Here is a 58435-nt window from a genome sequence, read left to right on the forward strand (position 1 = left end):
ACCCTTTCTACCACAATGGTGACATACCCATGGTGATTTCTTTTTGTTTTTAGAATTCTGATGTTCTTCAGGATGCTTCAACATTGGCTTGCTAGTAGAAGCAACATCAGTTCCTACAGTACCTACAAATTTGATATCTTTGTCCTGCTTTTGCTTTCTTATCAACCCATGGTCTTCTACGGCATAGGCAAAATTCATGTTCTGTTGTTTCTGGTTTAGAGGTTCATAATCAAAACCTATTCCATTTGGTTTTCCTTTAATTTGACCTTCTAAAATTTTATCCAGAACACCAGTACCAGTTGTCATCATCCTTACTTGTTTCTTAACATGTTTAAGTTGTGAGTTCAGAAATGTTACCTCATCATTGAGTTCAGAGATTTTTGCCAGATGATTACTTCTTTCAGCTAGCAGTTGACTATTTAGCTTCTTCTGTTCTACTAGCATCTAGGATACCTCAGCACTTCTAGCATATAGACCTTTATAGGAAGCAGCTAACTCATCATAAGCTGACTCTTCATCACATGATTCAGTGTCAGAAATTTTTTTACCAGTCATGGCAGTCACCTGCTTAGTAGATTCACTTCCATCATCTCTTTCAGGGACATCTTTATCAGACTTACATCTTCCTGTCAAGGCTGTTACACGATTGGAATATTCATCATTGTTTCTATCCCTTCTTTGAGACTCACTGTTTCTGTTGATGTCGAATAAGATGTTCTGAACATTTGGTCTCGATTTTTTGTCAAACATCTCCAACACTTTGTTGAATTCTCTACCAAGATGCAGAAATGCATCTAAAATATTTTCATCAATCTCCATATCACATTGAACATCTTCCTGATCGGTGTCAGAAACGAAAGCTATGTTTTTCTTCTTATATCCATTAGCTAATTCAAAGGCTTGAAGTGACCCTATTAGCTCATCAACCTTCATATTGGAGATGTCTTGTGCTTCTTCAATCGTAGTCACCTTCATGTCAAACCTCTTAGGTACAGATCTGAGGATTTTTCTCACAAGCTTTTCATCAGAGATTTTCTCTCCAAGTGAGTCAAAAGCATTGACAATATCAAGAATATTCAGGTGATAGTCTTGTATGCATTCATCCTCCAACATTTTCAAATTCTCAAATTTAGTTGTAAGAAGTTGAAGTTTTGCACTTTCTACCTTAGTCGTTCTCTCATGTGCTGTTTTGAGAATCTCCCAAGCATTCTTAGCAACAGTGCATTGCTTGATCATTCTGAACATGTTCTTGTCCACTCCATTGAAAATGGCATTCAAGGCTCTAGAGTTTGCAAGCGATGATTCATCTTCAGCTGTAGTCCATTCTTCTTCTGATTTCAGAACAGTTGTCTTGTTTCCATCTTTGTCAAGGTTAACAGGATGCTCCCAGCCTTTCAGAACAGACTTCCAAGTTTTGTTATCAATGGATTTGAGAAAGGCACTCATACGTGATTTCCAACAATCATAATTAGTGCCATCCAACAATGGTGGTCTGTTAACAAAGCCTCCTTCTTTCTCCATATTGCCAGAATAGATCTCCTCTGGATCTCACCCAATAACAGGTAGGGTGCCTGCTCTGATGCCAATTGTTATTCTGGCACGTTAGACTTACGATGTTCCAACACAGGACACAGAAAAACAGATGTTGTATATGATGTTTAGAACATTAAGCTAACAAACATAAACATAATAAAGCAAAATAATAGACAGGAAAGAAAAGGCACAAAGAAATTGTTAACCCAGTTTGGTGCAACGTCACCTACTCTGGGGGCTACCAAGCCAGGAGGAAATCCACTAGTGTAGTCCTTATTCTCTAGCTCTCAGCAAACTCCTCGTTTACACTAAAGACCTAGGACCTACCCGTATTGACTTCAACCTAGGAACTCCTAGATCTGAGATCCCATCTCACTCCTTACAGTCAATCACAGCCCCTGTGATTATCAGTTTACAGACTCAATCAAATCAGATGAAGTTACCTTCAAACAAACTACCTATCTCCTTGCTTAAAAGCTTTGGAGTAGTGCACAAATTACAACTCAATGTAACACAGTCCTTAACATGTATCAAGAAAGGCTCATAATATAATCAGACCTAAACTTGCATCGACAGATACAAGAGTAGATACACAAAAGACTCAAAACCCTAAATTTATGCTAGAATGATTATGCAAGAATATATGTCCTTGATATGTTAATGCACCTATTTAGGCTTGTTTGGCACTGGAAAATTGGTTTTTAGCTTATGGGAACCGGTTACACAAACTTGGTAACCGATTACCAACACTTACAGAAAGCCAGAGACCACAAATTTGAAATGGTAACCAGTTACACCCCTCGGTGCAACCGGTTACCAGCCAACATAATTGGCCAAAATGTGAATTTTTACATGGTAACCGGTTACACCCATCAGTGCAACCGATTACCCATTGCCAAAAACATCGAAACCTCTTCGAATCCCAATTTCTGCAAAAAGATTACCCACTAAGGTATTACCAAAGCATCTAAGTCTTTGGGAAAATCCGTAGGATATACGAGAATTTCTAGTAGTGATTAGCCGGGTATCCGGCCCCCTTGTATCAGTGTGAAATCCAATCCATGTAAGATTTTAGCGCTTTGCTAAATTTTCAGGTGGGGCTACAATTTTTTTAAGAAAATAATTTATCCCACTATTTTTTTTAATAATTAGCTCTAAAATCATCAAATTATTTAACACGGAATAAATAGTATATTCTTAATAATGTGGGAGGAATTTTATTTGGTATCGTGGGGATGGTCAATCTATGAGCGTTTGTATAGATTTCTATTGACTAAAGAGTGGTGTCTATTATGGTCTGATTGTGTCTAGGTGGCTTTATTGCGTGGCTTATCAAACAATAGTAACGAAAACAACATTAAAATTTATTTTTAATACCTCTTTCAAGCACCGAACAAGGACTTCACTGGGATCACCCTTAAGAACCAACAATCTCGAACCAATCTTCTTAAGATTAACATCAAGATCACCCAAACTCTCAAGCAAGAAACTTATCCGGTTCAGACCTGCGCGAGATGAACCGGGTGAGAAAGCATTTGGATCGGGTTTCATGTAATGCGGGTCAATAACAAAAAGAGGGTAAAGATTAGAACAACCTCGTGTAGCGTATTCTAGTGCCGGGTTATCGTGGATCCGAATACCCTTTCGAAACCATATCATAGAACCCGACCCGAATCCCATTGAGGAAGAAGAAGAAGTAGTTAATCGCATTTGGTTTTGGTTTTTCAATTTTGAAGTAAAGTGTTACGCGCGGGTTATGAAATGAAATGTATAAGAGGTGTGGTTGTGTCTAACGTGCGCTAGGGGGTGTAGGTTGTTGAATGAGAGGGTGGGAAGATGAATTTGTGATTTGGTTTGTGCAATCGGCGTATGATGGAAGTGGTTGGAATGGAGGGAAATGTAACGGTACTAATATTGCCACGTAGAAGGGTATTTTACGCCACATTGAACTTGAGTTCCAACTTACTTTATTTAATGTTAATTTTCAAAGAGATAAACATAATGAATAAATGATTCTCATTAATGAGTTATAGTTATCTTTTAAACATGTCTATCTATCTTATAAATGAATTGTAAATGAAGGGTAATTAGGTATAGTAAATTCATTTGTCAAAAAAAAGTATAGTAAATTCATACTCAAGTGACCAAAAGTCTGCTCAGTTGGTTTTTTGAGGGGAGGAGTTTCAAACAATTAAACTTACATTTTGATATATATATTTGATATTTTTATTATATTAAAAGAACAACATTATACTTGACCAAAAAAAAAAAAAAAGAACAACATGATATACAATATTATATGTTCATATTTTTTCTTCTTGATGCTCATATATAATGTTGTTCTTTCAATTTTGTAAGATATTAAGTATATATATTAAAATATAAATTTAATCATCTAAAAATCAACTCACAAATACATGTCATTTGTTATGGAAACAAATATAAAAATATTATGTTCAAAAATTGTGTATTAATTCAACTTTACTCATCTTCACCACTAAAAACAAAAGCTTTAATCATCTTCACTGGTTTATTAATTAAATAAGATTAAGCAATATAAGTATTGTGTAAATTAGTTTTATGTACATCCACAAATCCCAATTTAACGGATAAACATGCCGAAATTATTAGGTTGGACTCGTGAATGGGGTTCAAATCCTGATACCCTTGCGCAGGCACAGATATTTTACCGGTTCTCATTAGAAAGTTAAAATTCATTTATAACTGTTTTTACTCTCTAGCTTCATAATTCTATCCTAATCAAGAAGGAACAACAATATCTAGGTTCATCAACGTAGATGTACTTTGAGATGGTTTTATTACATATCATTATCTAAAGGGTTTTGCTAGAAGACACATTTTATGAAGGTGTCTTTTAGCAAGTTATTCTATGAGCATTTGCTAAAATACACCAACTAATTTTTATGAAGGTGTCTTTTAGCAAAGTTATAACTAAAAAGTGAAAATCACACCTTGAGATGTGACTTGCTAAAAGACACTTTTTTTTTTGAAGAAGCAAAAATGGAATTATATAACCAGAACCAAAAGCAGTTACCAAGCACAAGGTGTGCCTTCCTTCAAAAAAAAAAAAAAGCACAAGGTGTGCCTAGATAACTACTACAATACAACAGAGTTTGACACAAACAAAAGACAAACACGATAGTAGATTAGCCAATGCCTAAACAAGCTAAAGGTCTTGACCACCAACTCTGCGTGCCAAACACAAACATAACATTTTTGGCTTTCAGCCACCCTAACGATAACAATTTCACCTTGTCTAACAAACGGGGAACTAATGTTACAACATTTTTAAACAGACGGTTGTTTCGTTCATTTCAGATAATCCTTATCTAAATCTAGTACATTTATCTCACAAGTCTAAACAAAGATAAGTTTTTAACACAATTCAAAAGCAACGAATCCGTTTGATTTAGGCATCGTTTGGATCGAACTTATTTTGAGCTTATGAAAAAGAGGTTATGCAAATAAATAAGTTTTTATCTTAATTCATAAGTTCTCACAAACGAAAATTATACCTTCATAAACTGTTTTTTCATAAACTATATTAACAAGCTTAAAAATAATACATATAGGCATATTTATTTGCATAAGCTGTTTTGAATAAGCTCTAAAATAAGCTAATTCAAACAGGGTCTTAGTTTCACAATGTGGATTTTGGACATTGAAATGTGTCCATAAAAAATGAACGGTGAGATTTGATCATTTAAATTGATTCTTAATCCGAATATTAAATTTAAAAGAAATTAAAAAATTCAGAAGCAACCTAAAAACGTAACGAGTGTTCTAAATTTTAGGTAAGTAAAAGTCCATATAGGTATGAATTCTATAATATTCTCTTCCACATCAATAAATAGTAGAAAAAACACACTCTTATTTTATTTGTGTAGTAGAAAAAACACACTTTTATTTTATTTGTGAATATCTATTTAGGCATATATGGCTATCCAAACCACTTACATGATCCATAGATATACGTCAATATGGGTAAAATTTACAACCCTTGCTGCCACATCATCTCAAGCTAGAAACATATATTAAAGTGCCTTTGCTCTATATTAAAGTGCCTTTGCTCTAGTTGTACTGCATTATATCAACGAAGATTGATATACTTAGTGCATCACATGAGTAATTACAAACACAAGCACCATGTTTTATCATCAATAAAAAGAAAGTACATGCACTATGATGTTTGGTAGTTTATATTCACAATATAAAGAACAAACTTTGTGCTATCAATTATATAGTTGTACTTCTCAATTTCACAAACTTGCACACTGAGTCACCATGCAAAACTTGACCTTGGTTGATATCTTTCTCTTTTCTAGAGATAGAAACGGTGACCACTTACCATATTTTCTCCAAGTTCTTAGCTATTTGGTGATTCATTTTCACATGTTATTTCATTAGGATTAGGATAGATTCCCTGCATGCAATGCAAATCATTGACATTCAAACACACAAAACCAGTTTTTTTTTTTCAAATAAAAAAAACATTGGTCATTAAGGTTCCATATTTGGATAAACAACCTAATAAAATACTTATCGCATATATAAAATCCATAAATTATCTTTAAAACCTATTCCGGAGAGTGTATGGAAATAAGGAGAAAACAACTTATGTACCTGTCATAAATTGTTTCTATAAATTCTTTTAAACGTTCTCACGAGTAATATGTCAATAAATAAATTAAAATAAGTCAATTCAAATTTTAAAGTGACACTAAGTTCTAAATCAAGAAAAAAGCAATTCAATTGTAATCTTTGGTCACCACTTACCTGACCATGTCTTTCCTCTCTAAAGCTTAAAGTTCTGAGCTTCAACTCTCCTCTGCTTGTAGTTAATTCATCTAATATTTCACTATCAGACATTTCCATTGATCCAAAGCTAGGTGAATCCATTTGCTGAAAAAAAAGTAAAGGAACATTTTCACATTCCATATTATTACCGATATCTACATGTCAGTGTCGTGTTCAGTGCCGATGTCTACGTTTCATAGACATTAATGTGTAAAAAATTAGAATTGAGATCAAATAGTGGTATAGGGAATTAAGCATTGCATACACTCAAAGAGAGTCTTGGAGCACCAGCAATTTCTTCATATTCAGCTGCATCTAGTTCTTTAAGGTGGTGAGGACTAAAGAACTTGGGGAGGATATACTGCCTCACCAAGATCAGTAAAAAGAATGGCAAGGGAAACAAGATTCCAGCTATTGGAATCCATGTCACTCCAAAACAAACCAAGAAATAGACACATTGGAAAATTGTGAAGAAGACTATGTATCCAATTGGTACTGTTTCCACAAAGGAAGCATGATGACCCTCCAATAACCTGCAAAAATAGGTTGACTTGATACGTTAACATGATTTTAAATCGCGGTTGTGGTTGCAGTTACAACTGTTCATGGTTCGGACTTCGGAATAAGAAGAAAATTTGAACTAAACCATTATAACAGTTCGGTGGAACTGAACCTGACTGTTAATGGTTCATTCCAAATTGACGAGGAAATGATATTTTTACAGTTACTTGTACTTACTTGAACCACCTACTAGGTGACACAAAGAGAAGCAGTATCCTTTCCCAGAATTGATTACCAGGAAGACTATCAATGGCCATGTATGCAAAGTATCCCCACAAAACTGAAGTTGGAATTTTCTTAATGACAGGCATAGCAAAGACTGATGCTCCAACAAAGAGTGATTGTAAAAGATTGCTCACTCTTTGCTCATTTACTCTAACAGGCAAGCATGCATCAATATGCTTCTCAGGATCAAATGTATCTTTGTTTTCTCCTTTATCTTCACCTTTTAAGATTACCTCTTTTAAGTTCTCTAGTTCCCTTTCCACAGAAGTCTGAAATTTAATCATGTTTGGGAAAAATAAGCTATGTTGCACTAACACTTTAGATTGAAGACGGTGTTCAACACCAACACGACACTGACACATGTGGTTATATTCAATTACTTCCATTTTTTTTTCTCTAATTATTATAGGTAACGTGACTGTGGTTGTGTCGTGTCTGTGTGGTGTGTGTATATGTCAATGATTCATAGCCAATAGGTAACTTTAGATTGAAAGTGTATCTAGTGTCTAATACGGACATGACACGGACACATGTTGCTGCACTCGATTACTTTCATTTTTCAAATTATTACCGATAGTGTAGTGTTGTGTCTGATGTCTGTGTCTGTACTTCAAAGCCGATACATAACTTTAGTATTTGTTAATTGTGTTCATTTGAAAGAACAAGATTAAATGTCAATTTCTATACTATTATAAGACTTACAACTGGGCTGCTGTCCATTTCCACAAACACTGCTTGCATCTTTCCATAGATTTCAGAGTTGCTAGCTTTCTTTTTTATGCTTTCCTTGGCAGTTTCAACCATCTTTCTTCTGATCATCTACAATTTCATAAATTACCTTATCAAAAGTATCCCATTTAATTTAATCATTAATACAAATAAATAGACACACAAGAGAACAACAATAGATCACATAGTTCGGTCAATTGTGTCAACGTCTCTTTCAGATCGGCAGCAGGGTGGATAATGAATTTTTATTTTATTTTGCAATGCTCAGAGTTAGAAAGTACAAAATTTTGTTTAAATACCGGTATCCACTTATCAGAGAATACACGAGGTTTGTTACATGGATCAAACGACATTATAATATCATATCACGAATCATATCTACACAACCTAATGCAACTATGATGGACTCTACCAAACTTGCATCTTTTCTATAACCTTCTCTCTAATGCTTTACAAAAGATTATAGTATTCTTTCTAAAGTTTTCTACCGTGCAAAATGCAATGCTTATAGTTACAGAATACAAAACTTTGTTTAAATATTACGGTCTACTTATCAGCGTCTATTTTCACTATTTGGGATCAGTTACATGGATCAAAAACCACTATAATATCGTATTACGTATCGACTATGCAAGACTTCACCAAACTAAGATCTTTTTTCAAAAAATTTCTCTCCTATGCTTTATAAAAACTATAATAGTCATTCACCTACCAGACCCTTGAGAACTGAGAGGCTCTTAGTATGCATAGGAGATTGAGGAAGAACACCATTTGAAGGAGGTAAGCCAAGTAGTCCACAAATCAAAGTCTGAAATGTTTTTGCCAAAACAAAGCATTAGGTTTTTTGCCACTAATTAATAATGAGATTCATAATTATGCAACTTTCTAATAGTATTTACAAAGGGAATGTATGTATTTATATATATACCACAAATCCTAGTAAGAATATGTCATAATGATATGCAGAAGGTTTCTTGAGATTAAACTCCTTCTGCTGTGCCATCCCCGAAGCAACGCTATGATCAAAGAAGTAAAGCCCTGCTACCATCAAGGCAGGAATAAAAGCAGCAAAAATATATGTTGGAGAAACCCTTCCCATGTCCTGCAGCATAAATTGAACTCAATATTTCCCACAACTGCAAAAAGTATAACTTAGGGTACGTTCGATATTAACGATATATTTGTGTAAAAGTTGATATTAACTTTAACATCTCAAATTTTTCAGAACCTCTTTTATCTAATTTCTCCATAAGTTAGATAATCCAAACAAGGCTTTAGTTTAACATGAATTACTTTGATAACTGTCCAATGGTGCAAAGATGGAGATTCCCAAGCTAGAGGAGCAACTAGTCTTCTTGGAATTTCAGAAGGTATTTTTCTTGGCACTGAGAATGACACACATGTCCATACTACCACCAAAAAAGGCACACCATAGTCTGCAATAAAGCTTCTCAACCAACCTATCCAATAAATAAGACCATGTCATATAACTATTCCTCAAATATACCTTTAACAACTATGACACATTGATACGAACACAAACACGATACAAACACGATACTGACACTGAACATATAAATACAAATAATATTATCAAAAAAGTAGAAGTGATTGAATATAGTTACATGTTTCAGTATCATATCAATGTCAGGCATTTACACGTATGAATTCAAGATTCAAGAAATATCAACTATGCGTCAACTCAAATTTATCGTAATGACAAACCTGTCCCATATAACCAAGATCTTGCTCTTCTGCTCTTCAATGTTGTATAGAGAAGGCCAAATGTGAATATAATACCTAGTAAACCATTCACATAAAGCCAGTGAAATTGGTACTGTTCTGAAGTTGAGTTTTCATTTTTAGGAACACTAAACTCTTTTATTATTCCCTGCATAATTTTAGTAAACTTTTGTTAGAATCCTTTTCAAGCAAAATTATATTTTAATTTTTATCTTCAGTTGAGATAGATTTCAGTCACATATTGACTCACCTTAATAGCCTCTTGAATGAACAAGACTGAAATCAACATACCAAAAAGTTCTTCAGCAACCCTAGTAAATCTGTTGACGATATTGCCAACATTAAATATTGCTAGGAGAAACAGCAAGAGAGAAGTCCATACACAAACCCTGAGAAAATATATAGAAATAATTATAGATAAGTATTTATATGATAACCTCTTATGTTATAAGCACTTAATAAGTTCAAATAAGACACTTCAAAAAAAAATTCAAATAAAACGGTCTACATATAGGTTTTGTCTAACATGCACAAACAAAATGATCTTGCTCCTTCCTTCAAAAAAAAATGGTCTTGCTCCATGCACATGTGTCTTTTTCATTGTTAGATTAAAACGTCACATAAGTCACGTAATGGTGAAAATCAGTATATACACGATGCAAGACTTTTTCACTTGTGCACAGTAGAATTAACATTTAAATAAGTCACAAATGTTAATTAATAGTATAGTATTGTGAATACTACAACTCCATTATAATAATAAAGAATTTGTCTTTATTTTGTTACCATCCAGCCCAAGCCAAAAAGAGTTCTTGTCCCAAGCCATCCTTATTTTTAGCAAAGTTGTACAAGTAGGTATACATGATGATGGTGGGTTCTGCAACTCCTACAATAAGGAGTGGTTGGCCTCCAATAATTGAATGTATGATTCCACAAATGGCTGTAGAAGCCAGTGTTTCTACTGTGCTCAATCTTCCATCTATGAAAAAAAATAAACAAAAAATTGCTTGTTTTGTGAAAAAACATTAATTTCTTAAATAAAAAAAATAAAAAAACAAAAAAAAGTTAAAAACTAATTAAAACAAGAAGTTGTTTTTTAGTAGCTTTTCTAAAAACTCATTTTTGATAATAATTCATCATCATTAACAAACACAACAAATTTTGCTTTATAAAAAATCTCTAAAATCAATATAATTTAATGAATATCAAAATAATTTTTTATTAATTTGTAATAGCAAAAAAACTAAAGCTATTGTGTTCTATAAGTCAAGTTTGATAAGTTCTCAAAAGAAAATATTTAAAAGTAATATTAATATTTTTTTCTATAGTATTTTAAACAACAACTCTTGCTATAGATCAAAATTACCTTCTCCATCTCGAATTTTCAGAATCTCTCATTATAATATTCTTAAGCTTATAAAATAACTTTGGAATTAAAAAACTTTCAATTGCAAAATTTTAGTGTTAGAATTTAGCTTGATGTGGAATGAAATTCAACATACCACCTCATCCTTAATTAGAATTATACATCTAGAGGTGAAGTGTATTGGTGGGCTAGACATATGCGGTGGTCCAAAAATTGGTGGTCAAACATCAATGGCTTAATTAATGATTTGGTCCCTTAAGTTATTTGTTGGTTACATTTTGGTCCCATAAGTTATTAACGTTACAATTTGGTCCCTTAAGTTACTTTTTGGTTTCGTTTTGGTCCCTTAACTATTAAAAGTTTCATTTTGGTCCCTTAACTTATTTTTTGATTTCGTTTTGGTCCCTTAACTTATTTTTTGGTTTCGTTTTGGTCCCTTAACTCTTCCTCCGTCAACCACTTTGGTCCTTTACGTTAGAATGAATGTATTAGAGTAAAGGGACCAAAACGAAACCAAAAAATAAGTTAAGAGACCAAAACGAAACCAAAAAAATAAGTTAAGGGACCAAAACCAAACTTTTAATAGTTAAGGGACCAAAACGAAACCAAAAAGTAACTTAAGGGACCAAATTGTAACGTTAATAACTTATGAGACTAAAATGTAACCAACAAATAACTTAAGGGACCAAAAGAGTAATTAAGCCAACATCAATTCTATCAAGATGAAAATTAGTCCAAATTAGTCTTTGTCGTATTATTGGTAATTCAGTGCATAATAACATTGAGTAATAACTTAAGCAAACAGCAGCTGCAGAAGCAAAAAGGAAGATGAAAAAGAAGAACAAGAAGAAGATCAAGAGATGTAGCAGCGTTAAAACTCTTATGAAGAGTTTGTTTGAGAGATTAGTCTCTACAGTTACGCGCGGATGATACCTAGTTTACGCAAAAAAAAAAAAAAAACGAAGAACAAGAAGAAGAAGTACCTGTGTCTCGATTCAGCTGCTCACCAAAGGCAATAACAGGCAAAGCAGAAGCAAAGAAAATATAGGTAGTTGGAGCCAATATCCTATCATTAACAAAGTGCAAGTTCATATTCACCAAAAAAAAAAAGAGTGCAAGTTCATCAAACATACATAGATTTAAATTTGAAGAAACATGTTACACAAGATTTATAGAAACTTACCCAATACCAGAACGGAAAGCACAAGTCCAATCATCTTTATAACATTGTGCTCTTCCTCTTATATCACTGATAATTCCCTTAAAAGGTGATTTTAACCACTCCATTTCAAGCATAAATAAAGCACAGTTCCTGAGAATGAAACTATATCTTAGAGAAGATTAAATAACTTTGCATTTAAGTACATGTATGTACCAATCATATTTTCCAGCAATAATATTAATTTAACAGTACCTTAGTTGTTGTTCTAGTCGATAATATTCTCCAGCAAGGTTTGACCCGAGCACGTTGGTGTAGCGTGGTGTTGTGTGTGAGTACAATGAGTAGTACTAGGTAAAAAATATATACTATAGGAAAATGCTATACTATAAGCAAGGATTTGACCCCTATATTATAAGCAATCTCTTTGTTTTATATGAAATCTTCCGTCACCACCGTTTATTTTATGTATAAAACAATATCTATACTATATATAAAGAAAACTACCCCTTTCAGCACACTTTTGGGTTGAAATTTTCTTTCCAAAAATACCCTTAATTTTAAATAGAAATAGCCAATTATAAAATAACACATGGATTAATAATCAATGTCACTAATCGTCACCGTTAACTTTATTTTACCACCGTTAACAACAGATCAAACTCACAAAAAGTTTAAAAATTATATTTGCATTCTTTATGTCTCTTCTCATGAATTCAAATCATTCCAGAATTCATCACAGTACCCTCTGATCACATCTCATCACCTCTAAAAAAATTAGAAAGTTCCAAGGCTCACGAACTTGATTAATACTTCTGAAGCACCATTGAATGGAATATCTTTAAGGTCCACTTGATGAATTGAATATCTTTCTGTTTTATCCTTCGAGCAATTTACTTTCCACCAACATTACAATTCAAGCATTGTTTTTACTTTTTTTTTTGTTAGAAGAATGAATGAATCAGAATTTGAGAAAATCAAAGTTGAACAATAATCACTTATGAAAAAAAATAATCCAAAGTTTATGTTTTTTCCTGCTTTATTTCTCACCAGTTTATGAGTTTTTTTAATTTTTTTAAACAAAAATAATAGCCGATGAGGATTGGACTATAAATCCTCTAAAAAAAGATTAGTAACAAACGTGAGCAAAAAATATTGTTAAAGATTGGACTTTAAATTCTCTAAAAAAAGATTAGTAACAAACATGAGCAAAAAATAATGTTAAAGATTAGACTTTAAATCCTCTAATAAAATATTAGTAACAAACGTGAGCGAAAAAAAAAAGATTAGTAACAAACTAAGCAAAAAATAATGTTAAAAATTGGACTTTAAATCCTCTGATAAAAATATTAGTAACAATCGTGAACAAAATATTATGATTCAAAATCTTTTAGAAAAAGATTTGTTAGCACTATATTAAATGGGCTATAAATCTTCTAAAAAAAGATTAGTAACAAACGTAAACAAAAGATTGGACTTTAAATCCTCCAAAAGAATATTAGTAACAAACATGAGCAAAAAATTTAAATATTAGACTTTAATTCCTCTAATAAAAGATTAGTAACAAACGTGAGTAAAAAAAAAGATTAGTAACAAACATGAGAGAAAAAAATAATGTTAAAAATTTGACTTTAAATCCCCTGATAAAAATATTAGTAATAAACGTGAGCAAAATATTATGATTCAAAATCTTTTAGAAAAAGATTTGTTAGCACTATATTAAAAATATTAATAAGTATGGTTCTCACAGTTCATAGTTCGTTCCCGCATTGTTTAGTTTTTCTCAACCTCTCTCCGTCCTCTGCATCAGAATTCAGAATTAACATGTAAGTTTTTTTTTCTTCTTTCATGTTACAACTAATCAAAGTTGATTAATTTTATGGATTATTTGACTTTGCTGGTTTATAAGTGATTATAATTCAAATTATTTACGATTAATTTTAAGAATTATTTGACTTTGCTGGTTTATAATTGCTTATACAAACTAAGATAGTGTGCTTTTTTTTTTTTTTTATCTATAAGCACACCTTTGGGTTGGACTTTTCTTTCGAAAAATACCCTTAATTTTAAATACAAATAGCCAATTATAAAATAATATTGGACTAGTAATTCATGTCACTAATCGTCACCGTTAACCCTCTTTCACCTCTGTTAACCAAAGATCAAACTCATAAAAAAACTAGCACAAAACAACAACTCATGTTACTTTTTTATCAACAGCTTTTATGTTGTACATCTGTGTTGTTCCCCTCAATACAACCGACAAAGATTGTCAAGTATTTTCATATCCCTTCCACAAAAAGCAGCATTCCATATTATTTTATTGATATAAATTACTCATCCTTAGTCTTTGATCAATTGTAACAAACGTGACAAAAAAATAATGGAAAAGATTGGACTTTAAATCCTCTAAAAAAAAGATTAGTAACAAACATGAGCAAAAAATAATGTTAAATATTGGAATTTAAATCCTCTAAAAAAAATTAGTAACAAACGTGAGCAAAAAATATTGTTAAAGATTGGACTTTAAATCCTCTAAAAAAAGATTAGTAATAGACGTGAGCAAAAAATATTGTTGAAGATTGGACTATAAATTATCTAAAAAAAAGATTAGTAACAAACGTGAGCCAAAAATAATGTTAAAGATTGGAATTTAAATCCTCTAAAAAAAGATTAGTAACAAACGTGAGAAAAAATAATGTTAAAGATTGAACTTTAAATACTCTAAAAAAAATATTAGTAACAAACGTGAGCAAAAAATAATGTTAAAGATTGAAGTTTAAATCCTCTGGAAAAAAATATTAGTAACAAACGTGAGCAAAATATTATGTTAAAGATTGAACTTTAAATCATCTAAAAAAATATTAGTAACAAATGTGAGCAAAAATTATTGTTAAAGGGCAGACAATTCTCAATGTCGAAATCTATCTTCCACGACATATTTTCAGTCATGGTCAATTATATGTAGCTTTATCGAGAGGAGTTTCTCAAAATTCAACAAAAGTTCTCATTAATGAAGGGAAAATAGAAGGAGAAGATGGAGACTTTACGAAAAATGTAGTTTTTAAAGATATTTTTTTATCGCAATCATAACAATGTTTCTTTCACATAAAATGTCATTTATACATTTATATTATGATGTTACTAATTATTATTAGAATAAACAATAAAAGATCATTATTTTTTCTTTATTTTATATGCAGACAAACTAAAATATATTGAGTTCATAAATAATTTTATATAACTTGACAATATTTTGTTTATAAATCAATATATCAATAATTTTCTTTAGTATTTAAAAATTTAAAAAATTTAATCAAAATTATACAAACAAACATAATAAAATAATCACAAGCGTTAGCGCAGTAGAAAGAGCAGACAGACGGACACGATAGTGCACGTCTTTCCGCTAGTGTTTATAATATTTGCTTTGATAAAAAATCTAAATTTTTATATGATTTTTTTTTTTTTAGTATTGTGAAGTTTGGTTGGATAAAGGAACATGATATTCCAGTGTTTGACGAGAAAGAAGTACAGTTTGTCAAGAATATCTCAAGTTTAAGTGTCTTTGGTTGTGCGGTGGGAAAAATTGATTTTGATAAAATTGATTATGAAGGCAGAATCAATTCTACTCGACAACAACCAAATATGTCAAATCAATTCTACATCTTCAAAATCAATTACGATCTTTATAAAAGCGGAACCAAACATACATGATGAGTCAATATTTAGTCTATTTTTATGCATTATTAAGTTTAGTTTTATTTAGATTTGAATTTATTTTATTGCAATATTATTTCCTTTTTGAATCTTTTTACTACAATTGCATATTTTATATTTCAGGAACGAATATATGATGGAAGGTGTCTTGGAGCAAAAGAAAGGAGTCTGGAGCTGATTTGGAGCGAAAATACGAAAAATTCAGAACAAAAATATAGAGCCCCCAAGTCTGAAGCTTGGCACGGCCCGTGCCACCCTCCAGGATACCTTTTGCTGCTTTTTCTTCAAGCCCAAGTTACTCTGTTTTAGTTTTACTAATTATCCCTTATAGTTGCTTAGATTTTAAGTCAATTGTAAGCTATAAATAGAGTAGCACTCCATCATAAACATTCATCTTTTGTTCTTGGAATAAAAGTTCACTTTATTTTATTTACTTTTATATTCTTCTTCTTCCTCCTCTCTTCTATGTCTACAATGAACGTTAGTGAGTAGACTCTTCTTGTCTTGGGATTGTTGGATAAGTCTAATGGCGCAATCCTAATCAAACCAAACCATAAATCCTAATTTTATATAAATCTACTTTCTAATCTAAATTCACCGCTTTAACATGAATTAACCATTATCAAACTATGGAAGCGAACGCGGAGGGTTTGATAATTGTTAATTCATTATCTCAAATATCAATTCATAAAGCGAACGTGGAGCTTTGATATTCGAACAAGTGAATTTAGACAAGGATTGCGAAACATTAGGATAGTCTAGCAAACCTTGAGACACATAAAGTTTCGATCTTCAAGGATTCCAAAGGCAATCACCCATGAGAATAGGTGTGGTTGTTGGAGGAATACACTCACTGACTTCGAGAGAAGCTTTGATATGCTAAAGAGAAACTTGTCTTTAGAAAATAGATCAAATATAAAATTAGAAGTTTAGGGTTTGTTTGTGAAGGATTCGTTGTTATGATGAACCAATAATCCCAAGGCTCTTTTATTTTTATTATTTTCTTTTCATTAAAAATCCAAACTTTCTACCTTTTAAACTCTTCTCTAATCCTTATTGAAAGTTACTTGAATTCATAACTCCCTGTCGGAACGATATCTTTTATTACTACTTCGGTAAACCGTGCACTTGCGGTTTTATCCCATCAAAACACTAAAGTGTTTTTTTCTTCGAGAAGTTGACTATTTATATATTTTATGCCTTTGCTGCATCTCTCTTTATTTGTCCCCTCTGTTGTTTCCTTTCCAAATTTCTTCTAAGCAGTTATATCTCGCTTCATATTTTTGCAAAATTATCATGTCAGTTTTAAATGGATCAATATTGATTTTGAAAGTATAGGATTGATTCTGATATATTTAATTACTAGTATGAACATTTGCGCCAACATTTGATAAAAGAGTGGAGGTTGAACAACAATAAGTGAAGAAAACTGATATATTTAAACCTTAAAATTTTGAATGTAGATGTGATATCATCCTTACTTGTTTGGCCGCTCTTTCTCTAAGGTGTTGATCAACACCTGTGTTGGCTACCCAAGAAGGCCCAATGGTAGTATCATATTCCATTTTGACAGTGTAGGGGGAGTGGCAGTGATTCTTGGTTGTTGATCTTGGTAGGGGAGCGGGGTGTCAAGTGTGATCTTGGTAGGGGAGGGGGATTTTGGTTGTGGATCTTGGTCGGGGGATCAACTTGTGCCTTGTAAGCATACTCCTTGCCATTGAAAAAGATGGTTATTCCAAATGCCTTTATAAAAGCCATCATCCTAAAGGCCACTACCTGGTTCCTCCCAAGGGACCAAGCTGGCGCATGATTACCACCTCTTCATTGTTTAGCGTAAGACTCATACGGTCATTGAACACCTCCAACTTCGACCAAACTCCATGGATTGAGGGTCAAGACATGTTTTCTTGATTTTCTTGAATCAATAGAAAAATACGAAATGAATCAACACCACTTCGGATAGTGAGGTTTCTGGACCTGAACAAAAAATGGGACGTGTCACGCAAATAATTGGTTTGGTACTCGGTGTAGTTTTTCCACCCCAATTGGATCTAAAATTGATGGGTTAGTGTCCATGCGATCATGCACCCTTTAGAATATGAATCCTTTTTGTGAAAGATCCTGACTTTCGTGCTTTGGTGGGTCTTCGAGATGCTTTCACAGTGAGGCGTTCAACGGACCTTTTTAAAAATTTCTAAAACCTTTTATGAACTTTGAATTTAATGAAGTTAAAGAATTTTTTGTGCAACCTAGTCTATTCAGATTGATTCAACCTCTGATAAAAAAGATCTATATTGGTTCTATTTTATCTCTTCAACAAGTTTAGTAATGAATTACAAATTTCTAAAATATAAAAAACAAGTAGAAACCTACTCCCGAGGAGGAGTAATAGTATTTCATTGCTACAAATATGCATTATTAAAAAAAAAGACATATGTATTTGGATATTGATGCCCATCATCCACCTTTTGGAACTCTTCATTAAACATCAACATCACATGTTTTCCTTGAGCTATGCACCTGCTTCTCTTGGCTGTAAGATCCCCTACGGAAATTGGAAGCTTTTTCGAGGTCCCTGGGGATGCCGAGGGAATCACGTCCAATATTATTTGAGTTGAAGAGGATCCCATTGCTCCAGTAGAAGAGAATATCCCAACCATAACTTCAGGGTTAGGCTTCTGTTGTCGGGGCTTTCTCGCCCCACACCTTTTGCTATCTCGAGAAAGCTTTACCAACTTCTCGTTCATGCTAAGCATGTTTTATGAAGGAAACAAAAACGGAAGGAAAGTTAGAAAGACCTAACATATTAATCAAATATAAAGTAAAAACGAGCATATCTTACTGATGAAAAATTTAAAAGTACACCAAAATGTTCCAAGTAATAATGCAGTAAGTTATCGTCTTCATATTAATTGTTGTTTTCGACTCAACAATCAACTAAACTTATAAATCAAAGCTGTAAAATGGGGAGATTTGCATGATTGGTTGTTGTAAAATAAATATAAAGGGGTTGAAATAGAGAGATAATGATGAGTTGGATTCTTCAAATCCCCTCGATGTCTTTGTTGGATAGAAAATGTTCCTAGTCCAAAACATATTTGAGGTTTATGCTCATGACTTTTTAAAAAGTAAGGCATATTCTAGTTATATGGTTCCACAAACCCCCTCATGCTCATCTACGTTAGATAGGGACTTACATTATCATGAGCGTTTGAGAACGTTAAACCTAGTTGATAATCGAAAAAATTGTTGATTATGTAACAAAAAGTTTATAATGCACTTGACTCATTGGAGTTGCAAAGATTTGGTTTGTGTTGTTGGTTTATGTAACACATCTAAGACAAGTATTGACGTTAAAGATGAATCGGAGTAAAACTTGTTTGTACTCAACCTTAAGTCAAAATAATTGGACACTAAATAATTTATATTTAATATTGTGACAAAAAGTAGAAGAAGAATAAATTAAATCATATATGATTTTTAAAATAATTAGTTGATATTTATTTTTTATTTGTGTGTGCGATTAAATGATTTATATTTAATATTATGACCAATCATGTGTCGCTCAATAAATAGTTTTTTATTTTATTTTACAAAGAGATATTTTTTTTAAAAATACAAGATTGAATATATTAATACGAAAGAAGCATTCTGAACAACACAAGGAGTGCCAAAAAAAATTTGTCAAAAAAAAAGGAGTGCCAAAAACAGAACACTAAGAGCTGAGAGAATAATTACAAACCCACCTAAACCAACAAGGAATAGGTGAAATTACAAGCTAAGACCCAAATAAACTAGGATTAAACCACCAATTGTAGAAGTCAAAAATAAAAGTAATGTTATTTGTCTCCAATCACCAAAAAGAGAGGAACTTAATTCTATCCAAGAGCTTATGTGAAGAGTCAACCTTATTATTAAGGTTTAATTACACTTTTAGCCCCCTAAGTCTCCCAAAGTTGTGATTTTGACCCCCTAAAAAAACAATTCTCTCCAGGCCCCCTAAGTTTACTTTCTGTTGCAATTTTGGCCCCCCACGCCAGTTTTGACCTAATCAACGGACACGTCGGCGTCACGTGTGTAATTTTTTTTTATTTTTTTTGTGTTTTTTAAAATTAGTTTTATTTTTTTAAATTTAAAAAAATTTGTAATTAAAAAAAATTGTTTTTTTAATTAGAAAAATACAAAAATAATCAAAAATTTACACACATGGCGCCCACGTCAGCGTTGACTGTGTCAAAATTGGGGTGGGGGGCCAAAATTGCAACAGAAAGTAAACTTAGGGGGCCTGGAAAGAATTTGTTTTTTTAGGGGGCCAAAATCACAACTTTGAGAAACTTAGGAGGCCAAAAGTGTAATTAAGCCTATTATTAAAGATCATATTATTATTTTCTTTTCAGATCATCCAAACACAAGCAAACCAAATTAAATATAAAACAAATCGAAGGAATTTTACGTTACCCCACATCTGTCCAACCTGGATAAAGTGATCCAACAAACGGTATGAATATGTTGAAGAGATACCAATCCAGTTTCTAACGAGATGTCAAATGTAATCGAAAATTGGACACCTCAAAATGAGATGATATGTTGATTTGACCGCAGTACACCCCGCCACACATAATTGGAAGTCCGGCTGGAGTAAATTGTCTATTGTTGGAATCATGTTACAAAGGAGGCGTCAAGTAAACAATGTAATTTTTAAAAGAACTTTGTTACTCCCTCCGTCCCGAATTAATTGAGCCCTTGGCTCATTTCACACTTATTAAGAAAAATATATAAATAAAGGGGAAATTAGAATATATTGAATTGAGAATGATGAAAGTAGTATTAATTAGAGTTATAAAGGGGAAAAAGTGGAATATATTGAATTGAGAATGATAAAAGAAGTATTGGAAATTGAAATGACTCAATTATTTTGGGACACTTTTTTTTTAGTAAATGACTCTGTTAATTCGGGACTGAAGGAGTATGTCATATGATGTCCGATAATGTGAATGAATAGGCTGGTCCACCTTTGATAAATAGATATTCTTAAATATATGGCTTAAATATGAATTTCGTCCCTGTAATATAGGCGTGTTTTGATTTTCGTCCCTGTAAAAAAAAAAGTTTGAATTACGTCCCTGTAAATTATTTTTTGTTTGAAAATGGTCCCTGGGCCCACTGTAGCGCTGATGTGGCATGGCATTCGCCACGTGGCAGTTGCTGATTGTGCAACTTTTGCCACGTGGCACTGACGTGGCGTGCCACATAATATTAAATTTTAAAAAATATTTTAAAAATTCTGAAAATTGTTTTTAAAATTAAAAAATATGAAAATAATTTTAAAAATCATAAAAAATTCTGAAAATTATAAAAAATTTCCGAAAAATCTGAAAATAAATTTAAAAATCATAAAAAATTTCCGAAAAAAATCTGAAAATTATAAAAAATTTCCAAAAAATCTGAAAATAAATTTAAAAATCATAAAAAATTTACGAAAAATCTGAAAATAAATTTAAAAATCATAAAAAGATTTCAAAAATTTTAAAAATTTAAAAATTTTTAATTTTTAATTTCGAAAACTTAAAAAAATTCGAAAACTTGTGTGTCATGCCAGCAAAGTTGATCTATATATGATTATGATAACATTATACATATATGAATATGACAATTTTTACTTTAAAAGGCTTGTTATTTATTATTTTCCCCGCATATTCAGTTAATTAAACAAGTTGAAGGGGGTTATACGAAAAAAGTTTCCTGTCAGACTTCTGCTACATCTTTCTTGCCCCATTAGTCTTTCTTAATGTTGCGCCTTACCTCATGATTATTTTAAAAAAATTGAAATTTTCGAAAATTTAAAAATATTTCGGATTTTTCAGATTTTTAAATTTAAATTTTCGAAAATTTTCGAAGAATGTGAAAAAAATTTCCGGAAAATTTAAAAAAATGTGAAAATTTTCGAAGAATGTTGTAGATAAGAATTAATTTTTTCCCGAAAAAATTTTAAAATTTTTTAAAAATTAAAAATTCCGAAAAAATAAATTATAAATTTTCAAAATTTTTTTAAATTTTCAAAAAAAATTTAAAAATTATAAATTTTTTCCGAAATATTAAAATAAAATTTTTCATAATTTTTTTTCGGAAATTTTTTCTGAAATTATGAAATATATTTTCTGATTTTTTTCTGAAATTAATATATATATTCTGAAATTTTTCGAAAAAACTGAATATAATATATTAATTTCAGAATATATATTATATTTTTCTGAAATTATGTTTTTCGAAAAAAATTTAATATATAATTTTCAAATTAAAATATCTATTTTTCGAAATTTTTTTATGATTTTTAAATTTATTTTCAGATTTTTCGGAAATTTTTTATAATTTTCAGATTTTTATCAAAATTTTTTATGATTTTTAAATTTATTTTGGGATTTTTCGGAAATTTTTTTATTATTTTCAGATTTTTTTTGGAAATTTTTTATGATTTTTAAATTTATTTTCAGATTTTTTAAATTTAAATAAATAATTTTCAGAATTTTATTTTTATTTTTTATTTTTTAATTATGTGGCACGCCACGTGGCAAAAGTTGCACAGTCAGCAACTGCCACGTGGCCAATCCCTTGCCAACTCAGCTGAACAGTGGGCCCAGGGACCATTTTCAAACAAAAAAAAATTTACAGGGACGTAATTCAAACTTTTTTTTTTACAGGGACGAAAATCAAAACACGCCTATATTACAGGGACGAAATTCATATTTAAGCCTAAATATATAATAGTACTGTTTAGTCCTTCAGAAAACTAGTCGTGTGTACGGTGTAGTGTCTAGCTTGACTATGCATTTGTTGGACCCTATCTTTAAAAAATATTTTTTTTAATAAGATCTTTTAAAAATATTAAGAACACTTTCCTTTAACACTCTCTTTAATAATCATTCTTTCATTGATTTAAATCTGTGTGGATGACTTTGAAAATAAAATTCAGATAAAATGGTGAGATATATATTGACTACATCGAATAAAAAAATAAGTATTAAAGAGAGTATTCAAAAGTGAGTGTCGTTAACGTTCCCAACTGTTTTAATGACATATAAGATGTTGCGTGTATGGGGCCATCAACAAATAAATAATATTAAATATAATTATAATTAATATGATAAAAATGAATGACATAATAATAGTTTATTCTAATGGTTCAGCACATGAGGCTAAGATTATAGTGTCCATTTTAAATAACAAGTGACATCATTGATTACAATATGTTCGATTAATCAATCTAAAAAATCCAAAATAGAAAAACTATTAACTAGTCAACCATGACGTTTCCAAGAGATGCCGATCGTTTGTTTAGTAATCCAAGTTTGGTAGTCTTTGAGATTGTTGATGTCACCGAATCATTAGTAAGTTTGACATGGATTTTGTTTTGGTAAAATGATTTTTTTAACAAGATAAAATAAAATATATTAACGAAAATCTTTTCAGTATAAGCTCTGTCAAAAAAGATTAAAAAGAGTTACACAGTCACAAAATAATGTAAAATAAAAATGGGACTAGCAAATCAGTTAAGAGACAAACAACAAATATTATTGAGGATGAAGCCTTCGATAATGATAATCGTAGTAAATTATAACGTATTTTTGAATACAGTATTAACCTAACGCCTCTTTTCCCTGCCCTCTCTTCACAAGCTACCGCCGCCCAATAATTCAATCAATCTTCTTACGATGTAGAGGCCGTTATTGGTGGTGCGATGAGCGGCTTAAGCCCTCCGCACCACCTACCTCCAGATCTGCCGGTGGTCTTGTACGGTGGTTTTGGCGGTGGTTCCGAAGGTCGATCTCTTGTGGATTCGTGAAATGTGTTGAGGCTCTGTTTCTCTGGCCGTTCAACACCGATGGCTTGAGTTTGTCTTTTTCGTATGCGGTGGTTGATACCAGATCCGTTTTCTTTCTTGACGGTGGATGTAGATTTTGTTTGCTCGCAACGTAGGTGGTGATGGATCGGTCACGTGGTGATCTGTGTCTGCATATGATCTGTTATGGTTTTGATGGATTTTTTGTTGTGTTGGTTTGTGGTGGTTTGTGGTAGTTTCCATGGTGGTGTTGATATTGTGTTTTTTGTGGTGGTGCTCGTGGTGGTTTTTGGTAGTGATGCTCGTGGTGGCTGATGTTAGTTTTTGATGGTGATGCTAGTGGTGACTCGTGCTGGTTTTTGGTGAGGATTAATGATGGTTTTTGTGGTGGTTAATGGTAGTTTTGGTGGTGGTAGTGCTGATTTTTAAGGTGGTGCTTGTGGGGGCTAGTGGTGGTTTTTGGTGGTAGTTATGTTTTTTGTGGGTTTTCTTCAATGCGTTTGTTATTGATGAGTTTTTCAAATAACTGTTAGATGGTGTTGCTTGTGATTTTGTGGGGTTGTATGTGTTTTCTAGGTGGTGATTTTTTGGGTGTTTACATGTGCTTAACTGCGCTCAACTGCAGAAGAGAAGCATGGTGCAGTTACACGAGTTTTTGGTAGGTTTGATGTTATTTTGGAGGGGTTTTGCAACGGTTTGGCAGAAGATTTGTTTCTGCTATTGCGCGGGTGTTTAGACTTTAGTTTCTTGAGATGACTTCTTGGTTTTGGTGTTCAATTTTTATTGGTTTCAGGGGCCTCAGTTGAGGGTGTTTTTGGTTTGTTTGTGGAAGCTTGAGGGTGTTTTTAGTTTGTTTGTAGAAGTTTATATTTGATGTATGGTTGTTTGTTTGGGTGTTCCGCATATATACGGAACACATTTCCTTTGTATGTTGCTACTTTAAAATTCCTAGTCTAGCATTCCTTGTGCTCGCTAGGATTCGCTTTGAATAAATTTCATTTTAACTTCTTCAAAAAAGACGAGAATTTAATCTTCTCACATAAGGTTTACAAATGTTTCTTATTGTGCTGGAAAATATGACCATTACGTTCTTTCTGAATTATCCAAACTATAGAAAGACAAACAATATTCATCGAAAGCTAATCCTCTTTCCGAAAAACCACTTAAAGTACCAAAATGCATAAACTGCTTATAAAGAAATGCATGAGCTACTATTTCAAAGCCTAACCAATTTGCCACCAAAGGCCATAATCAGTCAAAAAAAAAACCAACAAATAAATGATCCCTATCTTCATTCATTCTACACCCTCCTATGCAAAGACAACCACTATTATTAATCACTCTCCTCCTAAGCATATTGTCTTTAGTAGGGATGCGGTTAAGAAGCAAATGTCAAACAAACAGAGAAACTTTAAGCAGAACTGCTTTTAACCACACATTGTAACTGTTGTCAGAAATAACATTGATGTTCGTAGAAGTCAAGTAGTCATACGTGTTACTCATCGAGTAGCTTTTGGACGAATTTAACAGTCAAACCTACCTATCCTCTCCAGTCTCTTGCAAAACAATAATAGTTACGTACCAACTCACTAAGCTCCCTCACATGTTCTTCCTCCCAGGCAAACAGTCACCAACACTACTTCCACACCTCACCATTCACTGCCCAAACTAATGAATGCAAATTTGCCACGGTCGCCATGTTATTATCTGCTAAATCATATAACATACTGAACCTAACATTTAACAAAGTGTCCTCCATTCGAGGGTCCCTCCAAAACAAGGCAGATGACCCATTTCCCACCACCCACCTAATTTATTGATCAACCAACTCTCCACTCTCACACCAACACCCTATCTTATCCTATTGATATTCTGCCACGAAATTCCTTCCTTCGCTATAGCATATGCGACCCCTTCCTCATTGTAACGAGAAATTAAAACTTAGTACCGTAAATTCTCCCTTTCCTCTAACTCTCTCTGATGAGATCAAGAGTTCACTAAACATGTGGAAGGAAACCTATAAGAAATTCACATGACAAGAAGCTTCAATGGGCCGATTAGTGTTGAATAAAACAACCATTAAAAGTTCAATTTTCTCCATTTTAATAAGTAATTTTCGTTTTTATTTTTGGGTGGATTTTTAGATGGTCTTTTGTATTCTCCTAGCCTCTCCAAATGCTTCAAAGTAGTGCTCTAAGTTATTATAGTGGCTAGTGGGAATTTTAATCATGTTAGTGCCTATTTTCTAGGTAATAAACATGCACTTATCAATGTATTTGATAAATGCATGGTAGTGGGAATTTATTTCTAGTATTTCAATCTTAGGCTATAAATAAGAAGCTCATGTACTTCTCAAATCACAATTTGAAGATGAATATATTTGAGTTTTCTCTATTGTGAGAGCATTTCCTTTGTTCTTGGGTCAAGAACTTTTATAATGTTGGTTCTAATGGCAGGTCGCGATTAGGGTCTCATTTTTTATTTGATATCTTTTGGTTCTACCGACAGGTCACGGTTAGGGTCAAGTTCCTTGCCTGTTTTCAAAACCATACCATAAAATCTTCTTTCCCCTCTACTTTTTTCTCCTCATGAATTTCTTTTTTCTCTTCTTTGTTATCGCTCTCCTTTTTCTCGATCACTCTCATTTGCTATATGGCGACGGTGGCAGATTTGCATTCATTAGTTTGGGCAGTGAATGGTGAGATGCACCAACCCATGACACGGTAGGTGACCTATATCATGGTCTCCCACCCTAGACATAGCCTAATTATGGCATCATTCAAGTTTAAATATGATTTAAGTTGGTATTTTGTTTTTTTTTTTTATAAGTAGGAACAAAGAAAATGAGTTTTTTTCTTATAAATTGAGGCGAAGGGAGTTCTTTTTTTTTTTTTTTGTTTTGAAGAATGAGTTCTTCTTAGTAATACAATTCTTCCACTCTTTGCTATTGACTAAAGAGTGGTGTATGTTATGGTCTGATTGTGTCTAGGTAGCTTTATCGCACGGCTTATCAGATCATTGTTTGATTTTATTGAATATTGATGAAGAAAGTTGGGAGCCCGTCCCAACGAATGTTGAAATATTGGTCACATTTACCAGGGTATCATTAGTTTGTGCCGTATCAGTGGCATTCCTTCTAGGTGGCAGGGTGGGGCTGTGATGTGGTGAAGGACAAATTAAAATTAATCAATGGCAGTTTGAAAATCTGGCATCCGAATCATACTCATAATGTGGAAGGTAGAATTAAATCGAATGAAGTTCGGATTTTTTCCCTTGATGTTAAGGGTGAGGCGCAAGTTTTATATGCGGAGGAGGAGGTGGAGGAGTTGCATTCTTTATCAACAAATCTTTTTTCTTTGTCCAATTTCAGTTCTAGCATGCTTTGACAGAAATCAAGACTTAATTGTTGTAGGAAGGTGACGCAAATTCTACATTTTTTTCATGAAATTATGGGCCCATTTGTTACGGATTAAAATAAAAGTGATTTTGACGTAAAATAATTTAGAGATTATATTTTAGAGATTTTATGAAAAATCAGAATCTATTTTGCGTTTGTTTACCGTAATAAAAATCACTTTTTTTAAACAAATAATTTAGTTTGTTTGGATACAGCTATATAAAAGTGATTTTTTTTGTTACAAAATTAGTTCAATCTTTAGATCCATATTTTCTCTCTCCTCTAAAAAAAATCTATTTTTTGAGAAGCTACTCTCAACAGCTTCTCATTTAAAGCTATTTTTAGATTTTTTTTAGATTATGATTTTTCAAAAAATTTGTAACAAAGGATGCAATAATCTTAAAAGTGATTATTTTCTTAAAAAATTGATTTTTTCTTAAAAAAAGCTATAACAAACAGACTCTATATCTTCTACGGCTCAAGCAGTGAAACCGAGACAGTTTTTCAACACACACAAAATAGGAAAGACTATATTGTTAAAGGTCAAACACAAAGTCAAAGTTTCCCTTAAATTGCTGTCTCTGCTCGCATTACCAATGAAAGCAAAACAATTTTTCAACACACATATAATAAGAAAGACTATATTGTTAAAAGGTAAACCCATGATATATTCTTAAAATACTAAAATTAAAAACAATAAAAACGCAAATACTCTCCTAGGCTATAACATCAATAGTTTAATCACTCGATCTAAGTGGATTTATATATCCATCCTAAATTGTTACTAATCAATCAAATGCGAAAGCATGCTTTTGTTTCCTAGTAAGCTAACTAGTGGCATGTTAAACCACGCAATAAAACCCAATTAGATGTTCCATTTAAATGAACTTCAGGAGATGTAAAGCTAAGAGGCTCACAAACAACCTTCAAATGACGAACCCTTCGGAAATGGTCGTACCTTCCCTTATACTTGAAAGAAGTTGACACCACAATCCCAAAATCAACAGCTCCACGAGAGCAACTATCGGCAATGTTCGTTGCTATATCATTATTCACATCCATGTTGAATTCGACTCTTTTATTGTCTGTGTGATTGTTTCTTTGAGAGAAAGGATTTAAAAGTGTGGTAGCAAGAAGGCTTTGGTTATTCTTGTTGCTGTAAATAACACCAATAGAAACAGGGTCGTAAGATACAGGATGCAAGTTGCTGTTAGGGTTTGACACGATGAGGGTAATATTCCATTCGGCAATGATTTTAGAACTGGTTATGTTAAGTGAGTTGATGGAAGCCAAGTCGACTTCAAACCTTGGCGTACTAAGGTCCAAGCTTATGATGATACTAAACACGAAAAGAACAGAAAAGCAACTAAGGATTGGGAGAAGGATTGGGAGGAAGAGTAACCAGATGCAATAGGTGATGACGACTGTGTATTTGTTGTCTGAGATTGGAAATACACAAAAAGCTATGTCAATGAAAAATGTATACAAAAGAAAAGAAAAGAAAAGGAAAAAAAAAAAAAAGAATAGAAAAAAAGAAGATGCGGGTGGATGATAAAACAAACCATTAAAGCTAAGAGTAAGACTAAAAAAAAATTAAAAAAAACTAAGAGTGTGACTCGTTTAATTCCTTCATAATATTCAAGAACTTTGACAAAACAATAAAAATCAAGAACCCTTAGAATTTACAACATCAAGATTTATAGAATATATAAGAAATACCTTGAGCCATATTCGGCAATGATCACAAAAAGCAACTTGAAATCACAAAGAAAGAGAGAATGAAACTGTTGAAATCACAAAGAAAGAGAGAATGAAACTGCAGTCCTCAACAGTTTTCAAGTGGAAATCAGAGAGAACTGAGAAAATCTCTTACTTATATAAAACGGTTTTAATCCTAAATCCTAATAATAAGGAGAGGATATCGCGCAGAATGGAAACAGAAGCATATGATATTAATAAAACCACAATTAATAAATTATCAAGTGTTAATTGAACCACAATTAATCAATTATTAATGATAAAAAATACGAGAAGGTCCTTAACACATTTCCTGGAGTTAGTTAGAGTTTAATTACCCTAGTTAATATCTATCTATAAATCGTCCACAATGGTGTCTCATGAGCCCTTGCATTGATATTAAGTTAGGTGTTCCTTGTTATCCAAGTTTTTACAAGATTCTATGTTTTTTGTAATTTGATTCTATTCAATATTGCATTGCATATGTTGAATCAAATCAACCAAGCTCTCGAGTGTTTGGCTGAAAACTTGTCAAAATCCATTTTTTTTAGTGATTTGATTTGATTCATGTATAATTTGAATCGAATTATTCAAGCTCTCAAGTATTTGGCTCGCGAATTTAAATCAATGCAAATTATTTTGAATAGATTCAGAATTGTTATGGAAGTTCTAATTCAATTCAAAGTTTCTTTGAATCTATTCAATCTTCATTTGGAATTCTTTGAATCAATTCAATGTTTCTCTGATTATATTCAATCTTCATGACAACCTGGATTTCATATTTTACAGTGTTGAATCAATTTAAGACTTTTCTGATTCGATTCAAATCCATTTTTTCAGTGTTATTTTGGGAAGAACTTACTAATATTTCACTTACCTATATATACTTCCATCCACTCATCATTCTCTCATTCATAGAATTAATTTGCAAACACACTCTAAAGTCTCCAATCTCTCTTTTTCTACAACTCTCTTAAGGTTAAACACTTTTTCTAAGAACTCTTGTAGGTTTTGAGATCACGATTTTTAGGGTATTTTGGGACTTGTAAGTTTGGTTTCTTTTAAAGATCTTGGTGGTGGATCAAGGATCTAAACCAAAAAGAGGCACTTTTCACCTCCAAAGCTGATTGTGGGGTTGTTTCTCAAACATTCGAGGTTCAAGAGGATCGAAGCGGAGTCATAGTAAAGGTAATTGCATGCAAGCTTTAGATTCAAAGAACTTGTGTTTGTCCGATTTCAAGAGAGCTTGAAGATTGGATCTAGTGTAATTGCTTAGCATAGAAGATTAGGAATCGAAAGAATCTTTGTAATCATACTCTTGTGAAAAAATTCATCATAGTGGAAGTATGTAGAATTGATGTTTTCTTCTACGAAGAGAGGACATACCCCTAGTGAGAACGAAAAAGGGGAACCTCTATAAATCTCGGTGTTCTTCTTCCCTTATCCTTTTACTTTCACCACTTTATCTGGATACATGAAATTATTAAATGTTTTAGTAACCATATGATAGTGATTGATAACTTTGTATAAATCTAATCTCGATTGCTACTTGTTTGAGATCTATAAACACTCTATTCAATCGCAATTCATCTTGGCAATTAACTTGTCAATAATCCATTCATATATCAAGTTGTTAATATTTCTAGTTATGTGTTTTTGTGTTTATCAATAGGTTTGGTTTGAGATAGTTATAATTTTGTAAGTTGATTAGTGTATTGACTCTTGATTAATCATAAAACAAGTCATAGTTGAACGGTGGACATAAATTCAATAGTCATATAATCTTCCAAAAGATTTTAGAAAATCACACTTTTGTAAACCTTTTAATCGAAAAAGCTATTCAACCCCTAGCTCCCACTTGCTACCGTCATAACTCAAATAGGCCAACAAACTCCACTACTTCATCAAGATGATTTCAAGTGGTAACTGTGATTTGGTCCCTGTCATATCCAACCTCTCTTGGACTTGATCATCCAGCTTGAGAAGTACCAAAGCTCCATCTTAATTTCCTGAAGTATTCCCACCCCCCGCGTGAAATAAAGTTCCTAATACATGTACCCTGATTTGCCTTCCCTACAATTTTCCTCATGTTGTCTACTTCTTGACAACAGCGACACCCTTCATGGGTTGGGGTGGGACACAACCTACCCAAATTCTTTTTTTAAAATCAACAACTGTAGATCCATTTTAGTTTTCGGTAGATCAAAGTTTCCGCAAAATAGTATAGTGGCCTAAGCAGAAAAATTTAAAAAAAAATAAAAATCATATGTCCATTTTGAGAGATTTTATACAATTTTTCAACGATTTTAATTTTCGACGGTTTCAAAAGTGACATACGTAATTTTTGTTATACTTATACTAGAATTGTTAGCGGAGGTTTACAAACCTTCTAGTTTGTGAGAGTTTCAAACCTCTCTTATATTGTTCTCTCAACTAAAGTTTTTTCCAGTACAGTTGTACCAAAAAAAAAAAGCACTTTCATAATTTATATAGTAGTAGTGAAATATGTAAGTCACTGCACAACATAACTAGTTTCACTTAGATTTTCTAGTAGCCCTCCATCAATACTGTCAACTGCAATGTTCCCTTTTCTCACAGATTCCCGTTTATTAGCTCCCTTCTCACCACACATAAATATGATTTCCACTTGTTTACAAGGAAGACTATATTGGAGAAAGGCCAAACATAAAAATATAAATAAAAAACATAATGATATTCCTTAAAAAAAAAACATAATGATATATTTTTAATACTAAAATTAAAAACGATAATAACGCAAATACTCTCCTAGGCTATAACATCAATAGTTAACCACTCGATCAAAGTGGATTTATATATCCATCCTAAATTGTTAATAGATCAATCAAATGCAAAAAAGTAAACATGCATGCTTTTATTTCCTAGTAAACTAACTAGTGGCATGTTAAACCATGCAATAAAACCCAATTAGATGTTCCATTTAAATGACCTTTAGAGGTTATAAAGCTAAGAGGCTCACAAACAACCTTCAAATCACGAACTCTTCGGAAATGGTCGTACCTGCCCTTATACTTGAAAGAAGTTGACACCACAATCCCAAAATCAACGGCTCCGTGAGAGCAACTATCGGCAATGTTCGTTGCTATATCATTATTCACATCCATGTTGAATTGGACTCTTTTATTGTCGTTATGATAGTTTCCTTGAGAGAAAGGATTTAAAAGTGTGGTAGCAAGAAGGCTTTGGTTATTCTTGTTGCTGTAATTAACACCAATAGAAACAGTGTCGTAAGATACAGGATGAGCGTCGTAGTTGGGGTTTGACACGAAGATGGTAATATCCCATTCAGCAGTGAGTTTAGAACCGTTTATGTTAAGTGACTTGATGGAAGCTAAGTCGACTGCAAACATTGGAGTACTAGGGCCCAAGGTTTCAATTAAATCTCCCAAGAAAATAACAGGAGTCAAAATAAGAATCAAAATAAGAATGAAAAGGAAGAGTAACGCGATGCAGGCGACGCATTTGCGAGTGTTGTCTGATATTGCAAATAGAAAAATAAAAAAACTATGTCAATGAAAAGGAATGTAATGTATAACTAGAAGATGCGCATGGATGATAAAACAAACCATTAAAGCTAAGAGTAAGACTCCCACAAAAAAATAACGAAAAAATAAAAAAAACTAAGAGTGTGACTCGTTTAATTCCATCATAATTTTTGTGTATAGAACAAATTTGTGCCTATGAAAATGTCAGCAACAATATTCTTTCTGAAGTGTCTACTACAGAAACATCGAATAATAGAGTAGACTTACATAATTCAATTTAGATATACAAAGAGGCATAATAGTTTATAACCTAATTAACATCTGGTTGCTTTTGTACATAGTGTATGATTTAAATCAACATGAAAATATAAGGCAAGCATGTTTCCATAAAAGCATATTAGAAATAATCAAGAACAATGACAAAAAAACATCATATGTTGATAACCCTTAGAATTTACAACATCAAAATTTATCCAATATTTAAGAAATACCTTGAGCCATATTCGGTAATGAGCAACTTGAAATCGCAAAGAAAGAGAGAATGAAAGTGGGAAAGAGCTGATATGATCCTCTAACCAAAGATAAACCCTAATTCTCCAGAAAGGCAGAAACCCTAATCCTGAATCGTTGTCAAGTGAAAAACAGAGGGAACTGAGAAGATCTTTTACTTACTTATATAATGAGGAAACCGTTACAGAGAAATTTACTCCTAATAACGAGGTATGAGCGAAAATCGGAATTTTTTTTTTGTTGACAATAAAAATAGGAAAGATTTTTTTGAAAGAAGAAAAAATAGGAAAGATAAGTGCTGCACTTTCGCAAGTGGTTAATAAAACTACAATTAATCAATCATCCTTACTTATTAATTTTATCAGGTCTGCAGCAACTTAACCTAATAATTTTCCTCTAAAATGCTGCATTAGTTAGCATCAATTTAACCTAACAAATTCCATCTAAAATATGTAGCACACCAATTTAATCTAACAAATTTTCTCTAAAATGCAGCAATCCTTACTATTTCTCTTCACTGATGAGCTTTTCATTCCTATCATTTTAACAAGTTGTTGTACACTTATTTAATACGTTTACAAACAAAATACCCTAATTTTCATGCAAACTCGGCTATCCTAATTTTTGCAACAACTAAACTTAGAAAATTTCCTCCAAGTGATCCACATTAATTGCTAAGTGCTAACCCTAATTATGTACTATTTCCTTCCAACACTTTTTCAATTTGAAATTCAAAAAATTTTGTTAGGAACCATGAATTGCATTAAATTACATCTATTAATATACCCCTTGGAAAATACATAGCTCTTCAACTAAGCACACATCTTCAAAATAATTAATCCATTGTATAAGATCTCTTCCATTTGGTTGGATATGATATGTATTTGGGTGGAAAAATATATTATTACTTTTAGTAAATATCAAAGTGTAATTATTCTTTTTAGAGTTGTATGTGTAATTTAGAAATTCTATCAATTGAAGTGACTTTGTTTTTCATGTTAGTAGAAATTTAAAACAATTATTATAAATCAATTTTTGATGTTTAACTAAAAAAGTAATAAATAAAATCGACCCGTGCAACAATATAATATTGTATTCTTTTTATCTTTTTCTTTATAATTTAAAAAAAAATGAGAAGATGATGCCCCAATAATATATTTTGATAAAATAAAATAACATTCTTTAATTGATTAGTTTTTCAAAACTAAAATGTAAAATTTGATAAGATTCAAGTGTCATTGAAGGACATAGTAAATTGGGGGTGGTTTGGTAACATCAAATTTATGTCCAAAGAAGAATTAAAGTCTAGAAAAAACTCAAATGTGTACCGAAGAAAGAAAAAGAAGTAACATATTTTTTATTTATTTAAGTGGGGTGTGGTATTAGACTTAATTTATTTTTTTGAGGCCCATAGGTTTTGGAGGCCCGGCTTGGTTGAGTTGCTTGCGCACCCCCAAGGCCGGGCCTGATCCTAAATGTGTTATCTTTCAATTTATTATTGACATAATATGAGTCATTAGATCGAATAGTTATAACAGTTGAGATTTTGTGTAAGTCTTTAGAGTCAGAAGAACGAGTTATCCATGGCTCATGCGGGTTAACATAAAAGAATAGCAAGCTATTTATAGCCGAGCTAAGAAGCTTTGAGAAACTTCAAATTAAAAATATATATGTAAGCGCTGCGATTTACCAGATTCAACATATTAGGTTTTGCATGATGAGATTGGGAAAAGGCCAAACATAAAAATATAAATAAAAAACATAATAATATTCCTTAAAAAACAAACATAATGATATATTTTTAATACTAAAATAAAAAACGATAAAAATGCAAATACTCTCCTAGGCTATAACATTAATAGTGAATCACTCGATCTAAGTGGATTTATATATCCATCCTAAATTGTTAATAGATTAATCCAAATGCAAAAAAGTAAACATGCATATGCTTTTATTTTCTAGTGATTAAGCTAACTAGTGGCATGTTAAACCACGCAATAAAACCCAATTAGATGTTCCATTTAAATGACCTTCAGAGGTTATAAAGCTAAGAGGCTCACAAACAACCTTCAAATCACGAACCTTTCGGAAATGGTCGTACATGCCCTTATACTTGAAGGAAGTTGACACCACAATCCCAAAATCAACAGCTCCATGAGAGCAACTATCGGCAATGTTTGTTACCACATCATTATTCACATCCATGTTGAATTGAACTCTTTTATTATTATTATCATTGTGATATCTTCCTCCTTGAGAGAAAGGATTTAAGAGTATGGTAGCAAGAAGGCTTTGGTTATTCTTGTTGCTGTAATTAACACCAATAGAAACAGTGTCGTAAGATACAGGATGCAAGTTGCTGTTAGGGTTTGACACGATGAGGGTAATATCCCATTCAGCAGTGAGTTTAGAACCATTTATGTTAAGTGAGTTGATGGAAGCTAAGTCGACTCCAAACCTTGGCGTTCTAGGGTCCAAGCTAGCGATGATACTTATCGAGAAAGAAGCAGAAAAGTAACCAAGGATGGAGACGAAGAGTAACCAGATGCAGTAGGCGACACATGAGAGTTTGTTGTCTGATATTGCAAATAGAAAAAAAGCTATGTTAATGAAAAATGTAATGTATAAGACAAATTTGTGCCGATACGTAAATGTCAGCGACTAAGTTTTATATTTATCATGACTAAATTGGTATCTCTTAGGGGAGGTAATTTGTTCGAAGCACAATTATAGTTATTTGCTATACATACAGGTCTAAAAATTTGAATCAGATATAAAAATTAATAAGAGACAGGACAGATCGACTACAAAATATTCTCTCTCAAGTGTCTACTACAGATGCATAGAGGCATAATAGTTTATAACCCTAACCCTAACATCTGGTTGCATTTGTACATAATGTATGAAATAAATCAATATTAACATATAAGACATGCATGTTTTCACATAAGAATATTAGAAATAATCAAGAACATTGACAAAAAAATAATAATAAAAATCAAGAACAAACATCATATGTTGATCGCCCTTAGAATTTATCTTAGAATTTATAAGATCAAAATTTATGAAATACCTTGGGCCATATTCGGTAATGATCTGATCACAAAGTAGCAACTTGAAATCACAAAGAAAGAGAGAATGAAAGTGGGAAATAACCACTCCAATAGAAGAGTTTAAGAGAAAAAGGAAATTTGGTTTATTCAATTCTGCTCAAAACTTTACTGTTCGGTGGCTTTTTATAGAGGCCTTGGTTCTTCCTAGCCTATCGGATCAGTTGTAACAAACTGGTCTTATTTGATACTAATCTAAAAGATAACAAAAACAGAATTTGAGAATTCTTGGGATCTTTGTGAATCCTCGTCCAATTTGGAACCTTTTTTATCCTTGCTGATCTTCTTCTAGATAAAGATCGTGTTTCTTATAGTTTTTTAAGGAAAAAAAAAACACTTCAAAAAATAATTTTAAGAGTTTTGCATGTGTTTGTTACAACTTTAAAAAAAAATCAGAATCTAAAAATAAAATTAAAAAAATCAGTAAGAGTGACTAGTTTTAGATGGGCATGGATGATAAAACAAACCATTTTTAGGTGGTGTCTATGGTTCGAACCCCAGACCTTGCATATATTATGCATTGTCTTTACCAACAACTAAGATTAAAGCTAAGATTAAGACTCCCAACAAAAAAAAAAGTGTGACTTGTTTAATTCCTTCATAATATTCGAGAACATTGACAAAAAAAATAATAAATAAAAATAAAGAACTAACATCATATGTTGATAGCCCTTAGAATTTACAACATAAAAAATTATAGAATATATAAGAAATACCTTGAGCCATATTCGGTAATGATCACAAATAGCAACTTGAAATCACAAAGAAATAGAGAATGAAAGTGGGAAAGAGGTGATAGCCTCTAACCAAAGATAAACCCTAATTCTCCAGAAAGGCAGAAACCACAGTCGTTGTCAAGTGGAAAACAGAGGGAACTGAGAAGATCTCTTATACTTATATAATGAGGAAACCTTTACAGAGAAATTTACTCCTCATAATGAGGTATTAGCGAAAATCGGAACAAAATATTATTATTATTATTTTTTTTTTTGACAAGAAAAAATAGGAAAGATTTTTTTGAAAGAACAAAAAATAGGAAAGATAAGTGCTGCACTTTCGCAAGTGGTTAATATAACTACAATTAATCAATCATTAATGATGAAAAAGTCGGGAAGGTCACTAAGGCATTTACTGAACTAAATCTTTGTAATTCAAACTATATAATTTAGAAATGAGTCATTTTCAGATTCCAATGCAATAATAAATAATTTTTTTCAATTGTACTCTTCAATCAACATTATGTACACTACTTCCATATAATAGTTAATAAGGATAATTTGATAAAATAACAATGCTATATCTTTTAATCATTGCATTTCTCTACCTTAAAATATATTCATTTTAAAACAGAGGTGATATATAATATAAAGTAGTTGATTAATTGTTAAATAGGTTACATATTTCTTAATAATGATTAGAAGTTAGTTAGGGTTTAACCAACTTATATAGTTACTTCGGAGTCAAAGTAACTATTATGAAGAAGAAGAAAGTGAATTTCATTATTGTGTGATCAATGTTTACAATCATATATATAGCTAAAAGTAAGAGTACAATAGCATTAGCATATAAACATTAAACACTTAAGCTAAACTATCTTGCTTTGCTCTCCAAATTATCTTCTTCACCCTTGTTGTGTAATAGCCCCCCACAAGATGGAGGTTGGTAGATATCTATCGAACCCAGCTTGGATAATAAGAGGCCAAATGGTTGAGGCAAAAGAGGTTTTGTGAAGAAATCTGCTAACTGGTCTTTGGAAGAGACATGTAAAAGCTTTAAAATGCCAGCATGAAGCTTTTCCCTTACTATATGACAGTCAATATCCAAATGCTTTGTTCTTTCATGAAACACAGGGTTAGCAGCTATGTGTAAAGCACTTTGGTTGTCAGAAAATAACACTGGAAGTTTGGAACATGTGACATGTAAATCTCTGAGTAAGTAAAGAAGCCATTGCAATTCACAGGCAGCTGAAGCCAAAGCTCTGTACTCTGATTCAGATGAAGATCTAGACACAGTCATTTGTTTCTTGGTCCTCCATGAAATCAAGGAGTTGCCAAGGAAGAAGAATTGACCACTGATGGATCTTCTGGTGTTAATACATCCTGCCCAATCAGCATCAAAGACACCTTGTAGGTGAAGAGAAGAGCTTCTGGGAAAATAAAGACCTTTACCAAGGCAACCTTTGAGATATCTGAGAACCCTTAAAGCAGCATGATGATGAGTTTGAGTTGGTTTAGAGAGGAATTGACTGAGTTGTTGTGTAATGAAAGTGATATCTGGTCTGGTAGTATTGAGGTAAAGCAATCTGCCAACTAATCTTCTATAAGAAGGAATGTCATCATAAGGAAGTGATGAATCATTATGAAGCTTAATGGATGGGTCAGAGGGTGTTGAAACAGGTTTGGACGTGATGGAACCTGAATCAGAAAATAAGTCCAAGCAGTATTTTCTCTGGCACAAGGAAATACCACGTTGGGTGTGTTCAACTTCAAGACCCAGAAAATATTTGAGTTGGCCAAGATTCTTTATTTTGAAGGAAGTGTGTAAAATGGATTTAATGTGGTCAAACTCAGTCAAAGAATCTCCAGCGAGTATAATATCATCTAGATACACTAGTAAAATAGTGAATGAAGAAGCAATTTTCTTGATGAACAAAGAGTGATCAGAAGGTGCCTGAATGTAATTTTGCTGAAGTAAAATAGAGTGCAACTTCTTAAACCATTTTCTACTTGCTTGCTTAAGGCCATATAAGGATTTCAGTAGTTTGCAGACTTGATTTGGTTTAGAAGATGAGATACCTGGAGGGAGGGTCATATACACATCTTCTTGTAGATCACCATGAAGAAAAACATTGTTTACATCAAGTTGATGTAAATTCCAATTGTTGATAGATGCTAAAGCAAGAACCAATCTAACTATAGTCATCTTAGCCACTGGTGAGTATGTGTCAACGAAATCAAGTCTTTCAATCAGGTTGTACCCTTTAGCTACAAGTCTGGCCTTGTATCTTTCAATAGAGCCATCTGCATTGTAGTTCACTCTATATATCCATTTACAACCAATTGGTTTAACATGTTCTGGCATATCAACTAACTTCCATGTACCAGTTGATTCAAGAGCAGAAAGTTCAACTTGCATTGCTTGCTTCCAACAGTCAAATTTGTTTGCCTCGGTGAAGAATTTGGGTTCAGGGTTGGAATGTAGGGCAAGAACAAAACAGGAATGTTGGTCAGACAACTTATTATGAGATATATAATTTGTGATAGGGTAAAGAGAGGAATGGACATTATTACAAATATAATCCTACAGATAAGCAGGAGTAGTAGAGGTTCTAGTTGACTGTCTAGTGGGAAGAAATGGGAGAATTAATGACATTGTTGGTGGGAAGAGATACAAAAGGAGGGTCATCAATAACAGGTGGAGGAATAGGAACAATGTCAGAAGAAATGGAAGGAGAATTGTGTTCAGAAGGTAAATATTCCCACTGAGAAGTTATAGAATCAGAGTTACTACACTACAAGAAATCTTGCATATTGCCAGGGAACAATGCCAGGAGCAAGAAGTCCTGGCAAATTTGCCAGGAGCTATGCCAGGGAAAACTCCTGGCAAAATTGCCAGGGGCAACCCCTCACAAAAGCCGTGGCAAAATGTATGGAGCAGAAAAGATTCTTGTGTGGTCAGAAAAAGCTGGACGGTACAACACTTTGCCAGGGGTTGTGCCACCAAAAACCCCTGGCAAATTGCAAAGCCTACAAATTTGTCAGCACAGCCTGCAAAGGCTACGTGAATAGCCTGTAAAGTTTAATTAAAAAATATGTTATTTATTAAAATTTTAAATTTATTGGTGTAATAAGTATTAAACTGATTTTATTATACGTAATGAGAATTAAAAAAATAATTTAAATGAATAAGTATAAAACTGATTTTATTATAAGTAATTAGAATTAAAAAAATAACTTAAATGAAAAAGTATAAAAAGTGTTTATTGAAAAAATTTGTGTTAGTAGCGATACTTAGGGGAAAAAAACTACTACCTCCGTCCCAATTTAATTGACACAATTTTGTTTTTCACACATATTAAGAAAAATGTATAAATAAAGGGGAAAGTGGAATATATTGTATTGGGAATGATAAAAGTAGTATTATTTAGTGTTATATTGTATTGGGAATGATGAAAGTTGTATTGAAAATTGAAATGTGTCAGTTATTTTGGGACACTTTTTTTTAGAAAATGGGTCAGTTATTCCGGGACGGAGGGAGTAATTGTTATATATGTGAACGTTATAGCTGAAGGTGTCAAAGATGGAGTATTATCAGCATTATAGTAGTTGGATGTATGACAGAACGTTTACGGGAAGAAGAGGATTAAAATCCCATTTTGTAGGAGTTCACGGATTTATTTCATGGGCATAGGGACAACAAGTTTGTAAAGATGAGGGAGAGATAAGATGTCCGTGTCTGAAATGTGCGTGTAGATATATAAAGACTGACCCCAATGAAGTGAAGAAACACTTGGAGAAAGTTGGATTTATGCCTGATTATTGGGTTTGGATTTATAACGGTGAACAATGTCAAAATTTTGGGGCGGGAGTCAATGCACAAGCTTCGAGTAGTGGAATAAATGTGGATGACAACGAGCAATTCAACGATGAACAATTCAACATGATGAATGATATGGTCGCTGATGCTTTAGGTGTGGAATTGTCTTACAATGATGATGTTGAAGATGAACAAGGCGAACAACCCCCAAACGAGCAAGCCCAGAGATTTTACCAGTTGTTGAGTGAATGTAATGTCCCGCTGTTTGAAGGGTGTACGCAATCAAAGTTATCGATGTGTGTGAGATGGTTTCAATGAAAGTGTTTTTGGATTATAATTAATGTATTGTTGTATTATTATAATTGGTATATTGTTGACTTAGTTTTATATTGTTCTAATTGCAATGATATTATTTTCAATATGAATGAATATGTGCGTTGTTTAATTCATAGTAGTTAATAGCGGCCAATAGCGGCGCAACGCTACGTAGCTGTTTATAACCGCTATTGCATTTTAAGTGAAAATACAAGATTGTCCTTGGTTTTAAAAAAAAAAGGGTATTTTTGACATTTTCATCAAACCCTAAAATCCCTAAAAGCTTCAGCTTTTCTCTTCCTTCCTTCATTCTTACCAGCGGCGCCTTCTTCAGCTTTTCTCTTCCTTCCTTCACTCTCTCAAGAACGCTGCTTCCTTCCTTCACCGTCAAACGCCGCCGTTGTTCCTCACCGCCGCCGTTCATCAGGTTTGTCACTTCTTGACCTCGTGTTTTCTCTCTTTCCGAAATCTTCTTTAGATCTGTAACTTCTTGAACCCTTTCAATGTGATGTTTATTTTGTTCATAGATCTGTAATGTGTAACTTCTTTCAATGAGCATTGTGCTCCTCCAGAACCCTGAGCTACAATGGGGATCGATCTCAAAGGTAGGGGTAAGAGCAAAAACACCAAACGAACCGAACCTAAATCCAATGATATCTACCTCAAGCTCCTCGTCAAGCTATATTGCTTCCTTGTTTGAAGGTCTGACATTATCAGTTTTGAACATGTTATATTTATTGTTACATAGATTCAGTATTATTGAGATTGTTATACATGGCCTTGCTTTTAACTTGAATTTGATGTCTGCCAATAAATGGGTATTAAGTTTTTAGTTATCTAAAAAAAAAGTGTAACTTCTTTCAATGCGATGCTTATTTTCTCGAACCCTTTCAATGTGTAACTTCTTTAGATCTGTAATCTTCTTTATCCTGATGAAAATGTTATATATCTTAAATCCTGATGAAAATGTGTAACCCTTTCAATGTTTTAAAAATTGAAAAAAATTAATTTATCCACAGCTTGTTCTACAAAATTAAGATATATCTTATGGTTGGTAGAAAACAAAACAGATTAACTTTGTTTTTAACTATCATATGTGGTGGTTAAATCATCTTTTTAACACAAAAAGCAAAAACTATAGCAAAAGCAGTCACATGGTATAAAGATATAGTACACATTACCTTGATTAACTTCTCAAGTGGCTGCCTAACTTTGAAGGACTTATTAGCAAGTATAATGGTTAGTAGCCACAGCACTAAGATAGCTTTCAATTTTATCAACAAGTTTTGTATCTGATGAAGAAGAACTAGCTGATTTTAGTTCATCAGAAATGGATTCTAAGTAGTCTACATTTAGTTGGTTAAGGTCTTTGCAATCAACTAATGCACCAATCTCTTCATGGTTTAATGATGAAGATGATTGGTGGCGGTTGAGGAAATCTATGAACACTTTTTCTAGTTTTCTTGCTACTTTTAGGTTTTGCTTTATGGAGAATTTTCCATGGTTATATGGATCTGATGGTGATGAACGAATTGCGGATATGTGTTAGTTTGGTTGTGGATGTGTTTAGGAATAATGGTAGTACTAGGAATTTATAGGCACGTAGACGAAGTTGTTGAGATAAAGTAAATACCCCTTCTCTCGCAATAGTATTTGGAAAATAACAATGTCTGTCATCAATGTGTTATAAATTTTTGTTTTTCTTTTTTAGTTAACCGACGTTGATCTATTTGATAAAAAGGTGATTCATACACATTATAACTATAAGTGATCATTTTCCGTATGACTTTTTTACACGAGGAAATGTAATATAAATCAAAATCGTCTATTCACTTCTCATTAGATGGACCCACATGCATTACTGAAAAGTGAGTGGTTCAAATTTAACTAAACTCTCCGGTTATAGGAGAGACTCCAGATCCATAAATGTGTGGGTTTAACTCCTGCATACCAACATTAAGAACTAGCACTTGAACTTATCTAAACTCTGACTCATTAAAGAGAAATGAGTATATGTTTCTAAGTGTATCATCTAGTACTAGAATAGGGATCAATGTCGATCCTTCAAAAAAAAATATCACATAATATTTGTAGTCACAGATAGAGAGAATAGCATAAACATGTTCTTTCAAAAAAAAAAAAAGCATAAACATGTTATACAATAGTCTTCATCACCAATTTTCCCTCATATTAAGTTATGCTGCAATGTCAACTTCCTTTCAGTTATAGGGTGGACTACCATTCTAGCTCAATGATGATTCTGTTTGGATGCTTTTAATTTTAGTTTTCTCTATTGTATTGAAACGTGAGATATACTGCTTCTTGCTTGATCATGCTTTGGCAAGATTTCATATTCTGATTGTCTGAGTAATAACTGTATATTTTACTTGTCTGTCAGTTTGAGTTACTGTACAATGTAGTTTTTTCCTATGTAAACGTTTTCTTACTACAATATCTGAACAGGTACGCAATTACACTCCAGCACCATCGATTAATATCAACATTAAGGTGAGGAGCATGTTTGATTATGAGTAGTGCAGATTGTTGATTAACAGGCCTTGGTGTGATCATTAATTTAAGGGTCATGCTAACAAGTGCCCTTAGGGCACTTGTTAAGGATTCAAAATTAGAAATGATTGATGAAATTTAGGCAACAAAATTATCCTAAACATAAAGTTAGAATTACTATGGTTTAATTGTGTTATGATGATTTATTGTTTTGATATGATGCTTTTCTTATTGATAAATATCTAGGAATGCCTCCGAAACATAAAGGAAAGAGCAAGGGCAACAACAGGAAGCGATATAGTACTCATGTTGTGGACGCAGCAACATAAGCTAGATTAAACCCCATGCCTGTCATTTCTAATGCATCTTCTAGCCAGGGATCATCTCTCGTGCCTTTATCTATTTAATTTCTTGGTCGGTAATATTTGGGGAAGTTTCTTATACTTCCCGGTACAATTTCTACCTATTTGATACTTATGTATGTAATATTCTGCACAATTTTAATTTCAATGCTGCTAGACCTATTATTTTATGTGTGCTATTACTTTAATTTGCATTGTTAACTTCTTTTTCTAAACCAATTAAATTAAAATAACATTTTAAAAACGTTTTTTAAATAATTTTTATTATTAAATCAATTTTTAAAAAAGAAATAAAAAACAATTTAAAAACATTTATTTTAAATATTTTAATAATTAAATTTAATTAATTTTCGAAAATAAAATTTAAATTCTTTTTTAAATTTATTTTAATTATTAAATTTTAATATTTTTATTTTTTTAACGAATAAAAAACATTTTTTTTTAAAAGTCGTACACAATTTGCCAGGGGTTAACCCCTGGCAAAGCGCCTGACATGTTTCTGAAAAGGACTGACGTAAGGGGACACAGTCTGCATTGATCAGATTGCGTCAGAAAAGCCTGTGTTCTATCAGACACATTTTGCCAGGGGTTGTACCAGGGGATGTGCCAGGGGCGAATTTGCCAGGAGCTAAAGCCCTGGCAGGGTCATTTGCGATGAGCGGATTTGCTGGGTATTCTGCTCCTGGCAAAACTCCTGGCAAACGTCCATTTGCCAGGGCTTTCTGCATTTTGCCAGGGCTTCCGCCCCTGGCAAAATGCAAGATTTCTTGTAGTGCTAGGGTAAGGAAGAATGTTTTCATGAAAAATAACATGTCTATATATGAAAATGTCTCTAGAATACATGTCTAAAAGAGTAAAGCCTTTGTAACCAGATTTATAACCAAGAAAAATGGATTTTCTAGCTCTGGGATGCAATTTAGTTCTATGAGCTTGTAAAGATGATGCATACCATAAGCATCTGAAAACCTTGAAAGAAGAAACATCAGGAAGTTTATTGTAAAGAACATGAAAAGGGGATTGATTTTGAAGTATAGGAGTTGTAATTCTATTTATAAGAAAAATTGCATGAAGTATGGCATAAGACCTGTAGGAAGAGGGGAGTTTGGATTGGAAAAGAAGGCTCTGCCAACATTTAAAATATGCTGGTGTTTTCTTTCAACTCTGGCATTTTGTTGAGGTGTTTCAACACAAGATTTTTGATGTAATATACCATGAGAAGCATAAAAATCAGAAAGCATGAATTCAGGACCTTATCAGACCTGACAAATTTGGGGGTGACATGAAATTGATTTTGAATCATGGTTATGAATGATTTAACATGAGTAGCAGCTTCTGCTTTGGTTTTAAGAAAAATAATCCATAGAAATCTACTATGATCATCAACAATGGTTAAAAAATACTTGTGGCCATGAACAGATGAAACAGACAAAGGACCCCATATATCAAGATGGAGCAATTCAAAATAGGATGATGCATGAGATAAACTAGAAGTAAAAGGGATATGTTTTTGTTTGACAAACTCAAAAATGTCACAGGTTACTTTATTATCATTGATTATAGAGGAGTACAAAGATGACATAGTATTCATTCTTTGATGAGATAAATGTCCCAATCTAAAATGCCATAAGGCTTTAACAGGAATATAATGACTTAAATTACAAGTAACTGAAGGTAAAGGAGTACAAGGTACATTTATTTTGCTAGAAATAGAATTGAGAGATGCTAAATTGGAAACATGAAACTTGTATAAGCCATCTTGTTGACTAGACAAACCAATCATCTTCAAGGATGTTTTGTCCTGTATAATACATTGTTTATCAGAGAAATGAAAAACACAAGATAAAGATTGACATACTTTAGCAACAGACATAAGGTTCAATCTGAAGGTAGGACTATACAATACATGTGTAAGATAAAATTGAGGACTAAAAGTGATAGTGCTAGCTTGATTAATGACAACAGTGGTGTTATTTGGTAAAGTAACAGAAACATGTTTAATGGAATAAAGAGAGCTGAAATGAGATAAATGACTACAAATGTGCTCATTAGCACCAGAATCAAGTAACCAATATGAATTAGAAGGTAAAGAAGAAAAGTTGACACTGAATATACTTGCAGATGAAGAAGAAGCAGTGTAACCAGAAGTAATTTGAGGGGGAAACACTTATGTGATTGGTGGTAGGGCCAGGTGAAGGGTTGGTAACTGAGGAAGCCAAATTGGCCTATTGAAGTAGCAATACAAGTTGATCAATCTTGTCCTGAGCCAAACCAATACCGCCTGAAACATTGCTTGCATCAGAAGCTTCGGCTGAAGTATTGTTAGCTTGTGAAGGCACATGAGTTTGTGGAGATGGTTTATTGGGAAAACCATGTTTAAGATAACAATACTCAATGGTGTGATTATACCTATTGTAGAAAGAGCAATACCTATAAGAAGGTTTAGTAAATGAACCTCTACCACGACCTTGAGTTCTTCTAGCATCAGAAGCATTCACAAGAGCAGATCCTTCTTCAATGGAAGGAAGAGAAGGAGCACTAACAGTGTTGCTTTCCTCCTGAATAACCAAAGAGAAAACCTTCTTCAGAGAAGGTAAGGATCAAGGAGAAGCACTTGAGTTTTCACAACTGAAAACTGATCATTGAGACCAATAAGAAACTGTATAATTTGATATTCAACTCTGTATTCCTTGTTCACTCTCATAGCAGCACATCTACATGTATGATGGCAAGTACAATTGGGAAGAGGACGATGAGAATGAAGTTCTTCCCAAAGAGCCTTCAATTCAGTGAAATACTCTAAGACAGATTTGGAACCTTGCTTGAGGTTGTTAATAGAGGAACGAAGATTTGCAATGCAAATACGGTCAACTTTAGAAAATCGTTCGTTGAGATCTTGCCAAACATCAAAAGCAGTGTCATGAAAAACGATCGTTTGCGCAATAGAATCAGAAACAGAATTGATGAGCCAAGATTGAATAAGATGATTGCACCTCTCCCAAGCAAGTTTGTTGAGATCATCATCATCAGGAACAGAAAGAGATCCATTGATGAAAGGAAGCTTGTTCTTGGCACCTAAAGCGTGTTGCATAGACCTGCTCCATGCTAAGTAATTGGAACTGTTGAATTTGGGAGAAATCACTACAGAGTGAGGTCCTTCACTCGGATGAACATAGAAATGCGATTCAGTATCCTGACTAGCTTGCTGTGTACGCACCATTGTTGAAAGAAAGGAAAAACGAAGAAATGAATCTCAAAAGAAATTGAGGAAAAGAAGAATCTCTGTGAGAAACAGAGAACGAGTACAAGAGAAATTGAGTGAAACGAGAACGAATCACCAAAAATTGAAGGTGAATCAGAGAAAAGAAGAAGCTTGAACTTCAAGCTTTAATGGTGGAAACCGTTAGGATCGTAACAAACTATCTTTCTCCAAGAGATAAATGATACCATATTATGAAGAAGAAGAAAGTGAATTTCATTATTGTGTGATCAATGTTTACAATCATATATATAGCTAAAAGTAAGAGTATAATAGCTATCATAGAGTAGCATTAGCATATAAACACTAAACACTTAAGCTAAACTATCTTGCTTGCTCTCCAAGTTATCTTCTTCACCCTTGTTGTGTAATAGTAACCACACTTACTTATCGAGGCTTAGAGCAAACTCTACAAATTTAGCTTTTTAAATTAATATTTTTTAAAAATAAACAATTAATGTAAATTGATTTGTTGGGCCTTTAGTGATGCAAAATGGTTTATCTACTAACAATATATCTACTAACAATATATAAAAATCGTATTTCAACAAATTCTCATAATTGTCTTTTCTTAAACTCATGATCATCTTAATTTTATGTTCTTAATGATCATTTTGTAAAATCAATCTACTAATAATATATAAAATGTAAATTGATTTGTTGGGCCTTGAGTATATTATGACTTTATTTATGCTCTCATCTGTGATGTTGATTGTTATTGTCCAAATTTTGATTTCAACACAACTTACTTCGGTTTTTGGATGATATTGGAGACCTGTAATTTACGTGATTAAGCAAATTATTTTTAACTAAACAGTTACTAATAATATTATTATATTTATCTGGAAATTTTCCTGCGGATTTATTTGCAAAATATGCTTCCTAGGATTTACTTGTGATTTATGTTTCCAGCAGAAATTCCTTGGGATCCTCCTGTGGATTCAGCACTGAATTTTCTGGCATAAACTTTACCTGCAGATTGTTTTTTTTATATTTAGAAATAAATTCTTCAGGAAATCCTCCTGATGTTGTCATTTTGCTTCGTTCTACCGTGTTCATCTGTTTTGCATAAATTTATGTTTTGTGGGCTATTGTCACCTTTGTTCAGCTGTTAGTAATTGCTTATTATATCATTTTGTTTTTTTATTCATAATTGTAAAGTTCTTAACCAGTTTTATATTATAAGCAATTTTGAAAAAATTAATAAATTTTGATTGAATTTGCAATGGTAATCTAATTTTGCTTTTCCACTATCAAGTGATAATATTTGATTGAGTTGTCAATGCTTATACAAAAAACTAGATTATTAATCTTAGTCCAGCCAAACAATTTTGATTTAGAAATTCAAAAATTATCTTAAACTTATGTTTTTATGATTATCAACTAATTCCCTCAAAAAAAAAAATGATTATCAACTAATATCAAGTGGACGAATCTATGTGGTTGGATGTGTAGGTATGTGCCTGCACAAAATTTTTAGAAAATTTTCTTTTTAGTAATATAATGCATCAATAGTTGACATTTTGACAACATGGCCCACACTTCTCGCAAATCATTTCTCTTTTGGCCCACACATATCATCGTATATCTCAAATTCTTTCTTGATAATATGAATATTATCAAGAATCTATGTAAAATCGAATGAGAGATGGTCAGTTAAATGATTGTTTAGTTATTTATATAGATAAAATATTTTTATTGGTATTGAAAATGAGAAAATCATAGAAGACAATTATTAATGTGTTACAAGTTTTTATATATAGTGTCCCCACTATTCAAAAATTCTGGATCCGTCACTGAATGTGTTAATTCAATTTTGCACAAATCTATATCACTTAAACCTCCCGTGATATTTTTTTTTTGCCTTAAACATATATTTATAAGTTATTCTAAGTTGTCTTTGAGCATATCATGGATTCATATTTAAGTTATGAGTTGCATTACTTATACTATAAGCTATAATAGTTATCTTTGTTGATCCTGGACCTGGGGCTGTTATATGCATCCCTTATGATATGTATTTCTAATGATTAAGCATCTATCTTATTTTATAATGTATTCAATTATAATGTTGCTTCAGAATCAAATTTAATAGAACAAACTCATATGAATTCATACTGGGAGAAATGGCATGCTACTTCAATGATCAACTGCTCACGTGAATTCAAACTATCTAGAATCCTGCAATTGGATTGAGCACATATAGAAATCCATATTTCAAACCAAATAGAATCCTGCAATTGGATTGAGCACATATAGAAATCCATATTTCAAACCAAAGAGTCTTGATGCATGCAGATGACTTATATGCTAAAGATACATCAAGCTACAATTGGTATGAGCCCATATTTTAAATTCACCACGTACAATCAATGAAATGCAAAAACATGCTAAATACATGCACTTATTAAGCTGTAACTTCATTTGTAATTTGAGCTCAAGCACCCTATACCAAGCAATGACTACAATAAACACAAAGCCAAATTTGTTCCCCCCACCTATCACACTTATATAGGATAAAAACATCTTCCAATTCAAAATTTCTTATAGGTATTATTCTTAATAGATTTAAAAACTTTCTTGTACCAAAAAATTAATTCTAAACATTACCATCGACACCTTTCAAACTAGAACCGACCATTGAGAACAGTTTTAGATAGATTGCATATACAATGGTTAGAGATTTGTATATATAAATTGTATAAAACAAAGGGATGTGTATATATATATATATATATATATATATATATATATATATATATATATATATATATATATATACACACATGTACATGTATATATATATACATGTACATGTATATATATATACATGTACATGTATATGTGTATATATATACATGTATATGTGTGTGTGTGTGTGTGTGTGTGTGTGTGTGTGTGTATATATATATATATATATATAGAGTCAGGATCCGTTGACACCTGGTGTCAACGGATTCGTTGACACCAAATCTAATCCGTCCATTTAATTAATCTAATGGTACACGTTAGTTCCCTAAATTGCTAACATGAGGTGACTCACAGACTAGTTGCCGTAATTCATGCCCCTAATTAAACTATTAACCCCAGATTTTGTTTATGTAATTCACGCCCCTAATTAATCTATCATCCCCAGATTTTGTATATGTTAACTGTTCAAATTTCTACTACATCTCTTTCAAGCCACCCTTTGGTGGTGTCTTTTATCAAGTCACACGTAAAGGTGTGATTTTCACTTTTTAGTTATAACTTTGATAAAAGACACCTTCCAAAAAGTAAGTTGGTGTCTTTTCGCAAATGCTCATAGAGTAACTTGACAAAAGACACCTTCATAAAAGGTGTCTTCTATCATAACCCATATATATATATATATATATATATATATATATATATATATATATATATATATATATATATATATATATATAGATAGATAGATAGATAGATAGATAGATAGATAGATATAGATATATTATTTCGGTCTATCCTAAGTTTTGTGGTAGCCAATTTAGGAATGATAAATATAAAACTTAGTTGCTGATAATTTCATAGGCACAAATTTGTTCTATATATGCACAAAAATTTAATGGTTTGTTTTATCATCCATGCTCATCTTCCTGTTATACATTACATTCCTTTTCATTGACATAGCTTTTTCTTTTATTTTTCTATTTGCAATATCAGACATCAAACGCACATGCGTCACCTGCATCGGGTTACTCATCCTTTTCATTCTTTTCATTCTTATTTTGACTCCTGTTATGTTCTTGGGAGATTTCATTGTAAGCTTGGGCCATACTACTCCAATGTTTGGAGTCGACTTAGCTTCTATCAAGTCACTTAACATAAACGGTTCTAAAATCACCGCCGAATGGGATGTTACCCTCTTCGTGTCAAATCCCAACTACGACTATCATCGTATATCTTACGACACTGTTTCTATTGGTGTTATTTACAGCAACAAGAATAACCAAAGCCTTCTTGCTACCACACTTTTAAATCCTTTCTCTCAAAGAAACAATCACACAGACAATAAAAGAGTCGAATTCAACATGGATGTGAATAATGATATAGCAACGAACATTGCCGATAGTTGCTCTCGTGGAACTGTTGATTTTGGGATTGTGGTGTCAACTTCTTTCAAGTATAAGGGCAGGTACGACCATTTCCGAAGGGTTCGTCATTTGAAGGTTATTTGTGAGCCTCTTAGCTTTATAACCTCTAAAGGTCATTTAAATGGAATATCTAATTGGGTTTTACTGCATGGTTTAACATGCCACTAGTTAGCTTAATTACTAGGAAATAAAAAGCATGCATGTTTACTTTTTTTTTTTTTTGCATTTGATTGATCTAGTAACAATTTGGGATGGATATATAAATCCACTTAGATCGAGTGATTCACTGTTATTGTTATAGCCTAGGAGAGTATTTTCTTTTTTTGTCGTTTTTAATTTTAGTATTTTAAGAATATATCATCATTATTAAATAATAATTCGATGGTTGATTTAATTATTAAAATATATCATTATGTTTTTTTAAGGAATATCATTATGTTTTTATATTAATATTTTTATGTTTGGCCTTTTCCCAATATAGTCTTTCTTGTAAAAATATAAAAAATTTATCATTAAGTTTTTTTATGGAATATCATTATGGAAAACCCTAATCTCTCAAATCTAGTAAATTGTAGTGCTTGACATATATATTTTTAGTTTGAAGCTTTTCAAAGCTTCTTAGCCCGGCTCTAAATAGCTCGCTATCCATTTATGTTAACCCGCATGACCGATGAAAAACTCGTTAGTCTGACTCTAAATAACTTGCTACCCACTTAGGCTATTTTACACGAGCCATGGATAACGGGTGCGGTTATGGTGCATAAAGAAATCCTTATGCACCCTGCATAAATCCAGAAATGGTTTTGGAGTACAACTCACATAAACCATTTCTGGATTTATGCAGGGTGCATAAGGATTTTCCTTATGCACCATAACGTACCGCGCCCATGGATAACCCCATGTAATTATATATATATATATATATATATATATATATATATATATATATATATATATATATATATATATATATATATATATATATATATGAGACAGGATCCGTTGACACCAGGTGTCAACGGATTCGTTAACACCAAATCTCAACCGTTTATTTTATTTAATCAAAGGCTAATTTTAGTGCCATATTTCTCTTTATTGTGTATCATTTCTTGTGATCACACACTATTATTGTATTCAATTATTATAAAACTCAAAATAGAAACATGATCATATCATAATCCTCCATATTCTCTTGTCTGCAAAATTGAAATACTCTTCTTTTCTCTTATTTTTTACGCAAAATAACTTTTTGGAAATTTGCAATTTCACTTAGCGAGTACAATCATTTTATGAATTGTTTGATCCAGGTAAGAGATAAACAAGTTGATCCAATATTTGATCCCAATTTCGTATATCCCATGTTTCGTATTGGTCTTTGGATATAACTACCTTTCTTATATCCCATCTTGGGACAATAGTAATAATCCAATATCTTCACCTAAAAATGTTTCGTATATCCCAATGTAATAGTAATTGAATCGAATGTGTGCATAGACATTTGAAAGAGATGTAGTAGAAATTTGAACAGTTAACATATACAAAATCTGGGGATGATAGATTAATTAGGGGCGTGAATTACATAAACAAAATCTGGGGTTAATAGTTTAATTAGGGGCATGAATTACGGCAACTAGTCTGTGAGTCACCTCATGTTAGCAATTTAGGGAACTAACGTGTACCATTAGATTAATTAAATGGACGGATTAGATTTGGTGTCAACGAATCCGTTGACACCAGGTGTCAACGGATCCTGACTCTATATATCTTATAGGTATCTCTCAGGAGGACGTTATTTGTTTGAAGCACAATTATGGTTATTGGCTATACGTACTGGTTTAAAAATTTGAATCAGATATAAAAATTATATAAAAATTTAAAAGAGAGAGGACTAGGTACCGATGAAATCAACTGCAAACTATTCTTTCTCAAGTGTCTACTACAGAAACATCGATAGAATAGATTTATATAATTAAATTTAGAATATACAAAGAGGCATAATAGTTTATAACCTAATTAACATCTGGTTGCTTTTGTACATAGTGTATGATTTAAATCAATATTAACATATATAAGACATGCATGTTTTCATATAAGCATATTAGAAATAATCAAGAACATTGACAAAAAAAATAAAAATAAAAATAAAAATCAAGAACAGATATCATATGTTTATCGCTCTTAGAATTTATAAGATCAAAATTTAAAGAATATATTAGAAATACCTTGAGCCATATTCAGTAATGAGTAACTTGAAATCACAAAGAAAGAGAGAAAAACCCTAATTCTCCAGAAAGACAAACCGCAGTCCTCAATCCTTGTCAAGTGGGAGATCTTTTACTTATATAGTGAGGAAACCGTTTGAGAGATATTTACTCCTAATAATGAGGTACAAGCGAAAATCGGAATAAAGTATTAGAGCAATGCTATATCTCTAGAAAAATAACATCAAGAATTCTTCAAGAATAAAGAATAGCCAATCACAATGCACTAATTATCATTTTTTATAGAATAATAGGAAACATAATTGCTGTACTTTCGCAAGTTGTTAATAACACTATAACTAAGCAATCATTAATGATGAAAAATGAAAAAGACAAGAAGGTCCCTAACTCATTTACTGAACTACACTCTCCGGTCACTAATATAAGCAAAAATCCACTTTTTAGATACATTTAATTAATGATGTATGTGACATATAATAAGGACCACATACATCATTAATTGAATGTATCTAAAAAATGAATTTTTGCTTATATTAGTGACCGGATGGTGTAAATCTTTATAATTCGAATATCTACTCCCTCCGTTTTAAAATGAAAGGATCATTTTAACAAGAAATATTCAGAAAAGATGACGTTTTCAGATTTCAATGCAATACTAATGTTTTCTTTTTAACTGTACTCTTCAATTAATATTATGTACACTACTTCCAAACTTTGATAAAATAACAATTCTCTTTCTTTTAATAATTGCGTTTCTTAATTTCCTCAAAAATAATAATTGCGTTTCTTAATTTCCTCAAAAATAATAATTGTGTTTCTTAATATGTATGTATAAACCTTAAACAACATGTTTTATAATAGTGGGAGTATCTAAGTCTTTGGGAAAATCCATATGATATACGGGAATTTCTAGTAGTGATTAGTCGGGCCCCCTCGTATCATTGTGAAAACCAATTCATATAAGATTTTAGCGTTTTGCTAACCTCACTTGATTTCTAGCAAACCATATAGCGTTAAGAAGATTAACCAAAACAACTTTGATCACAATCTTGCACTGTGGGGAACCAAAACTGTCACATAGCAACCAAATATCTTCCATGGATGTGAACTGTATAATCATGTTAAAGGAATTCGCAAACCAAGACCATAATCTCACAGCAAATGAACATTGAAAAACAAGTAAAAACAACTTTCTACATTATTAAGAGAAAGAGAGCATCTCGATTGCACTTGGCACCCTCTCATTGCCAGATTCTCATCAGTGCGGATCTTTCCATGCATCAATTTCCAAACAAATAAAGATTTAGTAGGAGAAATATCACAATTTCCAAATTGTTTTAGCTCAATGTAATTCTTGGAACTGCTCAACCTTAAAACAATAAGCTTCCATCAACTGCAAGTCACTTGAATTTGAATGTTTCCAAAAAAGAGAATCGGGTTTATAAGTTTTTCTGTGTTATTTTGGAACGAACTTACTCCTATTTCACTTACCTATATATACATCCATCCACTCATCATTCGCTCTTAACCTTTTGTATGAATTGTTATTATTGCATTGTTTAGATTTTATCATTTGAATAGTGGGCATAAATTCAATAGTCATATTATCTTCCAAAAAGATCTTAGAAAACCACACTTTCGCAAACCTCTTGATCGAAAAAGCTATTCACCCCCTAACTCCCTCTTGTTACCGTCATAACTCAAACAGGTCAACAAACTCCACTGCTTCATCAAGATGATTTCCAGTGGTAATTGTGATTTGGATCCCTGTCATATCCAACCTCTCTTGGATTTGATCATCCAGCTTGAGAAATGTACCAAAACTCCATTTTAATTTCCTGAAGCATTTCCACCCCCCACGTGAAACGAAGTTCCTAATACTTGTACACAGATTTGCCTTCCCCACAATTTTCCTCATGTTGTCTACTTCTTGATAGCGGCGACGCCCTTCATTGGTTGGGGTGGGACACGACCCACCCAAATACTTTTTTTTAAAATCAACAGTTGTAGATCCATTTTGTGGGATTTTAAACATTTTTGCAGCAATTTTAGTTTTCGGTAGATCAAAATTCCCGCAAAATGGTCTAGTGGCTGAAGCAGAAAAATTTAAAAATAAAAATAAAAATCATGTGTCCTATTTTGAGAGATTTTATACAATTTTTCAACGATTTTAGTTTTTGACTGTTTCAAAAGTGACATGTAATTTTTGTCATGCTTATAATTGAATGGTTAGCGAGGTTTACGGACCTTCTAATTTGGGAGTTTCAAACATCTCTTATATTGTTCTCTTAACTAAAAAAACAAATTCCAGTAAACGGTTGTACTATAAAAAAGATAGTTTCTAGTTTATATAGTAGTAGTAAAATATGTAATTTATTTTTTTAAAGTATCCACCTGAACTTTTTAATCAAACTTCATCACTTTAACTTTATGCTTAATGTTTATTACAATTTTAATTTTGTCTTTTTATATTATAATTTAGTTTAGTGGTCCACTCAAACTTTTAATTTTTTCAGGCTCCGTCACTGCTTCTTAGATATCCACAAACTATGAATCCCCCCTTTAATTTTTTGTTATTTTGGATTACCCTCTGAACCTCTCTCTCGGTATCACTATTCATCATAACTAGTTCCATACCAATTAGTTTCACTTAAATTTTCTCGCAGATCCCCGTTTATTAGCTCCCTTCTCACCACACATAAATATGATTTCCACTTGTTTACAAATGTCATTACCCACTCTTGGCTCCAATCTTGCCCTATGTTGCATTTTCCCTTCAAGTTTAGCTCATTCTCTTCTTTCAAACTTTAGAGTTTATGGCTATCGTACAAAATTATATCCAATTTCTCCCTAAGCTTCACCATATTTTCGACCTCTATAAACCTGACAAAGCCAAATTTGTTCTCCCACCTATCACACTTATATAGGATAAAAACATCTTCCAATTCAAAATTTCTTATAGGTATTATTATTAATAGAATTTAAAAACTTTCTCGTACCAAAATAGTAATTCTAAACATTACCATCCACACCTTTCAAACTAGAACCGACCAATGAGAACAGTTTTAGATAGATTGCATATATGAAATGTTAGAGATTTGTGTGTCAGCCATTGAAATTATAAGCAACCAGAAAATTACTTTTTTTTTGTTATGGAGAAAATTGCTTTTATTTTTGTGTATTTATTTATTGACGTTTTATTTTAAACTTTTATAAACAATTTTCTTAGGAATTTATATAAATTGTATAAATGAAAGGAAATATGTGTGTGTGTGTGTGTGTGTGTGTGTACCCATGGCTTATGCAAATTAGCCTAAATGGGTAGCGAGTTATTTAGAGTCAGACTAACGAGTTATCCATAGCTCATGCAGGTTAACATAAATGGATAACGAGCTATTTAGAGCCGGGCTAAGAAGCTTTGAAAAATTACTTCAAACGAAAATTATATATATGTCAAGCACTGCAATTTACTAAATTTGACAGATTAGGGTTTTGCATAATGATATTCATTAAAAAAAACATAATGATAAATTGTGTTTTTTTTACAAGAAAGACTATATTGGGAAAAGGCCAAACATAAAAATATAAATAAACAACATAATGATATTCCTTCAAAAAAAAAAAACATAATGATATGTTTTTAATAATTAAATCCACAATCGCGAATTATTATTTAACAGTGATGATATATTCTTAAAATACTAAAATTAAAAACGATAAAAACGAAAATACTCTCCTAGGCTATAACATCAATAGTTACTAGATCAAAGGTAAACATGCATGCTTCTATTTCCTAGTAGGGTTAACTAGTGGCATCTTACACCACGTAGTAAAGCCCAATTAGATGTTCCATTTAAATGACCTTCAGAGGTTATAAAGCTAAGAGGCTCACAAACAATCTTCAAATGATGAACCCTTCGGAAAAGGTCGTATATGCCCTTATACTTAAAAGAAGTTGACACTTCAATCCCAAAATTAACAGCTCCACGAGAGCAACTATCAGCAATGTTGGTTACCACATCATTATTCACATCCATGTTGAATTGGACTCTTTTATCGACTTTGTGATTGTTTCCTTGAGAGAAAGGATTTAAGGGTGTGGTAGCAAGAAGGCTTTGGTTATTCTTGTTGCTGTAAATAACACCAATAGAAACAGTGTCGAAAGATACAGGATGAAAATTTTCGTTAGGGTTTGACACGATGAGGGTAATATCCCATTCGGCAGTGAGTTTAGAACCGTTTATATTAAGTGAGTTGATCAAAGCCAAGTCGACTCTGAACCTTGGCGTTCTAGGGCCCAAGCTTGCGATTAAAGTTATCAAGACAAGCAAAGAAAATAAAAAAAGTATGAAGCCGATGCAGCAGCATGTCTCTTTGTTGCCTGATATTGCAAATTGAAAAAAAGCTATGTCAATTGAAAATATTGTATAACATATTTTTATCAAGCTTTTCTTTTTAGAATTTTTTTTCTTATATATTTATAATGACTAAATTGGCTAGTCCAAACTTATAAAAGACCAAAGTAATATACTGTAGGTATATCTCAGGGGGAGGTAAAAATTTGAATCAGATATAAAAATTAAAAAGAGAGGAGTGGCCAGTGGGTACTGATGAGATCGACTGCAAAATATTCTCTCTCAAGTGTCTACTACAGATGCATAGAGGCATAATAGTTTATAACCCTAAACCTAGCATCTGGTTGCATTTATACATAATATATGAATTAAATCAATATTAACATATAAGACTTGCATGTTTTCATATAAGCATATTAGAAATAATCAAGAACATTGACAACAAAATCAAAATCAAAATCAAGAACAAACATCATATGTTGATAGCCCTTAGAATTTACAACATCAAAATTTATCGAATATATAAGAAATACCTTCAGCCATATTCGGTATTGAGCAACTTGAAATCACAAAGAAAGAGAGAATGAAACTGGGAAAGAGGTGATAAACCCTGATTATCCAGAAAGGCAGAAACTGCAGTCCTCAATCGTTGTTAAGTGGAAATCAGGGAGAACTGAGAAGAGATCTCTTACTTATATAAGGGAAATGCTTGATACTGACAAAATGTATCAAGAAAATTTCAAGAAAGTGTATTTGCTAACACATTTCCTTAATTACACACCATTACCTCCCTTAAT

General features: G+C 32.3%; 3 protein-coding genes, 2 long non-coding RNA genes and 1 pseudogene across 5 annotated transcripts; 3 read left to right on the top strand and 3 right to left on the bottom strand.

Annotated features, from left to right (window-relative positions):
- Window positions 1–5455: 5455 nt before the first annotated feature.
- LOC146926033 (boron transporter 4-like) lies at window positions 5456–12471 on the bottom strand. Its single transcript, XM_085758456.1, has 14 exons — window positions 12390–12471; window positions 12159–12287; window positions 11959–12041; window positions 10396–10588; window positions 9860–9998; window positions 9592–9757; window positions 9160–9326; window positions 8795–8968; window positions 8579–8674; window positions 7840–7956; window positions 7090–7406; window positions 6617–6884; window positions 6331–6456; window positions 5456–5977 (listed from the first exon to the last, which is right to left on the bottom strand). Exons 2-14 carry the CDS (start codon window positions 12269–12271, stop codon window positions 5921–5923), a joined length of 2016 nt encoding a protein of 671 aa, XP_085614582.1. The 5' UTR covers window positions 12272–12287; window positions 12390–12471; the 3' UTR covers window positions 5456–5920.
- Window positions 12472–34833: 22362 nt separating this feature from the next.
- On the bottom strand, window positions 34834–35942 carry LOC146926034 (uncharacterized). Its single transcript, XM_085706851.1, has 2 exons — window positions 35933–35942; window positions 34834–35435 (listed from the first exon to the last, which is right to left on the bottom strand). Exons 1-2 carry the CDS (start codon window positions 35940–35942, stop codon window positions 34834–34836), a joined length of 612 nt encoding a protein of 203 aa, XP_085562977.1.
- Window positions 35943–39978: 4036 nt separating this feature from the next.
- LOC146926035 (uncharacterized) lies at window positions 39979–40950 on the top strand (annotated as a pseudogene).
- Window positions 40951–41065: 115 nt separating this feature from the next.
- On the top strand, window positions 41066–41652 carry LOC146926036 (uncharacterized). Its single transcript, XR_015034007.1, has 2 exons — window positions 41066–41247; window positions 41348–41652. It is a non-coding gene; the product is annotated as an uncharacterized LOC146926036 (long non-coding RNA).
- Window positions 41653–43229: 1577 nt separating this feature from the next.
- LOC146926037 (uncharacterized) lies at window positions 43230–43860 on the top strand. Its single transcript, XR_015034008.1, has 2 exons — window positions 43230–43328; window positions 43575–43860. It is a non-coding gene; the product is annotated as an uncharacterized LOC146926037 (long non-coding RNA).
- A 378-nt stretch (window positions 43861–44238) lies between these two features.
- Window positions 44239–46907, bottom strand: LOC146926038 (uncharacterized). Its single transcript, XM_085706852.1, has 5 exons — window positions 46302–46907; window positions 45931–46245; window positions 44940–45488; window positions 44532–44656; window positions 44239–44437 (listed from the first exon to the last, which is right to left on the bottom strand). Exons 1-5 carry the CDS (start codon window positions 46905–46907, stop codon window positions 44239–44241), a joined length of 1794 nt encoding a protein of 597 aa, XP_085562978.1.
- Window positions 46908–58435: the final 11528 nt, after the last annotated feature.

The sequence above is a fragment of the Medicago sativa genome, chromosome 4 (genome assembly GCF_051527215.1).
Source record: "Medicago sativa cultivar Bolivia chromosome 4, Bolivia_mono, whole genome shotgun sequence".
NCBI lineage: Eukaryota > Viridiplantae > Streptophyta > Magnoliopsida > Fabales > Fabaceae > Medicago > Medicago sativa.

Bases quoted from the DNA above. Each gene is read 5' to 3' on its own strand.
- LOC146926033 (XM_085758456.1), bottom strand. From the start codon at position 12,271: ATGCTTGAAATGGAGTGGTTAAAATCACCTTTTAAGGGAATTATCAGT. The intron at 9,758-9,859 runs GTGAGTCAATAT...AAAATTATGCAG, and splicing joins TCATTCAAGAGGCTATTAAG to GGAATAATAAAAGAGTTTAG. The intron at 7,407-7,839 runs GTAAGTCTTATA...ATTAAATTTCAG, and splicing joins AAATGGACAGCAGCCCAGTT to ACTTCTGTGGAAAGGGAACT.
- LOC146926038 (XM_085706852.1), bottom strand. From the start codon at position 46,907: ATGGTGCGTACACAGCAAGCTAGTCAGGATACTGAATCGCATTTCTAT. The intron at 46,246-46,301 runs GTGCTTCTCCTT...TTGGTTATTCAG, and splicing joins TTTCAGTTGTGAAAACTCAA to GAGGAAAGCAACACTGTTAG. The intron at 44,657-44,939 runs GTCCTGAATTCA...TCTTCTTTCAAG, and splicing joins AATTTGTCAGGTCTGATAAG to GTTTTCAGATGCTTATGGTA.